This window comes from Aquarana catesbeiana, linkage group LG05, assembly GCF_042186555.1.
Source record: "Aquarana catesbeiana isolate 2022-GZ linkage group LG05, ASM4218655v1, whole genome shotgun sequence".
NCBI classification, from domain to species: Eukaryota; Metazoa; Chordata; class Amphibia; order Anura; family Ranidae; genus Aquarana; species Aquarana catesbeiana.
This window is the reverse complement of record NC_133328.1, coordinates 400,790,075-400,862,163: the sequence shown is the minus strand read 5'-3', so window position 1 is coordinate 400,862,163 and position 72,089 is coordinate 400,790,075.

The following is a 72,089-nucleotide window of genomic DNA, read 5'->3' as shown; positions in this document are numbered from 1 at the left end:
GAGCCGCAGAGGAACCCCTAAAGATGAGGATCGGGGGCACTCTGTGCAAAAGAAGCTTCACGGTGGAGCATGTCTGTTATTTTTGATAAAATATTTTAACTGTCACTTTAAACACCATGTGGTTATTTGCACATACCTCTGGAACACTGCAGTGATTGCTCTTTCTCATTTCTTGAGGTGCTTGCAATATCCTTTTTGGACTTCTGATTTGGTGTCTTTGCAATTTTTTGTTTAGTTTTTCCTGAAATTAAACAAAATAAATGCATTGTAAAATACATCGAAATGTGACAATATGAATTTTTGGAAAAGGATTACAATAAAATCTTACTTTTATTAATGATCTGATGAATTTTTTGGAGTTGCGCATGTTCTCTATGTTTAAGATCAGACCATCTTTTGCGTAGTTGATCTTTGGACCGCAGGATTCCATGCTTCTTATTTATATCCTCAATTACTTTATCCAGTATGCGATCCTTACGTGCATTCGGTTTGTTGTAGTTCTTTAGCTTCCCATCGTAATCATAGGTTTTAAACGACCTCGCGAGCTCCACCATTTCTGCTCTACTCATGGCTGTTGCCTTTGTTTTGCCTGCGTGCTTTTTCTTATGCCCAGGCGTGCTCTCCTGTGCTTTCTCCATGCTGTAATAGCGCTAGTGTAGGCCCTATGTCGCAGACTGCGTTGCGTGATCACGGGGCACAGAGGGGCGGAGCTTACGACACATGCGCCGAGACTCGAAACCATGCAGGATCGTTCACATGGCGTTCTTTCGGTGCTTTCACTCCAAGCATGGTGATTCTTCCGTATTGTTTATTTGATATTACTTCCGGGGTCATTAGCAGCTTCCGATTATGCGCAATAGTTCGCTTACGAGTTTTAATGGACGATTGCTGTACACATTACACGATTATCGTTCGTGACGTACGAGAAAAATTATGGGGCTTGCTCCGTCGATATTTTTTGTTTGCACAGTCGGAATCGGGTGTCAAAAGTAGTGTACACACAATACAAAAATCGTACGATCCTTCCTCGGACGACCGTTTTCGTACGATAATCGGATCGTGTGTACGGGCCATTACTGACTATAAGAATAACACATTCTTGTCTAAGGCTAAACGCCTCTCTCCCAGAAGGGAGCGATGGGCCCTTTTCTTGTCAAGTTTCAATTACATTGTCTCATTCTTACCCGGTACTAAGAATGTAAGGGCTGAAGCCTTGTCACGACAATTTTCCTCCACTTCCAAGTTGGAGTCGGTTCTGGTTCCTGTGATTTCTCCTGATCATATTCTGGCTATGGTTCGCACCAGTCTCACTTCTCCTTTGGGTGACAAAATTCTTGCTGCTCAGGTCCATGCTCCTCCTTAGAAACCTTGTGACCGCTGCTTTGTCCCAGAGAGTTTCAGTACGGCCGTGCTCCAGACTTACCATTCTCCCAAGGCAGCTGGCAACTCTGGGAAGAATCAACTCTTTGGGGCCATTTCCCAACAATTCTGGTGGCCTAGTCTACCGGCTGATGTAACTGCCTTCGTAGCTGCCTGTTCCGTGTGTGCTCAGAGTAAGACTCCACGACACCTTCCTGTGGGCCTCCTACAACCCATACCCAATGGAGAGAGGCCCTGGATCCACCTGTCTATGGATTTCATTGTAGAGTTACCCAACTCCCAAGGCAACACTGTTATCCTTATAGTGGTTGACCAGTTCTCAAAGATGTGTCATTGTATTCCACTTAAGAAGTTGCCCACTTCTAAGGAACTGGCTTCCATTTTTGCTCTGGAGATCTTTCGCTTACATGAACTACCCAAGGTGATTGTCTCGGACAGGGGTAGTCAGTTTGTGTCCCGCTTCTGGCGAGCCTTTTGTGCACAGTTGGTAATTCAGCTTGCTTTCTCCTCTGCGTATCACCCGCAGTCTAATGGGGCTGCAGAATGAGCCAATCCGTCCTTAGAGCAATTCCTACGTTGCTATATTTTTGACCATCATAACAAATGGTAAGACCTATTACCATGGGCAGAGCTTGCTCACAACAGTGCCTTGAATTCTGCTTCCCAATTGTCCCTGTTTATGGCGAATTATGGTTTCCAACCTTCCATGTTGCCTGACTCGTTTGTTCTGCAGAGTATTCCTGCGTTAGAGGAGCATCTCCGTGGTCTTCGTTCTACTTGGGCATGAGTTCAGAAGGCTTTGCGTCATGCTAATGATAGGTACAGACTCCATGCTGACCACAGACACCTGCCTGCGCCTTCCTACCAGGTTGGGGACAGGGTCTGGCTGTCATCTCGCAACCTCCGACTTCGTGTTCCCTCTCTGAAGTTCGCACCTCAGTTTATCGGGCCTTTCCGTATTCTTCGCAGGATTAACCCAGTGGCTTACACGTTAGATCTTCCTTCTAATATGCAGATTTCAAATGTATTTCATGTCTCCTTATTAAAACCTTTGGTCCGCAACCTATTTACCACCCAGTGCCATGTCCTCACCCTGTACAAGTTGAGAACCATGAGGAGTATGAGGTACAGTCTATTGTTGACTCCCGTAGGTACCTACAGTACCTGGTGCATTGGAAAGGGTACAGTCCGGAGGAACGTTCTTGGGTCTCATCCTCAGACTTACATGCCCCTGTCCTCCTCCGTGATTTCCATAGACATTTTCCCCTCAAGCCTGGTGGTCCTCTGAGGGGGAGGGGTCGTTGAGGAAGGGGTACTGTTGGGACTGGGCTCAGCCCTTCCTTCTCTGAGCTGGCCGCTCAGCTGTCGGCGAATTGCCAGCTCCCATCTCTCTCCACAGTTACCCAGTTGTTGATGATCCTGCTCATCAGTCCTACCTACTTAAGCCGACCAGTCCAGAGGAGCTCTGCCTTCGCCTTGGTCACATCACAAGAAACTATCTCCTGCGTTCCTGTTTAAAGACTTCTGCTTGGCTGACTATCCGTTCCGGTTAATGAACTTTGGCTATGTTTTGACTACGTTTGTTCTTTTTTACTTTTATTATTAAACAAGTGTGAACTGTACTTCTGTCTCTATCTGATTTCATGGTTTCTGACATTTTGATTAACACTATTAAAGACCACAGTTTGCCATTTTTGACTATTGAGTTACCAGATCACTGTTTGTTTGATTGCGGAAAGTCTCCCAGTAAACAAACTTCATATTCACTACATTTGTGTCCGTTTTACTGTGTTTTCAAGTACACTGTTTGCTAGGTGTGCCAGAAAGGCATTGCTGAGGATGTCTATGACGAAAAGCGTACGACGGCGCCACGCACGCCAGGTCACTTCCGGGTACCCGAGTTGGTGGAATGCAGCTGGAGACCAGTGGACCGCTGCTGTCCCCACCTCAGGTCTACTTTTTAGAGTGTGTTCGTGGCCTGACCATCGCTGTCTAGGAGTCTGCCATATACATATATATATAATATATATGTTATGTGGAACGTTTACTGAATGTTTTTTTACTGTTTTTTACTGATTTTTAATAAATGAATGGACTTTTACTACACTATGGGAGCCTATATTTTTTTCTCCCATGATGGATTTATTAAGGATTATGCCCTACCTTTCTGATGTCAGAGGTGTGCTGGAACAACCATAACAGATATTGTGGCGAATTGGTCGCAGTGACTATATCCATATGCGCATTGCCCCGTTGGGGTGATTGTATCCGGTGAGTGGGGACCCTTGAGGGGGAGCACAAAAGTCACCTAAGGATACTGCGAGCACTCAAGTCACCATTAGATTTTTTGCCATATATCTGAGCATTGCCGGAATTACACCTTATAAGAACTGTCATTTATTCACCTATATGTGAACTCAATTTCCAATACTTTACTCATACATGCCTTTGAAGTGTGACCTCACTTTGGTACTTTGGCATATTTCATGCAACAGGGCATTATGCTTGGAATTTCTGACATGATATTCTTGGTTGTGGTTTATTTTATTTTCACTGTGTTATAGGTATTTTCAATGTGTTACTTTGTTAGCTGGTTGCAATACTACCAGGCACTCATTATTTGTTGCATTATATAATTATGCTTCATTTTTTTGGCTATGTAGTTGCCGGGACCTACATGCCACTTATTCACTTTGTTTGCGCATGCACATATATCACATACCCATAGGTCGTGCTCTGTGGCTACCCTATAGGTGCTATCCTGCACGGCAGTTTATTCACACTTTTCATAGGGTGTATTTGGTTCCTGTTGTCATATATACTTCATAGACACTTCAATACATGAGATATTGATACCCTATCCCAGGTTGGGTTGTTTATGTATTGTGCATTGTTGGGGCTCACAAGCCCTCTCAACCTTTCCCTTACATTTGTCTATTTGTTCTCAGGTATTAGGTAGCGCCACGCACCCCATTTCTTTTTTAGGCTTTTTTATTACTAAGAGTTCCCTTAGGGGAGCCCTATTAGGGGAGGCAGCAAACCTATCTTTCTACCCCTATCCTAAGCGCGGTTTTCTTATCCATAAACGTGTACACTTCCTATAATACAGACCAATCACTGCCATGCTCTCTTCTTCTGTAGGGTGACCAGTCTTATATCCACCTTCCTGCAGTTTTCTGCAGGAAGGCTGTAGTGAGTGTGTCTGCTAGGCCCCTGTTATGCTCCGTACACACGGTCGGACATTGATCGGACATTCCGACAACAAAATCCTAGGATTTTTTCAGACGGATGTTGGCTCAAACTTGTTTTGCGTACACACGGTCGCACAAAGTTGTCGGAATTTCCGATCACCAACAACGCGGTGACATCAACCACGTATGACGAGACTAGAAAAGGCCAGTTCAGAACCAAGCGTGGCACCCTTTGGGCTCCTTTTGCTAATCTCGTGTTAGTAAAAGTTTGGTGAGAGAGACGATTCACGCTTTTTCAGACTCGTGGCTTTCAGATCGTTTTCTGCGGTTCAGTTTGTGCTTGTGGGTTTGTATCTGCTCTTCAGTGCGTGCAGTCAGTTCGTATCGGAGTTTTCTGTGCGATCTTGTCCGCTCGTTGCTGTTTTTCAGGTCGCTCTTCACAGGCCTTGCTGTTCTTCAGTGCGTTCTGTTACTTCATTCTGAGCAGCTGACCGTTTTCTAGCCATGTTGCGTATACGTACTCCTCGTAGAGTTCGTGCTGTGCGGGGGCTTGGTGTTGGGGTCCTGACCTTGACACAAGTCCAGTCCATGAACAGGGTGGGGAGGAGTTCATGGAAAAAGAATTGGTTGCTTCAGCGTGACCAGTTCTCTCATATGCTTTTGCTCCGTGAGATCGTGAGAATAATCCTGATGATTTCAGGAACTTTCTCAGGATGACGGACCCCGTATTTCACCGTTTGTTGGCTTCGCTGACCCCCTATATCAGCAGGCAGGATACCTGCATGAGGCAAGCCATCACTCCGGAGCATAGGCTAGTCGCTACCCTGGGGTACTTGGCGATGGGGAGAAGCCTGCAGGACTTGAAGTTCTCGACAGTCATCTCCCCCCAGGCTCTGGGGATCATTATCCCAGAGACCTGTTCTGCCATCATCCAGGTCCTGCAGAAGGAGTATATGAAGGTAAGATTTCTATCCTTTTATATCACATTTTATTGTATTGAATGTTTGCTAATATATTGTATTGTAATTGTAATATATTGTATATTGTATTGTAATATACTGTATTTCTTTCCTCATTCCCTAATTACCATGATTGTAATATGCTGTGAATGTCCCCTTTCTCCTCATGCATGCTTTTATGGGGTTTTTTTTGTCCTTCTTACATATTTGCCTTAACTTACCTCCCCAGCATGCTCTCCTGATTCCTTTGGAATCATGGCCAGCCGGTTCCACCTATTTCTTACACCCATCCATATGGCGGAGTATAAACGTAATCATATAATCCTGGCGTGCTGTGTTCTACATAACTTTTTACGGCAACATTCGGCCAACTATGATGGCTCAGTTGGGCCTGAGGCCGGAATTATAAATGAAACAAACCTGATGGCGCTTGAAAGTGGCCGTTCTGGCTTGCCCTCCCTGAGTGCCCGTGATGTCCGGTTAAGATACCTTGAGTTCTTTGCGGGTAGGGGGGCCATCAATATGCCAGACAATTTGTGAAGCCTTTATCAAATGAAAAAAAAATCTTTGGTGACATTTACTGCTTGTGTTTGTTTTAGCTGACCCTGACAGAAATGTGGGGAGTCCTGAAAATGGCGTGATTGTGTAACCTTATACAAAGCACTGTTGGGTGTTATTTACTAAAGGCAAAGACACTTTGCACTACAAGTGCACTTGAAACTGCACTGAAACTGCACTTGTAGTGCAAAGAGGATTTGCCCTTAGGAAATAACCCCATTTTCACAGAAAGCAGCAATTACATCACCACAAAAGTGTTGTAGCGTTGAGACAATAATCCACACATTCTTGATTAACAATCTTTTTAATACCTGCACAATCACATGTGCATTTAGAAAAGGTTTTTAAAACAAACCAACATGTTTGTTGTATAACAATTTTTGGGGTGGCATTATCAAAAATAGAAATGTCCATTTAAGATAAAACAGGCATGTGTAAAACCAACAAGGAAGACACAAATCTTGAACTTACAAAGTTCACATTAGGTAGAACTTGAAGGCAATATCAGACATGATTATTTAGGAACTGTGTTTGATATTGCATTCAGATGGGGTGAAGTCACCCCAAGAAAAGCCAAATTTGGAAGATGCACACAAATTTCCCAATGTCAACATGTGCTAGCTGCCATCACGGGGGATCAAGGGACGTGTTTTGAGGGAGAAACCCCTTCCTCTCAGCTACTTTATTATTGAGGAAGGGGTTGCACCCCCAAAACGCCTACATTGATCTCCCGTGATGGCAGATAGCACATGTTGGCACACTGTGTGCATCCTCCAAATTTTGCTTTTCTAAAAATCGCTAAAACATTTTGAACTTTGTAGCACACAAAAGAAGAAAGTGATTTGGAGGGGTTTTAAACTCGCCCCAAAACATCAATGATGTTCTTATTTTTTTGAATAACATCATTGATGTTTTTCTGGAGGTTTTCCAAAGCTAAATTACACCCCATGATCTCCCCCATCAGGATCTGTGCACTTTCTGATGTGAAAGGATCTGGATTCACAACATCACGATCACCTAAAAAGAGAAAAACCAAACAAATACAGGTATCAAAAATATGCCGGCATCCATCTCTTACCTGAGCCTGTGGTCGCAGACACTCACCTGTTGTGGTGACTAGTTCCACCACATCTTCTTCCTCCTGCTCTTCTTGTGTTGGGGGGATTTCCCCTTCTTCCAGAGGTGGGGGGTCTGTGGTCTCCTCGGATGAGGGGTGTCCTCTGAGTCTTTTCTCCCCTATGTAAAACAAAAATGCTATACTTAGCACACAGATATTTGATGGCAGAACTATAAATAGGAAACATTGCTTGGAAGTGGGGTACAATTGTCAATTTTGGCAGAGTTCCAAAATGTAGCATTTTCAGTGTCCTTTGTCAAGCTGCAATACTTTACCTGTTTAGTACAAGCTTCACAGATGGAGACCCCCCTATAGTATACACTGGAGCACCTGTGTGCCCCCCCTAATAAAAATTTTGTTCTGGTGTCCCACACTAGTGCTCCAGTGTCCAGATGTGAAAACAGCTGCTCAGTGTCCTCTCCTTACACAGAATCTAGTTTGCATTTCATTCTAGTAACAAAGCCATCTGCACAACCAAATTCGTTTCATACAAGTAGGGTGTAAAAAATGTGACCAAATGTATATGGCCAAAACAATGGTGTTTTATAGGCCGAAAGAAAAATGTTTGATACGAACGAATAATGTGCCCATGAACATGAAAGTTGCCATTTTAAAATGTACACTTTTAAGAAAAGCCCATGAAGCAGCACGAACGTAATAAACATAAAGAATAGGAACACAGCACAACTACTTACTTTTTTGCAGCACTCTCCGGATCTTTCTGTACTGCTCATGTTCTCGTAATTTGAGGTTCAACCACCGTTTCCTGAGCTGATCTTTCGATCGTCGTACCCCGAAATTCCGGTGCAGACTCTTGACCACTTTCGCCATGATCTTGGCCTTTCTGACATTGGGGTTGGGGTAAGGTCCATACTTTCCATCATAGTCGGCCCTCTTCAGGATGTTAACCATCTCCAACATCTCCCCAAAGGACATATTTGAGGCCTTAAATCTCCTTCTGGATCAGGACGTGTCCGGATCTGGGCTTTCCTCCTCCTCCTCCTCGTTCCTGTAATTAGCACGCACCTGGTGTGTCTCCACCATGTGCTCTCCCCCCACTGCGCAGAACGAAAAGGGGCAGGGAATAGACTAGAAAGAATGTCTGCCCTGGGGGTCCAAGGCTTCGCTAATTTCTGCTGTTTATCCAGCGTTGCCTCCCTCTTTGTTTGGTTCTGAGCCCTTAATAAAGGATTTTTGGTTTCAATTATACTTGCCTATGTGTGTTTTCCTTCAAAAAGGACAGTTTGTTGGTGAGGATTCAGGTACATTTCAAATATACAATGTGAAATTAACAAAGGACACCAACACCAAACAATCTCCTTGAGATTAAATAATACAAGATAATAATGGTGTTGTGATAACTTGACACACAAAACACACACAAAAATATTCTGGAGTAAAACTAAAAATAAAACAAAGATCAGCCTTGGAAAAAATACAAACCTAAAATAAACAAAAAATCTGCCTTTAAAAAAAAAAAAAATATATATATATATATATATATATATATATATATATATATATATATATATATATATATATATATATATATATATATATATATATATATATATATATATATATATATATATATATATATATATATATATATATATATATATATTTTTTTTTTTTGTCAGATGTGACAAATCAAAATATATTAAGGGAATCCCGATAAATAATAAAGAAATACGTTTGTGAGAAGTCTGTGTGAATGTGAGCAGCAAAACTACTTCATTCTTCTCACATTATAAAGAAGAAGAGAGTGCGCTGTATTAAACCATTTTTAACTTTGCACCGTGACAAAAGTGTTGTATCCATTGCGAACGCTAAGTTTACCAGACCGAGCTGTTCCGTCTCGGAATTTCTTCTGAGCATGCGTGGCACTTTGTGCGTCGGAACAGGCCACACACGGTCGGAATTGACGCGATCGGATTTTGTTGTTGGAAAATTTTATAGCCTGCTCTCAAACTTTGTGTGTCGGAAAATCCGATGGAAAATGTCCGATGGAGCACACACACGGTCGAAATGTCCGACAACACGCTCCGATCGAACATTTTCCATCGGAAAATCCGACCGTGTGTACGGGGCATTACACTTCGCCTCTCTGAGTAGGCTATGTGCAGCAAAGTGTTAATATCACTGCTACTTTAAGAAGGCAATATCTGGGTTTGCAAACATTTGGTGCATACAAATTGGATTTAAATCCTTGTTGTCTATTTATAGAATTAGAATTTAAATTAGAGTTTTTGTGAGTTCAGCTATGACATTAAAAACAAAAAGGTGAAAATAGTTTACAAAATGTTATCATTGATCTTGTTTGTACAAATGAGGTTGGAACGAAAAGGCAATCAATGTTGCATTCATATCTGGTTCATTGTACAAAGTCATAATTTCTGTGGTGTTAACTGTATAAAGTCACAAGCCTGCTTAGGAACAATATTTGTAGTCTGAAATATTGGTTTTACCTTTCAAAGCTATTATTCCCCCTATCATTCATGTAGCAGAGTTAAGGAATTCTGAAGAAAAAGTGACTAAAGCTGCCCATAGATGGATTGAAACTCAGCCAATTTAGCAGGGATAAGATGAATTTTGATCCATATGTGGCCATTCCTGCGCAGCAGAAGTCACTTTAAGGATTGACTTCTGTCAAACCAGAAGGTTGAAAAAAAAATTTTTGATCACCAGCTGCAGCCAATTTGCTGCAGCAGCTAATCAGTGTGTTCTGATAGTGGAGAGTCCTGTTGAGAGTCAGGCTGGATTCACATTTGCTGCGGCTGCAGGTCACAACAGGGGGCACGGTGCGTCCCTACTTTCCGTTTCAGGTGTGAATCAGGTCCGAATTTTTGCCTGAATTCAGACCTGAAACAGAGTCAAAGATGCACAGGACCCTTTTCCACTGCGCTCTGTGGCCGCCCCGGAGCTGTGTGAACTGGCTCCATTGAGAGACGATCACAGCCTTCCATTATGCGAATTGGGTGCGGGGAAACTCCACATGCTGTAAGAGGATGAGCAGTAAATAATGAGCTTTGAGGTTTGGGGGGAGAGTGATGGGAACATAAAAGCAGTGGACACCAGGCAGGAAAAATCAATTGGCAGTGATGTTCCTGCAGCCACAGCATAGTTCCAAGTTGACTTCAGAGATGAGGAGGGAGGGGATGCTAACGAGGTCTTAGACTGAACCTGAGTGTCCAGTAGAGCAGTGGAGGAAAGTAAGGGAGAACCATAACCCCAGCGATGCAGAATGGCAGCCAGGGGCCACTCACAGAAAAGTGGAGGGAGAAGCCACCCTTTTCCACTGAATGGCAAAGTTCCACAGGTGAAGGACACTGATGTACCCTGATCTGCTAATCAAATTTTATTTGCATGGACATTTTTCAGCAAATGTGCAACAGATGGCACTTATGTTATTGGCGGTCTTTGGCTCCAGTGTTTCAAACTAGGCAATACCATTGTCCACTTGGGTACCGCATGTATGAAGAGATATATGACCTCTCTCCACTCAGCTTGTTTGGAACAGCACCAGAATGGTAGTCATCAGTAAAGGATCCACTATCCTGCTATTTCCATCTCCTCCCTTTCCACCTCTATTCTTGCTATACATGATTTCCTCTCAGCAGCCTCCAGCAGTAGGGATGATGGTATATCAAAGGGTTTCAGAGGTCTACCCTATGACTCCTCCAGTGGGGAAGAGGGTCTGCATAGGGCCATGTTGAGTGGGAGCAAGCATATCCATCAACCTTGCTCTGATTCTGCCAACCCCATCCCAGCAGTCACATTTTTCTTCCCCAACTACTAGAATGAAAAAAAATTGAATACTGGCCACACAGCCATCAGCTTGGCCAAATTTTTGGCTTTACAATTCCTGCTTTTCCAGCTGATGGATTATGTCCCCCTTTCAGGAATTTGCAACATGTGCTGTACTGCAGTGGCAGGTTCCCTTCCATCATTTATTCAAATAAAGCCATCCCCATCCCTGGCCTTCACCTTTACAAGGAAAGCAATGTTTCCCTGGTACTGGACGACACAGTTAGCTTCAAAGTTTACATGACCACAGACACATGGTCGAACAGCATTGGGTAGGGATGCTAATATCATTCACAGACTCTGCTGGCAGTTGGAAAGGATTCAGGATAGGGCAGACTGCTGGATCTCATTCAGCTACCCCATGTTGTCACAGCTGTTGGTGACAGAGATGTCCTCTCTACTTCCTCCTACTCCTCCTCCTCCTGAATCTCCCCTTCCACTGAGTTGCCCTCTAATCCTTCAGTCCCCCTTAATTATTCAATAGACTGTTCAAAGGCTCAGGCAAAAAATATGGATCCTAAGGAGGTAATCTCTGGGTGTTCAGTCATGCGTGCCCCAGATACACGTGTTCTCCCTGGGTGCGGAGATCCTAAGACCCTGCCACAGCTGTCCAAAATACAGCGCATCATAATAAAGAAGATAGCGTCTGATTATGGATACTTGTACCCATACATACCAGCTCATCCGGAAGAGGAGATATTCGAAAAAGAGGCTCAATGGGTGGATGAGGCTGTCAGCAGTTTCCTACACATTTCTCTCCACTTAGACTTTTCTAAACTGTCCCCTAAGATGGCTGCAAAGTACCACTCTGTAGTGAACACCTGGGCTACGGTCGGAAGATTAACTTGGACAGTGGTCATTCGCAGACCGGACAAAAGAGACCTCAAAAGAATTGTCAGTACGGTGAATGCCAAGCGAGAAACCTTGATCCTACCTGATCCTCAGTACTACTGGAAGCGGTAGCAGGAAAATATCGATGTCTTCTTTGTGGATTACAAATATGGGTTGTGTGATGTCAGGGATTCTTTGCTGATAGTTACCTTGCACACCCATTCGGAATGTTCCTACTGGGAAAAATCTCAGAAAGCTGCGACTCCAGGACTGTGCTGGACTGAACGCTACTGGCAGTTACAGAAAGCGATCACTTGAGCCCGTTGGCCAAAAGTTGAAAAGTTGTTGGGGTGTTTCACCCTGAAGAGCTATCACTGGACTTCAGCAGGTTGTTGGTTGAAAAAAAAATGAAGAAAGTTGTGTTTGGCTGCCAGGTAGGCAGACTGAAGATGTCTTTGCAAAGGGACCTGTGTCTTGAAATGTGGTCCCTTGCAATCTGGCCTGACTGCTGGTTGCTTGAAATGCAGTCATGCCTTCTGCCCAGAGTTTCCTTTTAAAGAAGAAATGGAATTGCTGGGAAATGTAGTCCATTTGAAACAAAAGTTAATGGACGGTAACTGGTCATAGACACTGAGCATGTAGTTAGTTAGAATAGGCTGTGATAAAGAAATGCTTGCCTACTGTATTTATTCAAATAATGGACTCATGCATATATATCAGGACTGTTACTGATTGAAGTATTGCTGAAGGTTTTATAGTTCTATACTGATGATGAAAGGGGTGGCATTCTTACAGAGAATGGGGCCCACTTTCCAAAAATACAAATAATGTAGACATATATAGGATGTTCTTACGTTTCATGCTGCTCTCGCCTGAGGACCAGTTTAAATCACTGTGTACATATCGCACAATGCTCTTATAGGATAGCATGCTTTTGTATTGTTTGCTTCTCTCTTTCAGGTGTTGCTGAGTCGGTGCGTCTTCCTTGGCTAAGGAGAGATAGGGATCTAGCCAGATAACAACACTAACCATTTGTACATTGTTACTGTATATATTAGATAGATAATCAGAGAGCAATGCTATTGCCTTACTGCCTTAAAGTGTAAATAACTATTTTTGATATCTAAATGTCATATGTGACTAACTATTTTATGTTTGATGATAATGTTATTCATGTGGTATGCCACTTACACTTGTTATCTTGTTATACTTTTAACCCTTTCCTGCTTTCCCTACCCATCCCAGTTTTTGCCAGGACATCCGCTCTCAGGCTTGGGAGCTTAAATTATTTTTTTAAACTCAGAGACATAGTTTCTTGGGCAGGGGCAGGATGTAGCACCCTGAGATTTAGTCAGTGAGCTCTTCACCAAATTCCTTGTCCGGAGTAGCTACTGTATTAATTGATAGGGATCCATTTATTTCTCCCTAAGTTTGGCCTGGTTGTACTTTCCTCTTCTACCACCAGGTGGCTGGGCACTTAGAGGTATTAGATTTAGAAGGACAACTAAAGGTCAGGTTATGGGTATATGGGGTGTCTCAGCCAATGGGCAGGGATTTTGTTGAATCCCTTGGCCGGCTGGGAGAGCCTATATATTCAGGTGAGGTCAGGTGATCCAGGCTCTTTTGTGCCACCCAACCACCATCTGGGTGGATGCGTGTCTCCTGCCCTAGGCTGCTAGGCAGTGCAGGGTTGGTACTGCATCTTGCAGTTCAACCAAAAGTGATGGTCGGAGAACCTGTCATGGTCAGAGGTAGAAGGGAAGCTGTCGCCACAAAGGGATCAACCGCTTTTACCAGGGACCACAGTGAGTAACTGAAGCAAGTACCGAAGCAGTATTCTCACTGAATGGGCACGGTGGAGAATCAGGAAACTTCAGGCAGTGATCAAGTCAGGGACACAACCAGCGGAGGTGACACTTGCAGAGTAGCCTTGTGTGTCAAGCTAGGGACCGAGCCGCTCAGTAGGGGTGAAGCTTGAAGGTATCCGAAGTGCCAGGATAGGGACCCAGCAGAGAAGCGTGGGTGACGCTTGAGGGAGATATCACCGCAAAAGCCTTGGGGAGTTCACGGGATTCAGTTAGTGAATCAGAGGGTCTAGAGAGAGAAGAGGAGATAAAGGGGCTGAAGAACTACAAGTTGTAGTAAAAGTGAAAGAACTGTTACTTTGAGTTAGGAACTGTTTAAGTACTGTTGCCATAGGAGACAGCAATCCTGCACATGCAGAAGTGGCACCTTGCTGGGGGCCTCTCCCTGTACGATTTTCCTCCTATTGAAGTCTCGGAGTCTCCCATTTGAAATTGCAACTACTTAAGGGTGTCCTGGCCCTAACCCTCTTTCCCTTGCAATTTTATTTGACATTTAAACACTTAAGGACCATCCCACGTACATATACCCGTACTTGATTTCTCTTCTCGGCTCTGGGGGGCGTGCGTGCGCCGCCGTAACTACGCCAATCAGTGGATCCAGCAGCTGCGATGGCCGCCAGCAACCTCTGATCATTCACTGGAGAGGCAGAATGGCAATCTGCCTATGTAAACAAGGCAGACTGTCATTCTGTCAGATAGGAAGAGAGAGATCTTGTGTTCCTGCTAATCAGGAACACAGATCTCTCTCTTCCCCCAGTCAGTCCATCCCCCACACAGTTAGAAAGCACTCCCTAGGAGCACACTTAACCCTTTGATCACCCCTGATGTTAACCCCTTCCCTGCCAGTGTCATTAGTACAGTAACATGCATTTTATTTAGCACTGATCACTGTATTGGTGTCACTGGTCCCCAAAAAGTGTCACTTAGTGTCAGATTTGTCCGCAGTCCCGCTAAAAATCACCATTACTAGTAAAAACAATAAAGAAAATTAAAAGACCATAAATCTATCCCATAGTTTGTAGACTATTTTTTTTTTTACTGAAAATATGTAGCAGAATACAAATTGGCCTAAACTGATAAAGAAATGAGATTTTTTTACATTTTTTAATTGGATGTGTTTTATAGCAGAAAGTAAAATATATTGTTCTTTTTTCAAAATTGTCAGCAAAAGAAAGCTCTATTTGTGGGAACAAAAGGACATCAATTTGATTTGGGTACAGCATTGCACGACCGTGCAAATACTTTCCAATGCTGATTACCTTTACTTAGTTTTGTTATTTGGGTTGGAGCTCCGCATAGTTCAAGATTACCAGATCTAGTAGGTCATCATTTCTAGTTGGGGCTTCTATAACTGTACCATAAAATTACCTTGTAATAGATTTGTTTTCTATATGTGTTAGCAGTCTACATTCTAGGGGTGTAAGGATAGATGCTAAACTTCTTTAGTTTGGATTGAGTAATATTGGGTTAATACGGCTGTATTTTATTTATTTTTTTGCCATCTTTGTCATTGGGGAGATTTCTTTTCCTGCTCTTTGGACTAAACAAGAAGTGGAAGAATAAGGGAAATCCCTCTAACAGAGTTATTATGGGAACAATTGTCCTCCAAGATTTGCCCTTTAGTTATACCTTAAGCCATCAATAAGTGAACCCAAGAAGGCTTACTCTGCACTCTCCTTAACCACACTAAATTCACTGAAAATTATCAGTAGCAAATATACAGCACCAATTACACTACTATATATAGCACTGAGTACTATGTAAAGCACAAAGCAGTAGCAGCACACTACAGTACTCTAATCAACTCTTTCACTCTAAAAAGCAGTGTCAGCTGTCCCTCACTAACTTCCCACACACGGACAAATGGCTGCTGCTAAAGTGTGTGGCTGCAACTTAGCAGAAGTAAGATACAAGATTTTAGCCAATGATTTCTTTGACAATGCATTATGAGGACTTCAGTGGAGTAATTCCCACCGAACATCCCAGAAGTTTCACATTCGGGAAACTACCTCCCATGGATGCTGTCCTTGCCAGGCTTTGGGCCACTCCACGCCACCTCAGCTCCCAGTGGCGATGCCCCTAGGGAGTCTCCAATCTGCAGTGTCACACTCTCATCATATAGCTATGTCCGTAAGTACTTTAGACTGTGGGGGCTTTTATGGGTTTAATCTTTATTCTTACTTCTCATTACCAACCCTCTTTCCTTGACAGGGTCAGACCATTACATGTAAACTTGTGTATATATATTAACTGTATTGATTCCAATATGCATCATGATTACTATTATATACCAGATTATTGTTATTAAGTGTTCTTGCATAGCAAGACCACTTACTGTTATCTCACATATATATTATTCTTATTATTATAGCCAAATTTACCACCCTAACTCCTCCCACAGTTTTTACACTACATAGACAAGTAATATACCGAAACGTGCGGATTGTTCCCGAATGGTGTGCTATTACTTTGTGGAACGTTTCGCCAAATGGTTCACGAAATATCGTCGTTTTTGCGGCGAAATTGGTCCCATAGGAATGAATGGGGAAACTAGAGTGGGAGATGACAAAAGCTGGAAAATCAGAACATGATTTCTAAACTGCCGCCACTCCCTCATTTTCAAGCCCACCTACACAAATCTTATATCAAAACGTTCAGCTATCCCTGCTGCCACTAAACATGTCCTATGCAATAGTCCTGATAGTTTTCACAATATGACCATTTGTTTGCAACTCACGCCGTCCATTGACATTCATTGAAACTACACTCTAGCCCCCTCCAAATTTGAAGGGCAATTTCTAAACTGCGACTGTGCCTTCATTTTTAATATTTCAGAGACATACTATACATCAAAATCTAGGTCTGGGTCTTGTGATTCTCACAATATAAAGATCTTCGCTGTAGGATGTATAGTTTTTAAAATACGGCCATTTGTTTAGAGGTCATTTCAGGAAATTTTAGCCATTAATCAGAGTGTACTGTTAGTGTTTGTTTTGTTGCCATGGTTACCAAAGCTTCTGTTATACACAGGGGGGAAGGTGGCTGGAGCATCTCAGCTGATTACAGAGCCCAGGGGAGGGGACAGACACACCATGTACTGATTTATAATAGAGGAATATGATGGGGCAGTTTTGATGGGGTAATTCTGATGGGGCAGTTTTGATGAAGCAGTATTTGGGAAGCATAAACAGGGCATGAGCGTTGCTAGGAAACAGTGGTTGTAAACACAAGATGCTGAGACACTCCAAATGCACGTGACTTCATCTGCTAGACTTGATAATGCTTGTAGACTCCTCCCACAGTTTTCACACTACAGAGACAAATAATATACCGAAACGAGCGGATTGTTCCCGATTGGTGTGTTATTACTTTGTGGAATGTTTTGCCGAATGGTCCACGAAATGACGTTTTTGCGGCGAAATTGGTCCCATAGGAATGAATGGCGAAATGTTCAAAACTAGAGTGGGAAGTGACAAAAGCTGACAACCCCATGATCAGCCAAAACATTATGACCACCCCATGATCAGCCAAAACATTATGACCGCCCCATGTAAAAAAAAAATATTTTTGAAAAAAAAAATTATTTTTGAAAAAAGTAAAAAAATAATTTTTGAAAAAAAAAATCATTTTTGAAAAAAAAAAAATATTTTTGAAAAAAAAAATATTTTTGAAAAAAAAAATATTTTTGAAAAAAAAAAAATTATTTTTGAAAAAAAAAATATTTTTGAAAAAAAAATTACTTTTAAAAAAAAAATTATTTTTGAAAAAAAAATATATTTGAAAAAAAAAAATATTTTTGAAAAAAAAAATTATTTTTGAAAAAAAAATTACTTTAAAAAAAATAATAATTTCGAAAAAAAAAATATTTTTGAAATAAAAAAATTCATTTTTGAAAAAAAAAATTACCTTTGAAAAAAAAAATTACCTTTGAAAAAAAAAATTACTTTTGAAAAAAAAAATCATTTTTGAAGAAAAAAAAATCATTTTTGATTAAAAAAAATTCATTTTTGAAAAAAAAAATTACTTTTGAAAAAAATGTTCAGCTCTTTCAGCGAATGATGGAACTTTTTTACTACTATTTATACTTTTTACAATATTAAGCTTTTTAACACTTTTCACAGTTACTCAAGCCACTCCACCCCACCCAGTTACTCCACCCACTCCAGTTGTAGAGGCAAGAACACTTTCACAATTTCCCCAGAAATTGTACCTTTTCTAGTTAGTATTATTATCACAAATAAATCATTTTAGTATACCTATGTGCTTCATTTAAAGTCCCACTGCCCCTTTCCCCATTCTCATTTAGACAGGGATGGAGGCACTGGGCCTTACCAGGTCACTGCCTCATATAAAGTCTCAAATTGTTCTTTTTCTTTATATTCCAGAAGTTCAGTATTTGGCTGAACATCTGACCAGCAAATGTTCATCTGGACTGACCACTAAGCTCATCCCTACTAATGACAAAAATATCAACTACCAACCAGTGCAGTGACTATGTAGTGCGATTTTGACATGTGTTCTCAATACATACTCAGTTTAAAGCCTAGACGCAGCCAAATAAAAAATGAGAAAAATCAGCACAAAGGACAAAACTTACAATCGGTAAGACATGTCCCTTGTGCTGATGCCTCTTCTTTTGGGTAAAATCTTCTTCTGTCTATGACCTCCCTACCCGCACCACCGTAGGGGGTAATAGAACTAAGGAGCTGTCACAGGTTCTAATTCAAAAGATTCCAACTATGTCTGCCCTTTCTGCCCATAGAAGCTATACTACAGCTTCTATAAATGAAACAGGATCTATGAATGGAAGGCAGGCGGGTGATTGAAAGGTCCACCCCCTCCGATCATAGAAATAGAAATTCCTGACCACTGAATTGGGAGTAAGTGTCCCCATAGGAAACATTTTCCTACTGTATATTTATGTTTTGATGGCAACTCAAGTTTTGGATTTACCCTTACTTTGATTTCCAGTGACATTGGTGATTCGGAGAATTAAAGGCTAATTTCACCTTTCAGGAAATGATAATAAATGTAAGTGTTATAAATGTGCATTTATTGTTTTTTTCCCCAGGAGCCCGCAAAGCATTGCACCCATGATCAGTGGATAATGGGTCCAATTTCAGCCTCCTGTAGACATGTCCTCCAGCTTTCTGTCTGTACCTCTGTATGAGTCTTCTGTTAGAAACCTGTAGTTACATTGAGAACCACAAGTTCATCTGCTGCAGTGGCAGACAGGACTTCTTTATTCATCCACAGATCTCTGTGAATGAATAAAGTGCAGGTGCAGGGACACAGAGAACAACAAAAATGTTACAGTGGTTCTAACACCTTTACACTCTATCCAGATCTAAGGAAAACAAGTTTTTCCTTATTTAAACTTTAATTTTGGCCATACACACTGCTTTTTAGTGAATAGTAAAACTAAACAATGATTTACCCTGCTTTATACATTTCTGTGAACACAAGTCAGCCTTGTTATACTAAAGATATTCAATTTACATATAAGCCCTTGAAAATGGTTGGATTGGGAGAGAATAGTAACTCTCATTGAATAAGCATAGTCTTGGAAGTCGGGATAACAGAGAGAATTTTTATTGGCTTTTATTTATATAACCTTAGTTGCTAAGCAATTTATTTTTTTCAAATGAAAAAATAGCAGAGGACTGAAATTAAATGTACACAAAGAAAAGGGGAGACAATAGACATTTCTACTTAGCATAAACTGATTCTGTCTATGATTAACATTCCTGCAAATTAACACCATGCACATGCAGACTGGAGTGACTTCATATTGAAGGATGATGAAGAAAAGGTCAGCACTAGACCCAGAGTTTGTGAAATTGGCTATGTATGGTTGAATAAACAAAGTCTCTATTTGGCTGCTCTCGACTGACTGAGCCTCTAGAAGTAATTCAAAATGAAACTTTAAGCTGAAAACACATTTCAATTTGATAAAACATTTTTGGGGTAATTTTGTCGATATTTTATAGTAATATGTTTTATCTTTTCTGCAAGACTAATAAAAAGGATACTATATCTTTGAAATGCTTTGACTTTTTGATTTGATGTGTATTTACCCATAGAAGTTGTTTTTTATCCCTCTTCTCACAGGTGCCCTTAAGGCAGACCATACGTGATTAATTTTCTTTTATTCAACCAATGGGATGAATGAAAGAAAATTAATTGATTCCCCCATCCACACTTTCGATATGGATGGGGGAATCCCTCTCACTAATTGTATTCAGCTATAGCTGTCGGCACTGACTGAATGAACATTTTCCAAGAGACTGGTTGTACAGAAGTCAATCGGGAGATTGACTTTGGTACAACCAGCCTGTTTATAGAGGGACCAAAATTTGGTCAGTCCTTGCTGAACCAGTAGAATTTCGATCCATCTATGTCCGGCATAAGTCTACATATGGATCCAAAATTGAAGATGTCTCAGCTTTTTGACTCTTGCTGTAGCTGGATCATTCCTCATCAGTAATTTGAAATTTAATTTAATATTAGGCATTAAAGAAGCTAAATAAGACATTTAATTTCCTACAGAGCATGAAAATGCAAAACATTACGAACGTGGTTTCTAAATACTTTGATCAATTAAGGCAAAGGGGTATTTTATAATTAGAGTAGCCTTGCAACAGAGAACAAAAAGGAAAGCAAGTCACCATCAAAACAATATGCCCATTAACTCTAGATAACATATTTATTAGAACAGCCAATTTTATTGTGATAGAAACTGTAGCTTCTCAAAGAAAGCAGGAGGAATACAAAAAAGCTAATTAAATTTCAGTTGTCTGTATTCGGTTTCATAGAAATTAAAATGATACGCTGCTGGGTATAGTACCCTTTAAAACACAGAAAAAAATAAAATCAATCAAGTAAATTAAGTTCTTAGAAATCTTACAGCTGATGCCAAGGACACTCCGCGGGAAATGATTATGTAATCACTTCTTTTCTGTTTAATATATATATATATATATATATATATATATATATATATATATATATATATATATTTTACAAAAAACACAATTTCAAATAATTAAGACTGCAACAATGCTGTCAAAAACTCTTCACATACAAATAACAAGATGTAAAGACCATTTTAATACAAATAGATATGCTGCATCTCGTGTAAACAAATCAAGGAAATGTTTGCTGATAGATACCAAATGAAGGTATTTGAAATTAGCAAAATGTACTATTTCTTTAAATTGTTTCTGTTGAACTGATATCATTAGCTATGAACAGCAGAGTGATGTATGAACATTAAGTATTATGTAGCAGTAGTGTAAGAAATGATTACTGATCATAGGCATAAACAAATTAATTCAAATATGGTAGTAGTCAAAAATAATGTTCTTATATAGGGTTTTAATACACTGGACCATTTTGGGTCCTATTCCCACATTTTCTATTGTGTCCATCATACATTCCCCAATCTACTCTATCAAAGGCCTTTTAGGCATCTTTTGACAGGAATAGATCTAGGGGCCTTCCACCTTTTGATTTATGCAAGAGTAATAGCGTTCTTATCCCATTGTCTTTTCCTTCCCTACCTGGGATAAACCCCGTCTGGTCTACATGTATTAGGCTGGGCATCAACTCTTTTAATCTTGTAGCTATGAACTTTCAAAAATAGTTTTGTGTCAGCATTTAACAACGCTATTGGTCTATAGCTAGAACACAGAGTTACGTCTTTTTCCTCTTTTGGTATCACTGTGAGATGTGCAAATAAAGACTCCTTCGTCATCTCCTCTCCTTCTCCAAATCTGTTTATATATGTACATATTTTTGGCACTAGTCGTTCGCTGCTCTTATCTCATCTTGTGTTATTGGATCTTCCAGGGCTTGCAATTCTTCTGATATTTTAGGTAAATTTGCTTCCTTTAAATATTCTTGTATTTTTTGTTTTCTCTTTAATTCTACCTCTTGTGTATCTTTTTGCCTCAGTGAGTATAATGTACTATAGTAGCTTTGGAATACCCTAGCTACTTCTATTTTTGTGTGAACCATTTCCCCTTGTTGTTCTTCATTTTTTCATTATAATTTTTTTCTTTTTTTATATTTTTGCTAGGTATTTCCCTGGTTTATTTCCCCTTTGATATCTGTCTCTGGCCACTTTATTAAAAGCCTGTCTTGTCTTTTTCCATTATGTCTTTCAGTTCATCTCTTTTTATAACCAGCGCTTGTTGTGTCTCTATATCTACCTCCTTTTTATGTATCTGTTCCTAACTCGTAGATTTCTTTTATAAGCCTTTCCATATTACTCTTCCTTTCTTTCTTTTTCCTGGCTCCTATAGACATCAAAACACCTCCGATATAAGCCTTTTTTCTAACTAATTTTTTTTTCTTCTCCTACTTCTTTATCCTGTATCAATTCCTCATTTAACCTCCAAGTACTCATCGTGTTCTGGGCATTTATACACTTCAGCTTAACCATTGCAGGTACATGGTCCGATACTGACATTATTTCTATAGATGACTTGACAACTAGTTACAATAATGTGTGCTCAACCATAATGTAATCCAACCTAGAATACATCTTGTGCACTGGGGAGTGGAACAAATAATCTCTTTCCCTCCATACATCTATCAATTGGCATTGGCGTATTTTCCTCTTTACTTTCCTTAATTGGTAGTCTCCTGTCCCCAGTGCACGCGACATACTGTCCATCTTTGGATCCATACAAAAGTTTAAATCTCCTGCCAGGATCAGATGGCCCTTTTTAAATTCCATTAACTTTCCCAGAATTGCTTTTAAATATTGTTTTGGATTTCTATTAGGGCAGTATATGTTCGCCAATGTACACTCCATATCCTGTAACTTTCCTTTCAAGAATATATACCGTCCCTCTGGGTCCACCTTCCTCTCTTCCTCTATGAACCTTACTTCCCTTACTAGTGCTACTGCCCCACCCTTCTGCTTGGATAATCTCCATAATACCACGTTGGATAAAACCTGGAATATAACTTTACATTTAAGTCTAAAGCTAGATTTGTGTCCTGTAAAAATATTACACCCGCTGAATACTGTTTCATTTCTTTTAAAACCTTATGTCTTTTTTTCCAAGGTGTTTAACCCTCTTTCATTATATGTTAAAAAATGTAATGTTGTCATTTTTTCTCTTCTCTTTCTCTTCCCTCCAACTCTTTGTTCCGCCTTCTTTCCACTGTTGTCCAAGAGCGAGGGGGAGACCCTTAATGCCGATATATGGGACCCTAAATATAGGGCCAGAGAGAGAGAGACAAGAAAAAAGGGGCATTCCATACCTTTGGCACAATATATTCTTCTCCCCTATCAATCCTCCCCCCATCCCCCCTCCAACCTCACGTCCCCCCTCTTCCTCTACCCATACCAATGGTTGTTTTGTATTTTAGACCCTTTCCTGGTCATAGAGCAGGTTTCTGCTCCCTCTATTCTAGGGTGGAACTCTATCTGACCCTTATATAAGGCCCGCTCCTCCTAACATTAGTGGTGCAGGCCTGAGCCCTGCCAGATTTCCGGGTTCTCCCTTATATCTTATTTCCTCTTTTTTCCCTCTGCTTCACCACTCCCCCTCTCTCCCCCTCCCCCAGCTCCCCTCCCCTCCATTCAATGTCAGCCATTTTATTTTTTCTTGTAGATAAGTTGCCATTGGTCTTTTTCCTGTTGGTTATTTCTCTACTACTAGTTGTCCATCCAGGTATATCGGGTGTAGGAATTTCCAATCTGTCACAAAAGTCATGTAATTCTTCTGGGGATCTCAATTTTACAGTATGCCCATCTTTCCAGCCCACCAAACAGGCTGGGAACTCCCAATTATAACTTACATAATGGTTCTGCATCAACATCAAGAGAGGTTTTAGCAGCCTCCTTCTCCCTGATGTCTCATATGATAGATCATGGGAAATCTGAAGATAAACCCCTTCATGTTTTATTGGTTTCTTACTCCTCATCTTGCCCCATATTTGGGCATTTTCTTCTAATTCTGAAATCTTATAATAATATCCCTTGGAGATTCCAGTGATATTCCATTTGGTTTTCTGATCCTATGGACCCTTTCTATCCTAATTGGTTGTACTTCTTCTCTACCCAATATTGAGTTAAATATTTCCTTTTGACATATTTCCATTTTTTCTGCCAAATCCTCTCCACTTGCTGATTCTGGTAAACCATGTATTCTCAAATTTTTCCTTTTATTTTGATTTTCTTACATAGTTACATAGTTACATAGTAGGTGAGGTTGAAAAAAGACACAAGTCCATCAAGTCCAACCTATGTGTGATTATGTGTCAGTATTACATTGTATATCCCTGTATGTTGTGGTTATTCAAGTGCTTATCTAATAGTTTCTTGAAGCTATCGATGCTCCCCGCTGAGACCACCGCCTGTGGAAGGGAATTCCACATCCTTGCCGCTCTTACAGTAAAGAACCCTCTACGTAGTTTAAGGTTAAACCTCCTTTCTTCTAATTTTAATGAGTGGCCACAAGTCTTGTTAAACTCTCTTCTGCAAAAAAGTTTTATTTCTATTGTAGGGTCACCAGTATTTGTATATTGAAATCATATCCCCTCTCAAGCGTCTCTTCTCCAGAGAGAATAAGTTCAGTGCTCGCAACCTTTCCTCATAACTAAGATCCTCCAGACCCTTTATTAGCTTTGTTGCCCTTCTTTGTACTCGCTCCATTTCCAGTACATCCTTCCTGAGGACTGGTGCCCAGAACTGGACAGCTTACTCTAGGTGCGGCCGGACCAGAGTCTTGTAGAGTGGGAGAATTATCGTTTTATCTCTGGAGTTGATCCCCTTTTTAATGCATGCCAATATTCTGTTTGCTTTGTTAGCTGCAGCTTGGCATTGCATGTCATTGCTGAGCCTATCATCTACTAGGACCCCCAGGTCCTTTTCCATCCTAGATTCCCCCAGAGGTTCTCCCCCCAGTGTATAGATTGCATTCATATTTTTGCCACCCAAATGCATTATTTTACATTTTTCTACATTGAACCTCATTTGCCATGTAGTTGTGTTCTTGATCTTCCTTTTTAAATGCCAATTCCCTTTGTTCCATTTTTAGAGTCTTTACCTCTCCTTTTAATTCTTTTATTGCTTGTGTATGCTCCACTCTTCTTTCTACATCCTCCACCCTTGTGGCCCAGATCATTATGTATTGTTGCCATCTCAGTTTCTAAAGAATTTTCTGGTGCTGCAAACATGGCTACCATTTCTGCCTTTGTAGGCAATTGAACTTTCAGGTGCTGATCTTCCCCATGTCCCTTTTCTGAATTACTTTCTAGGTCGATTGTTGACCGACCCAGCATACTTGTATCTGGTGAAAGCCTATTTTGTTCTTTTTTATCTTTTACCTTTGTCTGTTGAAGTTGCCTGCGGTTTATCCCTTGTTTGTTTCTTGGCTCCTCCTACTTGGGTCATATACTTTCTTATTGTTCCTGGGCTTGTGCTTATCTTTGGTGATTTTGCTGTTGCCCCTCCTTTCGCTGTTCCCCCCCCTCATTTTATATCTCTATTTGTTTATTGCCTTTTATTTCATTTTTTATTATCCACTGGGAGATAGTAAGATTGATAGTTCTCAGTATATTTATACATCTCCCAATTTAGTTAGAAAAAAAAAGAGGAGCCGACAGATACAATGGAACAAATTGAAATATGCAGTCCTTAATATTTGTATATCTCTTCCCTTAACTCTATAATTAAAAGAGGAAGGGAAAGACCTAAGAGAGGGTGCCTGGGGGATGGCAGTATACCAGACCTTACTGCTTCACCTTTGTATACTACTCAAATACAAAAGGAAGCAGACATCAAGGGACAAAGGAATGAAAGCACCCCCAACGGATATTAATATAGGCAGTCCTTGACACTTTACACTTTACTCTTTACTCAATAGGGATGAGTATGTACAAAAGAAAAGAGAAATGTACACTGAGAGATAATAAAATCTGCAATCCTTGATAGTCATGTATATTTCAATCGTATATCTTTCGATTTTAATCATTTTTAATGATTTTTACTCAGATACGGAAGAGGCAATATCATCTGTAGGTAATGGGGTAGGTAATAAGGGTTATGACTCACCCCTCCTGTTGTTCAAATCATCTGCAATTCTTGTTGGTCTATTGAGATCTATTTGATATCCAGAGGTGGCAGAAAAGGCAAATAGATGTCATCCAGATTCCCAGTTTTACAATATAAAATTTCAGATGGATTTTAACTGGCTTCAGCCGGCCGTCTGTACTCTAGGGCTCTAGTGCACTAGGGCTACTCGGTTATGTCTCTGCTCTCTGCTCTGCTCTGCCTGATGTTCTGATCAGCTCCACAGCAGGAACCTCCTCCGCACTCAACCGAGTCCCGAGCCCTGCCTGAGTACCTCCGAGTTCGCCACCGGAACAGCTGACTCCACCGAACAGCTGAGAACCACTGAGCTCTACTGAGGACCTCCGGTCACCTCTGAGTCTCCATCGTCTCTCATCTGTATCTCCGCTGGAGTTTAATAGCCACCAAGCCTCTCTCACACCAGCAGCAGCCCCATGCCTAGATCGAAAGAGAGACACACTAAAACTCTGGTCTCAGGTCCTCTTCCTCCTGTCCCAATCACCACACCAGGCCACATTGGACACCGGACGAGGGGTTTGAAATGTAAGTGTCAGGATCACTTTTGTGCTACTGCTCCTCATTCCAGCATCCGGGTGTTGGCTGTTGCATTCTGCCTGTCAATGTTCACCTGCAAGGTGATTGATATGGTCAGTCACCTGTTATAGGCAAACCAAACACTCTATCCCTTGCTTGTGATAGAGACAGTATACCTGCATTGTTCCTGTTCAAGCCTCCCTTTTGTCTGCCCTGTTTTGCTAGTCTGGATTTCCCTGTGTATGACCTGGATTGGATATTGGACTATTCCCAGAACTCTGCCTGTCTTTTATCTGGACTGTTATTGGATAGGATAATGGACTATTCCCTGAACTCAGCCTGCCTTTTACCTAGACTTTCATAGAGCCACATTACCTGTCTGCTAACTGCAATTAGCCTGTTTGTTTGCTCTGTTTGCATCTGACCTGGTGTGGTGGCCAGGCACTATAGCATTGTGTATAAGTCCTGGGGGAAACTGAGGATCAGTATGCCACCTTGCTTTAAGGGAAAGGGGGCTGCTATAGGTGAATCACACAGTAGCTAGCTATAGTGTCTGACCACCTGCGTTGGGGTAGACATGACAGTATGGTGGGGTAGGCAGGGGGGTACTATTGAAGGGTGTTCACCCGGAGCTTCCTAGCATGAAATCTCCAGGAGCGCTATTCCTAGGCTCCTCCCCCCTCAGCCGAGGCCGTGGTTTCTGATCCTACTGCAACCGGGAGCCAAGTCTTTTTATCCAACATTAATACCTAACTTCACAGATATTCTTTTGGCTATATTGGCACAAATTCCCAAAGACACACTCCAAATTTTGGAGAAATTTTGTAGAAAACCTTCTAACAACAGCGAAGACTGTCAAATCCATGCCTTCAGATGAGTCTGTAATCAGTTATCTAAAACGAGCCTAGGAAATGCTTGCCTGCTCATATCTCAACAATAGAGAAGCAAAGGAAGCTTTCCCTTCCCAAGACCACTCAAATGAGCTAAGAGACTTAGCTGGACATATATGGATCGAATTTAGCAGGGACAAGCTTAATTTCAATCCATGTATGGGCTAGCTGGTTGTATGTACAACCAGCCTGTCAAGTTCCCAAATAATCAGTGCTGCCATTGTTGTTGTCCACCTCAAATTGTGGGGCTGGGGGAATTGGCTCATTTTTTTCTTTTTTTGTTCGACCCGCTGGTTGAATAACAATGTAAATTAATTATGTATGGCCAGCCTTAGAAATCAAGACAGACACATTACCTGTGTAGCACTACCTTGGTCTTCAATGAGACTGGAAAACTGATTCCTTTACCTTCCAAATAACAAAAAGGAAATTCATTTCACTCGCAAAGGTGTAATTTCAAATAATTTCAATATCCTATGTGATCCATTAGGATTTGCAGCCACTGTCACAATCCAAAGTAAAACTACTACTTATGTAAAAAGTACTACTTATGAACTTATGGTAACCCATGAAACATTTAACTGGGATACTCCAGTACCCTTTGAAAAAAAGGGACTTCGCTGTAGAGTGGTGAAATTCCATAACAGCTCTATCTGATATTAATGCTGTACACCCATATATTCCTGAACATTCTAATGAAGTACATTAGTGGAATGACCATTTACTCAGTATGCTCACATAAAGGTGCAGGTTCCTTTAACTCCATTTTCCACAAATCCTTGGGTTTCTGGACATGCCCTGGTAAGATACATCCCCCAGCTTTCAACCTTCAGCAACCCAGAGAGGCCACATCTAGTGAGCAGAGGTAGCTGGGCAAGTGATCTGTAGCCAGGCGTGCAGTCCTCTACTGTCATAATCGGTGTGCAGCCAGACAGGTTCCTAATAGCATGCAGCTTCTCCGGAAGACCCAGTTATTATAGAGATTTTGCTATTCAGCCATGTTACCGTGATTGAGCCACAAGAGGCATTGTTGTAAATAGTCCACATTTCTGCAGCATTCTGTTTTGTATTATTATGCAGTGTATGCATGCTTTTAGCCATCCTGAACCTTTTTTTGCATTATTGCTTTAACTTGGCAACTGTTTAGTAAACTTCAGTTTACAGTAACTCCCCTTCTGACCATTTGGTCAGTTACATTTTCTGTTAAAGTATAAAGCCACAAACTCTGTATATTTTCTAATGCTTCTGTTAAAACAATTTGACAGTTTCCTCGTGGCATATAATAGTGTATTTTTTCTCTTCTACTTTGAGGTCTTGAGGACACATCTTATCTTAGTTTTTTTGATTAAAACAATAGCTGATGTTGCCTTCTTAAAACTGTGGATATTGAAGCACAGTGTCATATTAGATTTGTTATGGACAAAGCAAAACTGGATCCACACCCTGAGCACACTATACTCAGACTGGAACTCTGTTGTGCAGTATTAAGCCTGGTACACACTATCAGTTTTTTTTTGTTCAACCCAGAGGCCTGAATAAAAAGAAATGAGGAGCTCACTGTACTAACTATCCAATGTTAGTTCAACAAGCTTCCTGCTGAGCTACTGTTGTCTGAAAGGGGGACCCCATCAGAACACCGGTCAGCTCTCACAGCCATTAGCTGCCAGTGCTGATTGGATGCTGATCGGATGCTGGTTTTTCAGCATGCCCATTCATTAAAAGCCTTTTGTTCATCCGGCTTCTGTTGAACCTGATAATAATGGCCATTATTCGGCCCGTGTGTACCAAGCTTTGGCTATTAAGCTAGCTGAACTTGTCACATCAGAAATTGATTTTGAGCTAAAAAAAATACGGAATTCTACACTAACAGCAAATTTGTAATCATAAAAGTCCATAAGACCAGGCTATGCTATGTTTATGTTACCAACAGAGTTCCAAGAATTAAGGGAGCTGGATGTCTAACACAGTGGCACTTTGTGACTACTTATTACTAGGGATGAGGTTTGGATGAACTAAATAGACTGTTTACCCACCCACTGAAATGATACATTGGTTGCTGCAGAAAATCTACATTTTTTGGGGGTGTTACTACCACTAAATATGATAGCTTTCCACTCGGAAATGTGCATCTGGACCCACTCAATGTTTGTTATATTGCTGGTGTCCATTGTCTGCATTATGATGTCATTGGTTGGGCTTGCTGTCTGCATCACACAATCAGTTGTTATGGTGCAAACAAAAATGGGTCCTCCCAAAATCCATACCAGACTCTTAACCCAGATAGGGATTTAAATGATTTTATATTGCAGTGCACACCTCTGAGAGCAAGAATTTTAGGGCTATTATTCAAGGTTAACTCTAAACTGATGGCCTGTAAGGGCTTTTAAATTGTTACTTAACCTAAGACCCAGCATTCGCTATATCAGGTCTACCATAGAACATGGAAATGCAATCGTTTTAGTAAATATAAACGGCTAAATACGTTTTCCCGTATATAGCAGTATATAGCAGTCTTGTGACTTCTATCAGTGTCTGGATAAAGCTTGTAGAGGAGTTTTCTTCTCCCCTGATTGTCCTATGAGGATGCATGACCCCTGACCCTTTGTCTGGACAGTGCTGACTGGCCCTGTGCTGATCACACGCACTCTCCCAAGAAAAAGAAGCTCTCTAGCAATTCACACCAAACTGAGCATGTGCAGCTTGTCCCCTAATGCTCTGTTTTATCAGGTGATATATTGGGGACTCCGGAAGGAGAGGACCAGAAGAGACAGGATCAAACAGTCTTTTTACACAATGCAAAGGATTAACCCCTTAGGTTCCACAGTGAGTATAACAAACATGCATTACTGCATATACAGATTGATTTTACTGTTGTGGGTTTAGTAACACTTTAAAGTGATTGTAAACTCTCCCCCACAACTTTATTCAATATAAATTAGCATACAAAACCCTAATGAACACTGCTTGTAGATATCTCCTTACTTGCTTAGTATAGTTGTAATCATTTTTGTTCTTTAGAATGATGTCACTGGAGCATGCCCATATGTCCCCTGATTTACGGCACATTCTGTGTGCTTGTCTGTCTATTATCAGGACTTCCTACGGCACAACACTGAAATCCCATGAGACTGTATAATCACTCAGAGCTTCCTACTACACCCCATGTGACCATGTGCCATCACATGGAGTGTAAACCTGGGCATCGGACAGCATTACAGCATTACTGCAGTCTTATCAGCTGAAGCTGATAAGACTGACAAACAGATAATCAGCACAAGTAAATACTATGAAATAAAACAAGTCAGCTATGAGCAGGTAAGCAGGGTTGCCATAGAAATGTTGGATTGAGAAGGAGGCCTAGTTAACAGTACAGGAAGTGCTTAATGTAAGGGTGGAAATACACTCTACTGTGGACTCAGAAAACAATACTTAAGATGGCGCTGCCTTACCACTGGAGACAAGTTTTTTAAAGTTTCTTTAAACAGTAAGTAATATGCGATTTTGGGCTGGATTACAGTGGCTATAGTTTGATAATTACTTATTATAATGGACTAAATGAAAAGAAGCATCAGAGTGGGAGAGTTTACTTCCTCTAACTAGTCTAGGCCTTTTCTGGATATATAGTATATTTTGCTGGAAAATTACTTAGAACCCCCAAAGATTATATATATTTTTTTTAAGGCAGAGGCCCTAAAGAATAAATTGGTTGGTTTTGCATTTTTTTATGTCCTATGGTATTTGTGCAGCGTTTTCTTAAACACAATTTTTTGGGAAAAAAATACACTTTTTTGAATTTTAATGCAAAAAACACAATACATAACCCAATTTTTTTGTAAAATATAAAAGACAAAGTTATGCCAAGAAAATAGATACCAAACATGTCTTGCTTTAAAATTGCGCACGCCCGTGCAACCGTGACAAACAACGGAAAGTTTACTATCCATAGGCAACATTTTTAAAGCCTTTACAGGTTACCACTTTAGATTTACAGAGAAGATATGGAGCTAGAATTACTGCCCATGATCTGACGTTCACGGTTATAGCTCACATGTGTGGGACGATCGATGTTTGCCTGCTTGCGGGAACAAAGCGCGTGTTCGCCTTTGCGCGCAAGCACGGAAGAACAGGGGCATCCTTGTGACAGCAATAGGCATGTGACAGGTCCTCTTTCTGGAAAGTTATGGGGTCTGTAAGACCCCAAATCCCTCCTTTACACTTAAAAGCATGCAAAACACCAAGATGCTAGCGCCAATAGTTTTCGAGTAAACCGGTAATGATGTCATGTCATTGCTTCCGGTTTACTATAATGAACAGCCGATCAAAGCTGATCCCGGCTTTGTTCAGCTGCATTGGTTGGTCGCTCAGGTCTCCCAGTGGGACCGGAGAGCCACGAGAGAGCCATGGAAGGTCATTTATTTTTCTTTAGAAATGTCAGTTTTGCTGCAGCAGGTTCTATACATAGTATAGATGTGGCACTTTACAGGCAGACTAAAGGGACCCCATAGGCACTATATTTAAAGGAATTTTTAATTTTAATTGTTTTACTTTAAGCATTATTAAAATTACTGCTCCAAACGATATAAAAAAAATGTTGCATTGATAGTATCAAAAATGAAAAAATAGTTAAAAAAATGAAAAAAACGCCAAGATTTAAAAAAAAGGCAGGTCTGGTTTGGATTTTGAGGGGGTTCCCCCAAAATCCATACCAGACCCTTTTCTGAGCATGCAGCCCAGCAGGCCAGGAAGCACCCCCCCTCCTGAACCATACCAGGCCATATGCCCTCAACATAGGTTGGTGCTTTGCGGCAGGGGGGCTCTGCCCCCACATCCCAAAGCACCTTGTCCCCATGTTGATGGAGACAAGGGAATCTTCCCAACAACCCTGGACGGTGGTAGTGGGGGTCTGCGGGCAGGGGGATTATCAGAATCTGGAAGCCCTCCCTTATGTGAATGTGTGTGGGGTACATTGTACCCCTACTCATTCACCAAAAAAAGTGTCAAAATAATTAAAGACATGAGCCAGTTTTTGACAATTCCTTTATTAAAAAAAATTAAAATAATGTCCTCAGATGTAGATCCATCGTCAATCATGACCCCCGCCGCATAGCTGGACCCAAAAAAAAACACTCTGCCCACAAGGAAGACTGATCGTCAAATGCCTGCTCTGCCGAGTGACAGTTCTTAAATAGGTAAGGGGCAGGGCCACCTGGTGACATCACCTGGTTGTTCCGTCCCCTTGTAACATCACCGACCCAGCATGCACCGCTGTTTTTTCCCTGATTTTTTCTTTGCCAACATTTTTTTTTCATTCAGCTGTCAGCGGGGAAGCCTGCTGACAGCTGATGACTCATTCATTGTTAAGGACGTGATTCCCTGCCCCGCTTCTAAACAACCTATTAACTGTGCGCTCGGCGGGCGAACATCCCCCTTCTCCTCCCCCCACCCCCTCTCCCAGATTCCTCTCTCTCCCTCTCCCCCTTCTTCTCCCTCCCTCCCTCCCTCCTCCCCCTCTTGTCCTTATGTCTTACCTCCATTCCCCCTGCCCCCCTTTCCTCTCCTCCCTCCCTCTCTTCCCCCTTTGTTTTTCCACATTCCTCCTCCCCTCTTTCCTCATGTGCAATCTATTTTAGTCTTCCTCTTATTTATTATCATTTTCCATGAGTGCTAGTCCATGGTATTAATTATCTTATAGGAGTTGGTCATGGTCTCCTCCCCTTATGTACAGACTCCTGGTACTCAGGGTTGGAGGTGCAGGCACTGGGCACATTCCTCTCAAGCAACATCACCTGTCACATCACTGCAGATCGGGTCTGCAGAGTTTACTCTAGATCAGATGATCTATTTTTCTGTCAAAGTATTTGTAAGTGATATAGTTTTGTAAACATAGTTGTGAACAATGCATTTGTATCTCTATGTATATCTATACTGTGTTTTCCTTTCTTTCTTAGTAACTACGCTCAATGACATCTCCTGAACCCCTGTAGAAGCTACAACTGTGAAACAGGTTGGGTTAACTATCACCCTCCCTCTTTATCCCTATATTGTTGATTTTTACTCTTTTTATGCTGCCATATGTGTATAAAAGGGAGGATGATATTTCAGGAAGGCTGAGCTGTTCCTTACTTACTTCTGTGGGGGGGGGGGGGGGGCGGCTCGGCACTATAAAAATCTCACTTACTCTCCATTTTGTTGTTCTCTACCTTATCAGGTTGAGGTGCTGATAAGATCAGTTTGACCAAATATTGTTGATTGGTTAATCTGTTTGAATTTATCCCATTTGGATTGTCCTGCAGTGTATGCTGCAATTTCTTTGTTGTTCTACATCTAATCTGTTTGTTCTTGTATAGATGGTAAACCCCGTGGCACTAGTAGTGATTTTTTGTAAAAGAAATGTGAATAAAAATATGTTGCTGCTTCCCTCAAAAGAGTGATGTGCTCCTGTTGGTAAATAGAATATTAGATTCAGGGGGTGCTATTGTGAAATAATGCGTGCCAGCTGATCAATCTAGATGTACCAGCCCGCTATAATACATGTGTCTACACTGTATATAATTAGTCCCAAAAAAAAAATAAATTGAAAAACACTTAAATTGAGTGAAAATTACAAAGAGAAGTCCACAGCAAAACATACATGTAGAATAGCTATAGTCTTATGATTGAAATAATGTGTTAAACCAATTGTGAAGCAGATATCTATGCATCAGATATAATAAATGTGAATATTAATTTCCAAATTGTGTGAACACATTAGTAGTGTAAATTGAGAACACAAAACAGTCCACAACACCATATAGATGTGAAAACAAATTCAGTCCTCCGATTAGACCAATGTCATCTAATAAAGATATTGAATCCTCCACCAAGCTACATTCACCGGGAGTGGAATAGATAAATGATCTGCTTACCAGATCAGTTTGACCTCTTTCCTAGGAAAGATAGTCAAATTGCGCTTGTGCAGTGTAGTGCCTGCTCACATAGATGGAAGGATGTAATAGGGAGCCTCTTCCTCAATGGCACAGGCAGGATATGCAATGAAAACAAGGGCACATCCATAGCATAATACTGTCTTGTTTATTGATAAAATCCAAATTTAAAAAAGGTGGCCAAATGGCCTCTTACATTTAAAAGTGCCTACCCGGCACTGGGGCTGCTGGCTTGTCAAAAATGTGCTGTGTGTAGTAGCCTTTGTTCCACCTCTGTGGATGCCGTGCGTTCCATCGGCTTAGATCAACAACTATGGACTGTTTTGTGTTCTCAATTTACACTACTAATGTGGTCACACAATTTGGAAATTTATATTCACATTTATTATATCTGATGCATAGATATCTGCTTCACAATTGGTTTAACACATTGTTTCAATCATAAGACTATAGCTATTCTACACGTATGTTTTGCTGTGGATTTCTCTTTGTAATTTTCACTCAATTTAAGTGTTTTTCAATTTTTTGGGGACTAATTATATAGACACATGTATTATAGCGGGCTGGTACATCTAGATTAATCAGCTGGCACGCATTATTTCACAATAGTGCCCCCTGGATCTAATATTCAATCTGTTTGTTCTTGTCTTGTACAGAAAGTTTCAGGGCAGAAAGCTCACTATTGACTTGGCTCAACTGGACCTTGACTTCTTTAATAACAAGTAACATGTAATTCAGTGAAATTTGGGTGGATACCTCACACCATTTTTCACAGAATTCTCGTTTGTGCTGATCGATTGTAGGCTGATTTCTGATCCGGTAGCCCCTTGGGACCTCCCTTGTTCTGTAATATTCTGACAGGATCTGTTTGTGCAGTTCGATTTCCACTTGTCTTTTCCTTAAACTATTTATCTCTCTCATTGACGATTGGTGGCTGTGTCAGATCCAAATGCCTTGTCAGTATCCAGAGGTAAAAGGATTGCTTCAATCTCTCCCTGACTGTAAATACATCCAAAGTTTTCGTCTCTGTGTGATGATGGAATTTCGTCAGAGGCCATTTGGTTATGGGCGATGTTCATGAATGAAAAAAAAATTGTTGAATGTGATGCCCCGTTACCTTACAGGCTCATCCAAAGTACAATACCCTTGTAATGGGCAGCAATTCCCACATATAGACACTTGTCCTCTTCCTTCACCCTTGCAGGTGCTGTCTTAGTTTCTGGGAATGATTGGACGTCAATTGTGCAAGAGGCCACCTCATAGAGATAAGTGAAAGAATGTCAGTACTGTACAGCATGGAGCTTATGTCCGGAAGATTCACTGTATTGGTGTATTGGGAATCGAAAACCTATTCCAGGGGACAGTGCCAAGAGAATGTCTGACCCAATGTTTGATAAAGGTGGCCTACTGAAAGTAGGTGATCATGGTAGTAAAACCAAACTGTTCCACAGACCTGTTTCTCCTCTATGATGAGTGTCATGCCTCCAGCATAGTGTGCATACAAATAAGTGCATAAGCTTGTTTAGCAATGTTTTGACCCTTGCAAGGCTTCCATCTTCCCATTATTCCTCACTCCGGAACACAGACTCCATATTGATGCATGTGAAGTGAAGAAGCATCTGAGGGAGCCAGTAGTCATCTTGGACTCATGTTTGGTCAAGGAGATGCATAATAGGAAGGACTGAACTTACTTTATACCCAGCTCCTGATATGCCTTTAGCAGTATAAGATACTGTACATACTTATACATGTTGGACAGAACACGTGCAGCGGGAACAGAACCCATGTTATTGATATATGCAATAAAGGTTTTGCCATTTTTCACATGGGCTGCTGGTAAAAACAGGTGATTGAGCCATTGTGTGACCCCCCCCCCCCCCCCAACTGCCCATCTAAATCCAACCATACACCTGGAGAGGGCTGTACACAAGCCATGCTGTGATGCGCTGTGCCACGATCGCAGCAACTTTAACACGTCTCGTCAAGTTGTTTGGCAGCACCGCCTGTCATACTCACCCATTCAAGTCAATGGGGCCAAGTCACAATTATGAGCATTCAGCAAAAATAAATTCAAAGAACAAAAAAAGAGATCCATTCAAGAGGTGATAATATTGCATTTTGAATGCTTAATAGTAGCTGCTTAGGCACCCTCTGAAAAGCATTCCCCTGTAGATCTCTTTTCAGAGACTGACGAGAGGTAAAACTAAAAAAGCCACATATATAGCAGCAATTTAAAAGCTTAGAAACATAAAAAAAAATAATAAAATTGAACCAAACTATTATAGTTTTTTTTAAACCTAACAGATCAAATTAAGGCATGCTGGTACTAACGTAGACACAAATAAAACCTTGTGTCTACGTGAGACACAGTGCATTCATTTACTTGGGGACTATCCAAACCAATGTTTCCCAAATAAAACCCTATGAACACTCATAAATAATGCAATGAGAAGAGTGGAAAGCAAAGACGCCCAAGCAACCAGTCATAACTTACTGATACCAGGCCACTACAAGATGGATTGCAAATGGTCGCTTATCTTTGCAGTTTGACTTTACAATGTTTTAATAAATACAACCATGTTGTACCAAGTTAAAGTGTTACTAAACCCACAACAGCAAAAATCAATCTGTATATACAGTAAAGCCTGCTTGTTATACTCACTGTGGTACCTAAGGTGGTAATCCTCTGCATTGTGTAAAAAGGCTGTTTGATCCCATCTTCTCTGTCCCTCCCCTTCTTCCACTGTCCCCAAACCACCTCCTGATAGAACATAGACCAGGGGACAAGCTGCACATGCTCGGTTTGGTGTGTATCACTAGAGAGTTTTTTTTCTTGGGAAAGTGCATGTGATCAGCACAGCCAATCAGCACCCTCCAGACAGAGGGTCAGGGGCCCTGCAGTCTCATAGGACAATTAGAGCAGAATGAAAACTCCTCCTACAAATTTTATATTTACTAAAACTACTGTGTTGCATTTCCATGTACTGTGTAAGACCAGATATAGTGAATTCAGGGTCCTGGGCTTAGTAACACTTTAAGGTTTCCATTTTATTTTGAAAAAATTCTAGACAGGTTAATAGTTGTTCACCCTCCTAGCTTTATGAATCAGAAAAGCATTTTAAAACATTAGGTTCAAAAACATTTGAACAAGTTCTAATATATCCAATTTGTTTTTAAAATTGCTTGCACTTTTATCAAGGAAAAACGTTCACTGTACTCCACTAAAACATTGGTTTCAATAAAAATAGCGTTAATGTAAAGAAGACGTTTGCAAAAACCTGAAAGTGCATATTGGAAACTATCTCTATCTGTTCATGCTTTCCAGGATTGCATCAAAGTGTATCTTTAAGTAATGTGGCGTGCAAGTATTACCAACCGACTAACAGGGTCACTACAGGGCTCCTGTCCCCTGCAGGGGGAACATTAAGCTATTACCCTAGTAAAAACAAATTACAAAATAGCAGAGTAGCCTTTGCAATATTCAGAACTCTCTTCCAGGTTTTAATATGTAATTGAAGTTGGACAGTGAGAACAAACTTCAATTCCATGCCAGGTGGAGAAGTATTTTATAAGTCTCAATGCTGGTAAGGCAGGAAGTGAAGGTGGGGCTCAGCTCACTGACCGACACTATTCAGGCATTACAAAGAAGGAGTATGGTTAGGGTATTGTGTCTTCACATCTGCCCTAGAACTAAGCAATGAGGAAGTCACAGCAACCTTCAACCTCTGCATTGTAAAAATGAAGTCTCAGAACCTACACAAATGGTATGTTAGCTCTTGCTGCTCATGTCAGTCATGTTTACATGCTCAATGCTTAGTTAAAACGTTGTTGTAACATTAAAGAAGCACACTTGCTGTAATAATTAGTCATTGATTAAATGTAAGTTTATTTTTTCAAGCTAAACTCCTGGGAAATGTAAAAACTACCCTTGCTTTCTCTGCACTGCAAGGTATATTTGTCCTTTCTGTCTAGGGAAATATTAAAAAGGCAGTTTTTTCTTATCCCATCCCTCACTCCTCTGACAGACCGCGCTTTCCTCTTTCCTCCAACACTATGGGTTGTGGGTGGGTCCTCAGGGTCCTTAGAGAAGAAGAAGAGAGGAGGGGCCTGTGGGAACGAGGGATAGGGTAAGTTAAACCATTTTTACTGGTACCCTACACAAAAATTAGCACTTAACCCTTGTAGTGCAGGGGAGCCCCACCACAAGGGAAGTTTTCCATTTTCAAAGTTCAGCTTTAAGTATCATAGTTGTTTTTTTAATAAATCAATTCAGCCAACTATGTTGCCATATGTGTGGATTTATTTTGGGCCTTGTGACATCTGGCAGAGACGTGTATCAGGCCCAGTTTAGAACTTACTGGTGTTGTGTATTCACATCTGGAGTCTAGACTTCCTGACTCTAGCCAGGCCTCTAAACATCTCTCCCTCCTTCCCGTAACTCTTCCATATGCTCCCTTTAATTCTCATTGTTTACTTAGGTGGTTTTGGCTCATCAATACACTCCTTTAAAAGCACACTTATGCAGATCACTTGAGAAGAGTGGAAAGTACACTCGGATCAAAGCCAGCTGTGCTGCAAAATGAAAACAATTAAAATAACTGGATGACAAGTTCAGTGTTTTGTGATCCTCCGTCACAGTGACATAACTTAACCACTTGATATCATTTGCTAGCTTTCTGATTCTTAGTTAATAATGATATGTTTGCACAGCAGTCTCAATTATTTGTGGGAAGCTGAATGTTGTTTTAGATTTGTGTTTTCTTTTCTTCTCTTTAACTGTGCATGGTGTTTTGCTTAGTATTTTCAGATATCAGATAATAAGCAGTAGGAAACAATAAATTACATTTGTAAACCAATTCTATGCTTACACAGTTACATAGTCCATCGAGTTAAAAAAAAATGAATCCTCAGAACCCTGAGTTTCGAGTTGATCCAGAGGAAAGGAAATAACTTTTAATAATTGTTGTCCTATTTGTTCAATTTACTTTAACAAATAAAAAATAATCCTTTCTGAATCATTGAAGCAACCAGATAACTACATGAATCAACATTAGACTTTTACTTTGTTATAGATTTTAGTCACTTGTGTGCTTTTAGAAATGTATTTAATCTATTTTTAAAAAGTTTACTGAATCTATTCAGTTTCTAAGAGCGACTGTTGTGACAATTGTTACACTAAAGAACCCTTTGCATATACAGAGGTTGAATGCATTTTCCAGCTACTAGTAATGCCCTCATGGTTTTTGTGGGCCCCTTAAAATATTATTTTATAATTATACAGTATAGCCATAGAAGCTAATAAAACACTTCCTTTGTCATCTCATAAGGGGTAATGAATTTACCTATTTTTATTTCCAAGCTGTAGTATTCCATGCCTATAATTACTTAAAGTGATTGTAAAGTAAAAAAAAAAATCACTGCCAGCCCCTCCGTTATATGAAGCCATCCTACACTATGTAAGTGTTATGCCCTGTACACACGGTTGGATTTTCAGATGGAAAATGTGCGATCGGAGGTTGTTGTCAGAAATTCCGACCGTGTGTGGGCTCCATCGGACTTTTTCCATCGGATTTTCCAACACACAAAGTTTGAGCAGGCTATAAAATTTTACCGGCAACAGAATCCAATCGCGTCAATTCCGACCATGTGTGGACAATTCCGACGCACAAAGTGCCACGCATGCTCAGAATAGATTCCGAGACGGAACTGCTCGGTCTGGTAAAATTAGCATTCGGAATGGATATAGCACTTTCGTCAGGCTGCAATGTTTTAAATTGTTTAATGCAGCGCACTCTCTTCTTCTTTATAATGCTAGAAGAATGAAGTTGTTTTGCTGCTCATATTCACACAGACTTCTCACAAACTTATTTCTTTATTATTTATTTTATTTATTTATCATGATTTCGTCAATATATTTTGATTTGTCACATCTGACCCAAAAATTTTCATTATTTTTTTTGTTGTTTGTATTTTTTTCAAGGCTGAACTTTTTTTTTTTTTTTTGTTACTCCAGAATGTTTTTGGGTGTGTTTTGTGTGTCAAGTTACCACAACACCATTATTATCTTGTATTATTTATTCTCAAGGATATTGTTTGGTGTTGGTGTCCCTTGTTAATTTCACATTGTATTTTTGAAATGTACCTGCCTCCTCACAAACAAACTGTCCTTTTTGAAGGAAAACACACATAGGCGAGTATAATTGAAACAAAAATTCCTTTATTAAGGGCTCATAACCAAACAAACAGGGAGGCAACGCTGGATAAACATCAGAAATTGGCAAAGCCTTTGGCCCCCAGGGCACACATCAATTATTTTACTGCAAAATTGGTGGTCCGAGGAGTCCATATATAAGGGAGTACAATCTGGTCCAGAAGTCCAAGATATCATGAACAGCAGCAGACATGTATGTCCCCAAGCTGTGGTCATACAAGAGCCTGCATCTTTTGCCAGACCAGACTGAACCCAGGCCATCACTCTCTGGTCTTCCTTACACGCTTCCTTCCCGACTGTGGCTCTGGTGTTGGAGGTGTGGCAGGAGGAGGAGTAGGACCTGAAGGAGGAGGAGGAGGAGGAGGATCTGGAGGAGGAGGAGGAGGACCATGGGTGAGCTCACAAATGTGGCTTTCGCATGTGAGTTGGCCCCTCAACCCCTTATGTAGAGCTTCTAAAATGACAAACTCACATAAGAGGCATTGGCCCTCCTCCATTTGCTGCATTTTTCATGCTGTTAGGTCAGCAAAATCCTCTTCCACACCATGGGGTGTTCTGAGGGCCTCAGTAGCCTTCCAAAATAGGCCAATTGCAGCCTCCTCCAGGTTACCCCACTTCCTGCCACTTTTTCTTTGAAGGCGGAGGGGAGGGACCTGGGTATTGGGCAGCCTACTTGGCCCAGTCACCTCCTGGCTGAGACTTTCCTATGTATGAAAAAGGGACATGGTTTTAGTTTGTGGTTCATCAATCACAATCAGAAATTAATACTCCAAACTAACATCTATTTAACATAATTAATTTGACAACCAGAAATATTTAGAAGAATGCTATACCTGGCTCAAGCTGGGCTCCTCCACATTTTGCTGCCTAGAAGGCCCAGGTTGGGCGTCAGAAGCCTCAGCTGAGGGGGAAGGAAGCGTGGAAGGAAGAGTGGAGAGTGCTGGCCTGGGTTCAGTCTGACCTGCCAGAAAATGCAGCCTGTCATAGTACCACAATCTGGGGACATAAATGTCATCTGCTGCTCCTGATCTCTGGGAATCCTGGACCTTCTTGTGCTCCCTAAGATAAGTGCTCCTCATACCACCAATTAGGATCTTCAAATAGGTGATGTCTGCCGTGGGGATCACCGGCTTCACAAATTGCAGCAAATTATCCAGCGCTGCCTTCCTCTTTGTTTGGTTCTTATAATCAGGGTGGTTTACCTGCCACAGACAGGGCAGCTCCCTGAACATATCTATGAATATGCTGAGAAACTCCTGATCCTTCAAGATATCCATTTTCTCTGCAAGACACAACACAAGACAAACCCTAATGTCAGGCTAAAGTCTCCTAATCTTGTCCAAATAGAGGCCTCAGTCTAGAAGCAGTATAGGCCCAATTTTAAATCTTACCTTCGTTATCACGATCGGCGCCTCCGATACTCCTTCCCCTGCTCACAGATCGTATGTACTATGTACGCGTGTTACGCTTTATATACACTGCGCATGCGTGAAACTCCGCCGCCCCTGTCGTTCTTTCTAGTCTATTCCCCGGCGCAGTGGGGAAGAGCACATGGTGGAGACAGAGCAGGTGCGTGCTAATTACAGCAACGAGGAGGAGGAGGAAAGCCCGGAGCCAGAAACGTCCCGATCCTGGAGGAGACAATTAAAGGCATCAAATATGTCCTTTGGGGAGATGTTGGAGATGGTTGACATCCTGAAAAGGGACGACTATGATGGAAAGTATGGACCTTACCCCAACCCCAATGTCAGAAAGGCCAAGATAATGGCGAAAGTTGTGAAGAGTCTGCACCGTAATTTTGGGGTACGGCGATCCAAGGATCAACTCAGGAAGCGGTGGTCGGACCTCAAATTAAGGGAGCACGATCAGTATAGAAGGATCAGGAGAATGCTGCAAAAAAGTAAGTAGTTGTCCTGTATTCCTATTCTTTATTTTTATTACATTCGTGCTGCTCCGTGTGCTTTTCTTAACTGTTGTATAGTTTAAAATGGCAACTTTCATCTTCACGACACATTATTCGTTCGTTCGGCCTAGAAAACACCATGTTTTGTCCAGATGCAGTTCAAAACATTTTTTCAGGCATACTTCTGTAAAATAAATTTTGTTGTCTAGATGGGTTTGGAACTAGAATGAAATGCAAACTCGATTCTGTGTAAGGAGAGGACACTCAGCAGCTGTTTACATATCTGGACACAGGAGCACTAGTGTGGGACACCAGAACACCCTTTTTATTAGGGGGCCCACACAGGTGCTCCTGTGGATACTATAGAGGTGTCTGTGAAGCTTGTACAAAAAAGGTAAGTATTCAAGCTTGACAAAGTGTCAAAAATATTTCTTTATCTTGGAACTCTGCCAAAATAGACAATTGTACCCCACTTCCAAGCAATGTTTCATATTACTATTTCTGTCACCAAATACCTGTGTGCTAAGTATACCTATTTTTTTTAACATAGGGGAGAAAAGACTCGGAGGACACCACTCATCCGAGGAGACAACAGACCTCCCACCTCATGAAGAAGTGGAAATCCCCCAAAGCCAACAGGAGGAGGAGGATGAAGGAGACGTGGTGGAAATTGTCACCAAAACAGGTGAGTGTCTGCGACCACAGGCTCAGGTAAGAGATGGATGCCAGCATATTTATAATACATGGTGTGTTTTTGTTTCTATATTTTTATGTGATCGTGATGTTGTGGATCCAGGTCATTTCACCAGTGAAAGTGCCCAGATCATGATCAGAGAGATCATGGGGTGTAACAGGGACATGGAAAACATCAAGCAAAACATCAATGATGTTCAAAACAAAATGAAGAACATCATTGTTGTTTTAGGGAGAGTTTAAAACACCTCCAAATCCCTTTGTTGTGCTTTTTTTACCGAAAAAATGTTTCACATTTTTTGACATATTCCAAATTTTGAAGATTCATACAGTGTGTCAACATGTGCTATCTGCCATCACGGGAAATCAATGTATGGGTTTTGGGGGTGCAACCCCTTGCTCAAAAAATAAAGTAGCTTTGAGGAAGGGGTTGCACCCCCAAAACACATCCCTTGATCCCCCATGATGGCAGCTAGCACATGTTGATATTCGGCGATTTGTGAGCATCTTCAAAATTTGGCTTTTCCAGGGGTGTCTTCAACTCATCTTCTGAACGCAATATCAAACACAGTTTATAAATACTCATGTCTGATATTGCCTTCAATTTATAAAAAAAGTTGAACTTTGTAAGTTCCAGATTTGTGTATTTCTTGTTGGTTTTAAACATGCCTGTTTTACCTTAAATGGACATTTCTACTTTTATTAATGTGACCCAAAAATTGTTATACAACAAACATGTTGGTTTGTTTTAAAAACCTTTTATAAATGCAAATGTGATTGTGCTGGTATTAAAAAGACTGATAATCAAGAATGTGTGGATTCTTCTTTCAATGCTCGAAAACTTTGGGTGTGGTAAAATTGGTGTTTTCTTTGAAAATGGGTGTTATTTACTAAGGGGAAATCCACTTTGCACTACAAGTGCAGTTTCAGTGCAGTCTCAAGTGCACTTGTAGTGCAAAGTGTCTTTGCCTTTAGTAAATAACCCCCAACAGTGCTTTCTAATTTTACACAATCACGCCATTTTCAAGACTCCCCAAATTTATGTCAGGGTCAGCTAAAAGAAACACAAGTAGTAAATGTCAGCAAATATTTTAGTAGTTAAAATTTGTTTTTTATTTAAAAAATGTCTCAGACATTGTCTGGCAAATTGATGGCCCCCCTATCTGCAAAGTATTCCATGTATCTTAGACGGACCTTGCGGGCACTCGGGGGGGCAAGCCAGGACGGCCAGCTTCAAGCGCCGTCAGAGTTGGTTCATTTACATGAATTCCGGGTTCAGGCCCAACTGAGCCAGCATAGTTCACAGGATTTCTCCTTAAAAAGTTGTGGAGAACACAGCAAACCAGGATGATATGATTGAGTTTATACTCCGCCATGTGTATGGGTGTAAGAAATAGGCGGAACTGGCTGGCCATTATTCCAAAAGTTCCACCACTCTTCTGGCTCTGGCCAGCCGGTAATTAAAAACCCTCTGGTCCGGGGTGAGGGTCCTCATAGGGAATGGCCACATAAGATGGTCCCCCAGTGCAAATGCTTCATCTGCAACGAAGCCAAATGGGAGTCCTTCCACATTGTCTTCTGGAGGTGGCAAGTCCAAGCTGCCATTCTGGAGACGCCTGTAGAACTCCGTCTGGGCGATGACTCCACCATCTGCCATTCTTCCCCACGTCCACATACAGGAACTCGTAAGTAGCCGACACCACCGCCAACATCACAATACTATTGAACCCCTTGTAGTTGTAATAGTATGACCCTGAGTTGGGTGGTAGGACGATGTGGACGTGTTTCCCATCAATTGCCCCTCCGCAGTTAGGAAAGTCCCACCACTGGGCAAAGTGGGAGGCCACAGTCTGCCATTCCTATGGGTTGGAAGGAAACTGTGGAGTCAAACAAGAATAAAAAATTATTCATTTTGCACATAAACATGGAAAGCAGATTAGGCACAAACATTCTTGGCCAACATCAGTATAACATTTATTTTAGGGACTATTTAAAGACAAAGGTATAAGATCCACCTATCAGATTCCTCCCCCCCTCTCATGGGCCATTTGTAAAAATTTATGGTGGGGGAAATGTTTTGGACAGGTAACCCTCTCCACTTTAGTGAGAGATGAATGCCTAAATAATGTGTATTACTTTGGCCAGCCCCTCCTTACTTACACTATTGGCAGCCCACTGGACAGGTAAGAAGTGTCATAATACAAAGAGATAAATACACACTGTACACATTTTAGCACATTTTTACATTCTGCTATTACCTATCAAGATAATAATAGGATACAAAAACTTAAAACAGTACCATTTAAAAGTATTCAGGCAGGACCTTGCACTACATGCTTTGGGGAATTCATCCATAAATCTGACCACAAAAGAGGTAGGTATAGTGTGTATGGGTTTGGCAAAGTCAGCAGATAGAGGATTGTTATCAGCTGAGTTAGCAGTTGGGGGGAGGGAGGGTTCCAAATGATTTCGTGAACCCCCCCAAAAAAACCTCTGGCACTCTGCCTGAATTTAAAGCCCAAATCACAATTTTCAACATTTTAGGGGGTATTTAGGGTAAAGCACTACTATGGAGCTGATAAAATACATTGTTAAGTGACTACATGAGGTGAATATAGGGCCAGGAGACCATGCTGGGGAGGTAAGTGAAGGCAAATATGTATGAAGGAGAAAAAAAAAATTACATAAAAATCCAGCATGCATGAGAACAAAGGGGACATTCACAGCATATTACAATCATGGTAATTAGGGAATGAGGAAAGATATACAATATATTATTAAACATTAAATACAATACAATGTGATATTAAAGGATAAAAATCTTACCTTAATATACTCCTTCTGCAGGACCTGGATGATGGCAGAACAGGTCTCTGGGATAATGATCCCCAGAGCCTGGGGGGAGATGCCTGTCGAGAACTTAAGGTCCTGCAGGCTTCTCCCCGTTGCCAAGTACCGCAGGGTGGCGACAAGCCTCTGCTCCGGAGTGATGGCTTGCCTCAAGCAGGTATCCTGCCTGCTGATATAGGGGGTCAGCAAAGCCAACAAACGGTGAAATACTGGGTCCGTCATCCGGAGAAAGTTCCTGATTATTCTCACGGATCTCACGGAGCAAAGGCATGTGACAGAATTGGTCACGCTGGAGCAACCGATTCTTGGTCCATGAACTCCTCCCCAACCTGTTCATGGACTGGGCTTGTGTCAAGGTAAGGACCCCAACACCAAGCCCCCGCACAGCACGAACTCTACGAGGAGTACATATACGCAACATGGCTAGAAAACGGTCGGCTGATCAGAACGAAGTAACAGAACACACTGAAGAACAGGCCTGTGAAGAGTGACCTGAAAATCAGTAACGAACGAACAAGAATACAATGACAGCGTCAAGGGTAACTTGCTGCACGCACTGAAGACCAGATACAGACCCACAAGCACAAACTGAACAGCAACTTTGTGCGACCGTGTGTAGACAAAACAAGTTTGAGCCAACATCTGTCAGAAAAAATCCATGGATTTTGTTGTCGGAATGTCTGATCAATGTCCGATCGTGTGTATGGGGCATTAGTGTAAAACAATGCTTCTAAATACCTTATCTCTGATCTTTTCTGGACTGTTACATGACTTCCGGCCTCTCTCCTCCTCCGATCTAAGAGCTACAGTGGGAGGTGACAAAATCTCCTCTGACGTCAGCCAGGGAGGTCACGTGACCACTGTAGCCTTTAGATTGGAGGAGGAGAGCAGCTGGAGTTCACATGACTGGCCAGAACAGGTATTTAGAGGCATTGTTTTACATTAACAATTACACAGTGTAAGATGGCTTCATAAAAGAGAAGGGCTGCCAGTGATATTTGTTTAACTTTACCTAACTATTAATAGCAAAAGGAGAAGAGGGGAGGGGGGCTCACACACACACAGGAGCTGACAGGCTGGGAGGGAGGGGGAGAGAGGAGAGCAGCGGGATGACGGAGGCACGTAAACTGACCATGGTAATCAGGGATCAGCAGTCATAATTACCATGGTCAGTTTACACAGGAACAAGCAGGATCAACCAGGTTTTTTACCGCTTAGAGAGGAACAGGTTAGACAGCACAAGCACTGTGCTGTTTAACCTGCTATAAAGAACAGGATCTCTCTTTTTTTTAAGGGTTACAGCCACTTTAAGTTACCATCCTCTGCACCCTTTCCATTTCCAGAACATCCTTTTTGTAACTGAGCACAACTGGACTGCATTTATTTTAATGGGGGGGAATAAAACAGCTTCCTGCACCATCAAATGAATACAATGTAATAAAACACTTACATTGTCAACTAATAAGGGGTAAAGTAAGCCTCAATTCAGATTCAGAATACTTTATTAATCCCAAAGGGAAGTCATGAAATATGAACAAAGCATATCCTATGGTGTGTACTTGTCTCAATTAAGAGCACTAAGTGTCATTTCTGTCTGCTGCTTCGTTCCTCTGAATCAGCGTGAAACACATCTTAGAAGTTTTCCTGACACTTAGAGAAAAATGTGACGGGGAGGGAGCTCCAGCTGATTGATGGCCGCAGCACTGTTCCTGTGTACTGTGTGGAGGGGGTGTGTCCCTTCCTTCCAATCAGCTCTCAGAGTTCTCCTCACTGAGCTCTACAGAGTATAATTTCAGCTCTCCGCACCCTTTTTTCTAACAGCTCAGGCAAGCTTTATAAATTCTGGACTTTGACAAGATTTATAAGGAGAGGACCTCAGATAAACAGGTACAACTTATGTAGGAGGATTTTTTCATCTCTGTGTATCACCTGAGGCCAGTCACTTTACAGGGTATATGTAAGGGTTTCCAACCACTTGAATGCACTCTAATAATCATATTTCCAAGCTGAAGCCCTCCTTGCCCATAATTAATTAAGTTACCATCCTCTGCACCCTTTTTAATTGGATTTCATTTTTTTTATGAAGGAGTGGGGGGATTAATACAGCTTCCTGCACTGCGAGTTGTGGGCATCCAACAGACTAACATTATATGCCATCTTACATCACTACAAAAACTTATAACAGAAAAAAATAAAAAAATAAAAAATAAATAAATATATATATAAATATATATATATATATATATATATATATATATATATATATATATATATATATATATATATATATATACTGTATATACCATGAACTACAGTATGTTGGGTTAGACAGCCGAGTGGTGGGGATATTTATACAGTCCTTTCCAGGGAAGTGCAAAGTAACTGATATGTCTACTGTGGATGGGGCAAAATACATAAGTGGTTTTGTTCAGATTTGTGTTCATGGTGTGAATTTTTTTAATGATTTGTCCTGTGTATATTGTTGTTAAACATTATCAACCAGTTTTCTGCTGGTATGATTTGATATATGTAAATAAAATAGCGGATTTTAACTGACGCATGTGCGTACTTTTTTGAGGGGTAGTACACCATTAAAGTCCCTTTACCTTTTTGTTTTCTTTATAGACAGCCATTCTCTGTCTCCTAAACTCTATGCCATGTGTGGTGCAGACATGGCATAAACTATAGAGCAGAACATTCATAATTAAAAGAGGGGCTTGTGCTCCTTCTGTTAAACAGGATCAGTATCTGCTTGTTTTTTAATTTGTGCCTATGTCACTCTTTGTTAATTGCCCTTCATATCCCTTATTTTTTTTTATTAAAACAATATACAGTAAAACTTGGAAACTTGGATTGTGAGCATAATTTGTTCCAGAAACATGCTTGTAATCCAAAGCACTTGTATATCAAAGCGAATTTCTCCATAAGAAATAATGGAAACCAAATATTTTGTTCCACAACCATTTATTCATAATTCCTTCAGTTTAAAGTCCATATAAAAAGATTATAGCAATGTGACCAGGTTGTGTAACCATAAACTGTCCATCCACAAATGGCAACCTCCACAAGGGGATTAGAAGCAAACTCCAGCAGGAGCTACAGAGTATAAAAGAGAAGAGAGGCGCCTCTAATTGTAGCAATATGGTTACATTTAATGAAGGTACAACATTTAGCAAATCACATGGTTGATAATTAAAAGAGGCACATCTAAGTATGCAGGCATCTGGGGGTAAAGCTGTCCACATGGACCATACCCCACACCGCCGGCTCTTACCGCTGTTACTCTGCAATCGTGACCGGGAAGACTACCCTGCAGTAGCGTGATTGAACCGCTCGTGGTGCGCAGCGTGGAAGGGACGACGTCGATGGCAGTGCGGAAGATGCTCTATGTGGACAGCTTTACCCCGGATGGCTGCATACTTAGATGTGCCTGTTTTAATCATCAACCATATAAGTTGCTAAATGTTGTACCTTCCTTAACCTCCCTGGCGGTTTTCCCGAGTGTGGCTCGGGGTTAAAATTCAGTACCATTAGCGGTAACCCCGAGCCACACTCGGGATCGCATTGCAGGATCCTGGTGAGGCTTTACTTACCTTGTCCCCGGGATCCTGCGATGTCACCCGCAGTGTCTGAGGGCTCTGTCCTCCTCCGAAGCCTCTCCGTGCCAGGCTCCGTTCCCTGCGAGCGGCGCGACGCACGGGGGCGGAGCCTGGCGGCAAATTCAAAAAAATGTCAAAATCATAACACATACAGTACTGTAATCTTACAGATTACAGTACTGTATGAAATGATTTCACATCCCTTTTGTCCCCAGTGCTTTGTCCCATGCCCTGCATGCAATTTTACATGATGTACACTGTTCTTTCTGCCTGGAAACTGGAGATTGTCCATAGCAACCAAAAAGTGTCCCTTTACGTCAAAAGTGGCTTTAGACCAGCTAGAAAACAGCGATAGTAAATTAGAACACTTGCAGAATTGAGCGATAGTGAATTGTGGGGAAATTTATTTTATTACTATTTTTTTTTTTTTTAATTATTTATTTTTATTTATTATATTATAATTTATGTTTTTGTGTTTCAAACTTTATCATACCCGGGATATCTACTAGACTCTGGTTTGGACAGATTTAAGTGTGTTATTGTTAAGATTTACAGACCTACAATATAAAACGCCAAATTTCCATGCAAAATAATGGTACCGCTTTCAGCACCTAAAATCCGAAGTAATCATACCGCCAGGGAGGTTAAATGTAACCATATTGCTACACTTAGCGGCACCTCTCTTCTCTTTTATACTCACTTGTGAGGTGACGGTACTTGTATATCAAGACATCGCTTGTTTATCAAGTCAAATTTTATTAAAAAATGTTGCTTGTCTTGCAAAATGCTCTCAAACCAAGTTACTCTCAAATCAACATTTTACTGTATTAATGTTTAGCTAGCTTTAGAAGCTGCAGATTGGCATTGCATGCTGATATTATAGTATATCTAAGCCCAAGAACAAAAAAATTCATATATTCAGCTTAACTGTTCTTGAATGTGGTGGCTGCTATTAGTTTTCATTTTTTAGGTTAAGAATATTTTACACAAATACAAAAAATACCTGATGATCTTGTCACTTCCGATGAGATGAACAAAAAGCACAAACAATTGACAACAAATCAACAATCAACAAATAGTTGAAGACCTGTTTTCAACCCAAACAGCAGCCTGGATGAATGCCATGGCTCCCACCTTAATCTGGCCATAGATGGAGCGATTTTCTGGCAGGAAAGAAAATCGCTAGATTCCCCCATCAACACAGTTAGTGATGATGGGGGAATCACTCCCGTGGAGCCATTGTGTTCTCCCAGTGTTGGGGGGGGGGGGGCAGGGGAAGCTGCCCCTGCTGGGAGAACACAGAGATTGAGTAATATCCACTAGCAATAATTGCATTTAAAATCCAACAGGCTGATTGTACACAAGTTAATCGATCAATTAACTTGGGTACATTCAGCCTGCCCATACATGGTTTAAATCTTGGTCGGTCCCTGCTGAACTGGCTGAGATTCAAACCGTCTATGGCCGGCTTTAGATACCATGGAGTAAGTGAGCATAACCACCCAAAGATAGGTAGATTGTTTTTTGGAGGATTATCAGATGAAAATAAAGGGGAAAAAACTAAACAGAGAAAATAAATGCAGCCACTGCATCTAAGAATTGGTAAATTGCAAAATACCATATACTTTTAGTTTTGGATTTAGATAACTTTACATAAATGAACTAAAGACACTACCGCTCAATTATGGATCCATCTAATTTTACTCTTCTTTCCCATGTTGCATGTTTTAAGCTCTCAAGTAAAATTTTGCAATTATCTACAATTAATCTTATTTGCAATATATATATATATATATATATATATACATATATATATATATATATATATATATATATATATATGTATATATATATATATATATATATATATATATAAAAGCTTCCAGACTCTTATTTGCCCATATAGCTTTATATCATCTGCAAACACAGAAACAGTAATATTTACACATTAAAGAGTAAAGCTCACAAAGCTGAATCTTGGGGTACATCAGTTGCACGTTTTGGACAATTTAGAATATAAAATAATATTTATAACAGTATCAATAACATTCCTTAAAGTACATCTAAACTCATCATGAAAATCTCATGTAGGATTTAACATGTTATTATCATTTTAAATGTGGTTTTATTTTTTTTAAACCTACTGTTTTTTAACTAAAATAATATTTGATGATTCTGTCATGAAGATCCTGATTTAGGCACTTCCTGTTCTATTTTAGGGTGACAACAGCTTTCTAACCTTGTCTCACAAAATCGCTGTGTAGAAATTTTTCTGACCTAGTCAACATTAGGTCCAGAGTGATGACATGTAGCTGTCACTGGAACATACACAGGAAGTAGTTGAAAGAGGCTGAAAGAGAATCATAGCACTGCGATGCAGAAAAAAAAAGGAAAAAAGTAAAAGAAAAAATGTGAAAACAGTATTTTATTAAAAATAATTCTTTGTAATAGACAGTGTTATAAAAACTTTTTCCTGGGGTTGGACTTTAAGAAACGAAACTTCATGCAGTTAGGGTTTAGATCTGACTTAAGCTTGTTTTGTATCTGTTTACAAGCTAAGTTTCTTTTCCCAGCAGATTTTTTATTTACACACCCCCAGTCTGTAAGGAACCACATCAGATGTTTTAAGAAAGTTGAAACATACAACATCCCCAGCCAGCCTTCTATCCAAGTTCCTACTTACTTTCACATTACAAGACGTGCATCTGGCAACATCTGTCTTTAAAACATCTATGCTATCTATCACTGGTTCCTGTTTTTGTACAAGGTATCCCTTTATAAACAGTACGTATTTTATTAAAAGGGACGTTATATCAGATTAGAAACAATGGGGCTGATTTACGAAAGCCGCGCGCCATCAGTAGAGGCGCAACGCACATTTTCATATTAACAAAATGGTGCACTGAGAACAGAGCGCGAATCCCCCATTTACTATAGCAATCTTGGCTCACGAGAGAATGCAATCTGTGCACCAATATGGACATGGCGCACGGCATCTTCAAATCAATATTGACAGAAGATGGAGGTGCCAATATTATGGGGTGATGTGAGGAAGTTTAGTAACAACTGTCCAAGTAACAAATATGCCCAAAATAGAATGAGAAAGTAACTTTTTCAGAGAAAGCCTGCTGTGCCCGCAAGTACATTTAGAACTGCATGAGATCAATGTAAGCAGTGCGCATGAGCAAGTGGCTGTTGCGCTCGTTCACATGCATTTGTTCACTGCTCGGCTAAAATCTTAGTAAATGTTAAGCAACGTACAAGCAATTACACGGGTTGAACGGGCACACATCTAAACTTGAGACATATTTTTTTTTTTTTTTTTTACGCTGGTTCACCTCTATGTATTTTTTTAAGGAGATTTGCACACAACTCATGTTAGCATGTTACGTTGCTAACATGTGACATGCACCTTGTTAAAATTATGTAAAAAGACTCTCGCTCCTCTTGCTCCTCCTAAAAGGGCATTTAACCTTCTCCCTCTAATGCATATGATTTCCTTGGGCTAGCTTTTGCTTTTAAAGGGGAACTCCACACTCCTTTCTCCAATGCTCTTGTCTCCACCCTCTAACCCCTTGGATTTCCATGGGCTAACTTTTGCTTTTAAAGGGGAACTTCACACTCCAATCTACAATGCTCTTGTCTCCTCCCTCTAACCCCTTGGATTTCCATGGGCTTACTTTTGCTTTTAAAGGGAAACTCCACACTCCATTCTCCGATACTTGTCTAGCCCCTCTAACCCCCTTGGATTTCCATGGGCTAACGTTTGCTTTTAAAGGGGAACTCCACACTTCAATCTACAATGCTATTGTCTACCCCCTCGGATTTCAATGGGCTAACTTTTGCTTTTAAAGGAGAACTCCACACTTCATTCCCCAATGCTCTTGTCTACCCCTTCTAACCTCTTGGATTTCCATGGGCTAACTTTTTACTTTTAAAGGGGAACTCCCCACTCCATTCTCCAATGCTCTTGTTTCTCCCCTCTAACCCCTTGGATTTCTATGGACTAACTTTTGCTTTTAAAGGAGAACTTCACACTCCAATCTACAATGCTCTTGTCTACCCCCTCTAACCCCTTGGATTTCCATGGGCTTACTTTTGCTTTTAAAGGGGAACTCCACACTCCATTCTCCAATACTCGTCTAGCCCCTCTAACCCCCTTGGATTTCCATGGGCTAACTTTTGCTTTTAAAGGGGAACTCCACACTCCAATCTACAATGCTCTTGTCTACCCCTTCTAACCCCTTAGATTTCCATGGGCTAACTTTTTACTTTTAAAGGGGAACTCCCCACTCCATTCTCCAATGCTCTTGTCTCTCCCCTCTAACCCCTTGGATTTCCATGGGCTAACTTTTGCTTTTAAAGGGGAACTTCACACTCCAATCTACAATGCTCTTGTCTACCCCCTCTAACCCCCTTGGATTTCCATGGGCTAACTTTTGCTTTTAAAGGGGAACTCCACACTCCAATCTACAATGCTCTTGTCTCCCCCCTCTAACCCCTTGGATTTCCATGGGCTTACTTTTGCTTTTAAAGGGAAACTCCACACTCCATTCTCCGATACTTGTCTAGCCCCTCTAACCCCCTTGGATTTCCATGGGCTAACGTTTGCTTTTAAAGGGGAACTCCACACTTCAATCTACAATGCTCTTGTCTACCCCCTCTAACCCCTTGGATTTCCATGGGCTAACTTTTGCTTTTAAAGGGGAACTCCACACTCCATTCCCCAATGCTCTTGTCTACCCCTTCTAACCCCTTGGATTTCCATGGACTAACTTTTTACTTTTAAAGGGGAACTCCCCACTCCATTCTCCAATGCTCTTGTCTCTCCCCTCTAACCCCTTGGATTTCCATGGGCTAACTTTTGCTTTTAAAGGGGAACTTCACACTCCAATCTACAGTGCTCTTGTCTACCCGCTCTAACCCCCTTGGATTTCCATGGGCTAACTTTTGCTTTTAAAGGGGAACTCCACACTCCACTCTATTCTTCAAAGGCTGTGAGTTGCCTTCACCAATCCAAACTACACATATTTTTTTAGAGCATACAACAGGGCCAGCTAGGAAAGGGGTGAGAAGACCAATCGCCCAACCCCCTCCTGAACTATACAAGGCCACATGCACTCAAAATAGCTGGCTGCCTTTGGAGCATGTTGGGCTCAGCCCAATACCAACCACAAAGCACCTTGTACCCACTAGTTTAAAGGGGTTTTCCACTTTCCATAAAGCCCCCTGTCTGCAGCCCCCACAACCCCAGCCTAGGGTTATGTGGAAGAGGCCCTTGTCCCCCTGAATATGGGAACAAGGTGGTTGACTTTTGGGGTGCCAGAGCCCCTCCTGCCCCCAAGCATCCACCCCCTTTCATGGGCTGGCTTGCTGTGTGTTTGGCTAGGGGTTTGTTAGTGTGTGGGGGGGGCACAATATTTTTGGGGTGGTTTTTTCACATGGGGGTTCTCATTTTAAGCTTTAACAGACCCAAATAGCCTTGTATGAATTGGGTGGGCAGGCTATTTTTTGTTTTGGGTTAAAACCTTGCAGCTGCAATGTAGATTTGTAAGTTTTCTCTAAAGCCGTACATCTTTGAAGCAGCATTTTGGATACATGCTACAGATGCACCACTTTACAGGCAGAGTAAGCCCCCCAAGTTACTAGCTTTTAAGTAATTTTGCATTTTTAAAGGCACTTCTCCTTGTTTCGTTTTTGGGGTTGTCCAAATTGGTGACATCGATATATGTCCCCTCAGGGTTGGACCTGGGCCCCCATACCCATTTTAAGGCCAATAACTAGAATATAAGCCAGCCAAGTGGGGACTTGCAAAATTAGAAAGTCAGTTCCCATAGACTGCAATGGTATTTGTTGTATAACTTTTGCCCCAGGACCGGGGGTGTTTGTCACATCTGTAATTTTGTAGCATGCTGGATGATGTTCTTAATTTTGGACTGGGGGGTGGCTCACTTTGTGGGACTTAGTTTTTTTGCTGTCGATTTTGGTGTGTTAAATGCATTTGTGCTGGACTGGGCATGCTCAGTGACTTTTTTTTAGTTGTTTCATTTTGTGTGTAAATAGCACTTGGATTTTTCTGGGCATGCTCAGAGAGTGTGTTTTTTGGGTTAGTAATTTAAGGACATCCTTAACAGGTGTACCCACATTGAAGTTCTGTCTCTACACTGGGTGAACTTGCATTTTGTGTGTTTCGTGGACTGTGCATGTGTTTTCAATTGCCTCATTAGCACACAAACCTATGTTATATAAAGCTTGCAAATAGCATTCTTTACCTTGCCCTGAAAACAGGCAAGTGTGTGTGTGTGTGCATGCGCGTACATGTGTGTATGTGTGTGTGCGTGTCAAGAGAGTACATTTGGATGTCCTTAGACGTGTTTTAGAGCAAGTAGGTTTTTTTTTTTTTTTTTTTTTTTTTTAGTTCTTTTTGGGGGGGGATATTTTTGATGTTGTCAATCTGTGTTGTTTGTAGTTTGTTAGTTTCACTTTGATTTAATTGTCTGTGCTGCATTATTTTGCAAAATCTTCCTCAAGCTGTTGTGACTACTAAATGTTTAAATCCTTAAGAGACTGTTGGTTTGTGGGCGCTGTCCTTTTAACTCCTGTTAATTTCCTCTCCAAAACGGTCAGACCTTAAAACCATATTCTGTGTCTCAAATTAACATACATGTGTTTTTGGCTTTCCTTGCTCTTTTCCAAGTTCTGTTTTGTTGACCAATAAGATTTGTAGCAAATTTTTATGAGCCAGCAGGTGTTCCAAAAAGTGTAGTTGAGGTGTCTGTCGTGTGCTTCAGAAATTAAGAGAGAACAATCTCTATTGTAAACTGGAGAAGTGTGAGTTCCATCGGGAACAGGTTAAATTCCTGGGCTATGTCATTTCCACTGCTGTTTTTTTGATGGACCCAGTGAAACTTTCGGCAGTCCTACAGTGGCCTCGACCCGTGGGGTTACGTCCTCTGCAGCGTTTCCTGGGTTTTGCCAACTATTATCGGAAGTTTATTCAACGCCTTGTCACGACAATTTTCCTCCATTTCCAAGTTGGAGTTGGTTTTGGTTCCTATGATTCCTCCTGATCGTATTCTGGCTATGGTTCGCACCAGTCTTACTTCTCCTTTGGGTGACAAAATTCTTGCTGCTCGGGTCGATGCTTCTCCTGAGAAACCTTGTGACCGCTGCTTTGTCCCAGAGTGTCTATGTACTGCCGTGCTCCAGACTTACCATTCTCCCAAGGCAGCTGGCCACCCTGGTAAGAATCAACTCGTTTGGGCCATTTCCCAACAATTCTGGTGGCCTAGTCTACGTGCTGATGTAACTGCCTTCGTAACTGCCTGTTTCGTGTGTGCTCAGAGTAAGACTCCACGACAACTTCCAGGTGGGCCCTGGACCCACCTGTCTATGGATTTCATTGTGGAGTTGCCCAACTCTCAAGCCAACGCAATTATCCTTATGGTGGATGACCGGTTCTCAAAGATGTGTCATTGTATTCCACTTAAGAAGTTGCCCACTTCTAAGGAACTGGCTTCCATTTTTGCTCGTGGGATCTTTTGCTTACATGGGCTACCCAAGGTGATTGTCTCGGACAGGGGTAGTCAGTTTGTGCCCCGGTTCTGGCGAGCCTTTTGTGCACAGCTGGGAATTCAGCTTGCTTTCTCCTTTGCGTATCACCTGTAGTCTAATGGGGCCGCAGAATGAGCCAATCAGTCCTTTGAGCAATTCCTACGTTGCTATATTTCTGACCATCACAACAACTGGTCAGACCTATTACCATTGGAAGAGTTTGCTCACGACAGTGCCTTGAATTCTGCTTCCCGATTGTCTCCGTTTATGGCGAATTATGGTTTCCAACGCTCCATGTTGTCTGACTCGTTTGTTCCTCAGAGTATTCCTGCACTAGAGGAGCATCTCTGTGGTCTTCGTTCCACTTGGGCACAAGTCCAGGAGACTTTGCGTCATGCTAATGATAGGTACAGACTCCATGCTGACCGCAGACGCCTGCACCTTCCTACCAAGTTGGGGACAGGGTCTGGCTATCATCTCGCAACCTCTGACTTCGTGTTCCCTCACTGAAGTTCGCACCTTGGTTCATTGGGCCTTTCCGTATCTTTCGCAGGATTAACCCAGTGGCCTACGCGTTGGACCTTCCTCCTAGCATGTGCATCCCAAATGTGTTTCATGTCTCCTTATTGAAACCGTTGGTCTGCAACCGCTTTACCACCTCGGTGCCACGTCCTCACCCTATACAGGTTGAGAACCATGAGGAGTATGAGGTACAATCCATTGTTGACTCCGTGGGCGCATACAGTACCTGGTGCATTGGAAGGGTTGCGGTCCGGAGGAGCGCTCCTGGGTCTCATCCTCGGACATACATGCTCCTGCCCACCTCCGTGATTTCCATGGATGTTTTCCTCCGAGGGGGGGGTCGTTGAGGAGGGGAGTACTGTCAGGGCTGGCTCAGCCCTTCCTTCTCTGAGCTGTCCGCTCAGCTGTCGGCTAATTGACAGCTCTCATCTCTCTCCACAATTAACCAGCTGTTGTGGATCTGCTCGTCCATCCCGCCTACTTAAAGATCTCCAGCTCACTTCATTCCTGCCCTCGCCTTGGTCACATCACAAGAAATCATCTCCTGCATTCATGTTTAAAGACCGACTTTGCTGACATCCCTTCTGGCTCCTTATCCTGCTTGCTGTTCCTCTACTTGGATCCCTGACTTTTGGCCTGGCTGATTACCCGATCTGGCTACTGAACTCTGGCTTGGCTGATTACCCGATCTGGTTACTAAACTCCTGTTTGGCTGACTACCCGATCTGGTTACTGGACTCTGGCTATGCTTTGACTACGCTTACTATATTTACCTTTTTATTTTTATTAATAAACAAGTGTGATTTTACTGTACTTCTGTCTTGGTCTGTTCATAGTTTCTGACAGCAGCACAACCCCAAGATAAATGGCAAGCATTGTTTCTTTTCTGACATGGACTGGAGAGGGAATAGAACAGCTGTCAGGTATTTGTGTGTGTTCCCCTTTTAGAGAGAGCTAACCTGTATATTATGAAATTACTTCTGCTATGTTTTTGTGGTTTGTAATGTTTTTTTTGTTCTTTAGCGGAATAAGCACATGAGCTTTTTGCTTAAAAGTTGGACCCTGGAAAACCTGTTCAGAAGGACTGTCTGGAGTCACAGGTGTGTGCCCCAGTACCCATGTGATACCTGCAGCCCAATCACAGCTTCCTGTCAAAGAAAGCAAAGCTGTTTGTAATTCCATAAATGAGGAACATCTTTTTTAACTTTGTAATTGTCTGCTAACATCAACAAAAAACAAATATGCACAGCAGTTTTGGATGTAGCACACTACACAAACCAGCATGCACACACATATGGCTCTCCTGAGTCTATAGGTTCCCAATGACAGACATGGACCTAAATTGTCCTGTATGCCCCACATGAAGTAAAGATATTGTGGTAATTATTATTATACAGGATTTATATAGCGCCAACAGTTTGCGCAGCACTTTATAACATGGGGTAATCAGCATGTGTTGCAACAAATATGTTTGTTTCACTCCTGGACTATGAAAAAGTGATTTCCAAAACTCTAACTAGCCTGCACTAAGTTGAAGCCTATTCAGAAATGTGACTCATATCTCAATGTCATTGTACAGGAGTGGTACTGCTTACGGATCCTGTTGGAAGGAAGCCATATTCACATCCTCCACTAACCTTCATTTGTGAAAAGTGGATCTGTTGTGGCACAAGGCAAGAACTGGCATCTTGGACCTGCATAAACACCCTGGCATGTCAGAGGTGGTTTGCAAGCAGCACAGCTATTTCCCCATCCCTCTTCTCTATGTTCTGTAATTGCTTCTGTGTTTAAAAGAATAAAATAACCTGGAATGGACATCAGAGACCTTTTTCTTTCCAAAGGTGGAGGTGCCGTGTGTTGGCAAACAGCTGGGCATTTGGGGGAGCACTGTCCATCATAAATAGACACATATCCAAATAGATACAAGAGAAATACATTAAATACAATAACTGATTTCTCAAAATGTAGGCCAGTGTGGGCTCTAGCAATGAGAAGATCCTAAAGCTGACCTCTGTTGTGAGGAAAAGACAATCCTTAAATATGCTTTTTTGAAAACTAGTTCAGATGAGCATAGTCAACTAGGTTCAATAAAGACGTGTAAAAATTAAAAGCCAGAATTATTAGATTGAATCTAGCCATGCATGTATTATGTCATAAAGAAGGCGAAAGGGGGTGCCTGGTAGTTGGACCCTAACATCAACAATTTCTAGTAGGGATTATTCCAGCTAGTGACAGGCCAGGAAACCAAGGTGGTATGCACTACTGGACTAGTGTCTGGGTTGGCCGTACATTATCCAAGGTGGCAATTTAATTTCTTAGACATTTATCTTTTAACACATAGCACAAGGGTCTGCCTGATTGCAGACAATTTAAAAGTGTTTCATGAAATTCATATGCTTTTCAAAATGCCTGGAAATTGCCTTCAACAACAAAAATATGTAGGCCAAGCTTAACTGCCCAGGTCCCTTTCAGAGACCTGAGCTAAGGCAGACACTTCTCCAGAGCAGGAGGGGTGAGCCTATAGCAACTCCCCATATAGTGTGACTTCTGGGTTCCTCAGTGACACTTCACATGTGGGACTCTTTTCTACGAGATCAAAATCACTACAGCAGCCATGCCCTAAAGGGTGTGGCAATACTACATGTGAGCCCCTATTTAGAATAAATTTGACTATTTGGCATATTCTGCTGCAGCCATCTGGCGTGTCTATTGAAGCAGCTATCTTATTTAATAGCTAGTGACAGGACACAATTGTCCCAGATACTTAACATTAAAAATGCTAATTGGTGATGTGATTTCTTCTATTTATGCTCCATTGTATGTTTGTATATGTAGCTGCTTGTGTCCACCAGCAGAGGAAAGTTGGGTAGATGCCACATTTACAAATTCTGGAGGCATAAAAATGGTTTCAGCACTGTCCCTAATCTGTGATGTATGAAAAAAAGCAAAGGTTTGAAAAATGATGGTCTAGCATGTCTTGAAGGCTATCCATGTATCTGGAAAAAGGTGTGTTCTCATGTGCCTTGCATGATGGACCAAAAATATTGTTTGGAACATACAAGTGGGTCATGGCACATCTACATTCCAAATTTTGCAATTAAGATGGTCATACACTACACAATCTGATTGTGCCATCTCTGTACAACTTGACATTTAGGCTAAATAGGTAATACAAAGACGCACTTGAAGAATTACTTCTAATTGTAGTAAATCAAACAGGCTCTGGCACTAAATTGAATTTAGGTAAGATCTAACTGATTGCACAGTGTATTGTCACCTTTAACTGGGTGCCGCCCACCCACCGTCAAATGACAGCAGGGCGGGTCTCGTTCTGGGTTCCACATTTCAGTGTTACCTATCAGTGCCCATAAGTGCGGCATATTAGTGCCTCCTCATCAGTGCCACCTCATCAGTGCCCATAAGTGCCACCTCATCAATGCCCACCAGGTCAGCCTATCAGTGCCCATCAGTGCTGCCTCATCAGCGCACATCAGTGAAGGTGAAAAATTACTTAGTTACAAAATTTACTGACAGAAAAAAGTAAAAAATATTTTTTTTTCAAAATTTTTTTTCTTTTTTTTGTGTAAAAATAAAAACCCAGCAGTGATTAAATACCATCAAAGGAAAGCTCTATTTGCGTGAAAGAAAATAAATAAAAAATGTGTTTGGGGACAGTGTAGCACGACCACGCAATTGTCATTCAAAGAGCGACAGCGCTGAAAGCTGAAAAATAGCAGGAAGGGGGTGTAAGTTCCTGGTAGGCAAGTGGTTAAAGATATGAAAACATGAATTTATTGTGTTTATAAACACTTCTCTGTTCTTTGTAATGTATTGAAAGATTTGGGTAAAAATAGAATAAAAACAAAATTGAAAAGGGGTTCATTAACTGAGAACAGCTATTAATTGACTAGCAAGACACACCCAATTAGATGAAATTAACAAATTTCATTGGGCGTGCGCTGTTATCAACGAGAAAATTGTATTTACCATAGCACCAGTTGGATTTTATATTTATTATCGTGTTGCGCGTCCGCGCGCGCCAGTTCGCATGATCAATTAATGATTTTTCTGGTGCACCAATTAATGTATGAACCGGCACAGCACATTCGTCTTAGTAAATCACCCCCAAAATGCCTTAAATAGGTGCTGGGTATTTAGAAAAGCACGGGGGTTCTATTTCCCCCACCTACCCATGAAGGGTCTTATGAAACTTTGTTGGATCAAAACAAAATGATGATCTACTCTGTTAAAGAAACATAAAGATACGCTCTTTCAGAACAGTGGAACAAAGACAGTACGCAACTTTTTAAGTCACTGCCCCTAACCTAACATAGGTTTCAACATACTGTTAATAAATGTAATGATTTTTAATGGACTAAAAAAATCCCATTCTTACACATTCCCTATAAAGTAATAAAACACAAAGCATATAGGAATTGTAAGTTCCATATTTAACAGTCCATGACAATGTTCCTCTTGCTCTAGTAATGAACTTTCATGGGAATGGTCCTTTAAATCTTACTAACAGTATTTGAATAAACCATTAAAACTTTGTATCAGAAATGTATATTTAGTCGCCCTGTTGCTCATATATTTTATATTTTATGATTCTCTAACATTCTGGTGTGATAGATTGTTAGCCAGTGGCAGGACAGGAACCCTGTGACAAAATGCTAAAATATGCTTTTTCCCTACATAAGCTAAATCCATTGGTGGTTGTAATGTACCTCCTGTGCCTCTCTTCATATCCCTAAACATGAATAGCTGCCTAGGGTGAAAATTTTTCTTTAGGTAAGTGACAAACAGCGAAGATGCCAGAGGGTGGTAGGATCAGGCTTGCACATTTTAATGAACAGTGCAGGACCAGTGCAGGGTACAGACATTCTAAAATCAAACCCCACTCTGCGCTAAACCAGTGCCCTCTATCACAAATCTAAATGATCTACTAAATAAAAAATATAAATATATATAAAATAATCCCAAATATATATCACACTGCTGCAGTAAATCCCACACACAAATTATAACAATCAATGGATGACAATAACACTTAGTGAAGTGTAAAAACATAGATAGTGAGCTGCAACTAAAAATGGGAGTGTGGCTTATCTAAAGTGGGCATGGTTTAAATAAGTGTGAGTAAACCTATGTAATTTTTGTCATTTGAGTATGGTTAAACAGAACCAGGTCTTTACTAACATTACGATGGTCATGGTTTTTCTTCTGTCTAGAAAGGCTTTTTACAACTCCTCAGTCTCATTTTACAGTTTAAAAGTATGTTTCTGGTGCATAAAATGGTGAAGTATTAATATTTGAAATTAGGGGTTTTTATTAATGCTGTATATTGTTTAAAGTATTGCTAAAAAGTCAACATACAAAATGATTAAGGCCCCTTGTACACCGCTGCCTGAAAACGCTCTGTTTTCAGGTATACAAGCAATTTTTTTACTGATTTAAATGCAACCAATTGTTTTCAATGTGCCTGTATACACAGGCCCATGAACATGCTCTCCATGATCAGTAAAAAAAAAGACAGAAATCTGAGTTGCTGGTCAGTATTTTTGCATGTATACTCACAAATGCACACAAATACTCGCAAATACGCTCAAATACTCCCAAGTGACATACAGCCCATCCTCATGTTTTTTTCTGCCAGGAATGTCTGATGCTCATACATCAGTACAATGTGCAAGAGGCCTTAAAATGAAAAAAGAAAAATTTACATATAAAGGATAAAAACACAAAAAATACAGCTAAACAAAATGTAGCACTCCAAAAGAAACAGAAAAAGCTTTTACTGCCAATCTAACAATGCAGATTTCAGATTTTCAATGTTGATGTTGATATTGGCTTAGAAAAGTATCATTAAAAAAAAGTCTACATTGCTTACCATTGCTTACTTGTTTTTATTGGTGTGAATTCTGGGGCTGCTATGTTTATATTTGTTTCACCATTTAGTTGGCCATGTGCATTCTAGGTGTCAGGATACATACTCTAAGCATGTGTGTCTGCATGTATATACTGTATAGTTTTAAAGAACTGTGGGGCTGTGCCCGCACTGCATGGGTTAACTGCTTGTTTTGATCCTCCAGAAAACAGCACTCCCCCATGTCCAGCGGTGGACTGTTCCTGCCGTTCTCACGTCCAGAGCAGGTCTATGGATGTGATGGCGTCAGAAACAGTCCATGCACAAGACCGTTAGCTTGAGCGGGGGGGGGCAGAAACAACAGGGACCGGTTTTGCACTCAGAGGATCGGCAGATTAGGTAAGTATATCTCCACTCTCTTCACCCCTAGGCAAGAACGAGTTGTTAACCCATGTAGTGTGAGCACAGCCCCATGGCATGGGAAATACTAATTCCTGGAGTTCTTTTTTCAGATGATGATGATTCTGATTGATGTTGATCGTAATAAGTCATATGTGTCAGTATAGCTTAATCATTATTTATTACTGTTATAGGTGAGACGTAGTAGCATTAACACTTGTTAATATTTTAGGACATATCAGGATCTTAGATTTGACATTATGGCTATAAGGCTCCCCAACACATAACTCCGGTTTCTGCTTACACTGGATCTTCATTTTGTTTGTGTTTGTGACTTTTGACAGCTTGAGGTCCTCTTGTGTTATTAATGAGCTTGGCTCTGATCTTAGTCGCTGTTCATAGAATCTGGCTGTCTTCTGTTTGATAGCTGTTGCCTCAACATTGGTATCCAATCTGCCAAACCTATAATTTTTCTGTATAAACTGAGTAGATATACTATTAATATACAACATAGTTTAATTAGATGCAGCATATCTTTATGTTCACTCATATAATATGATATTCTTACATTTAAAAGAGCAAATCAAAATTTATTTATCAGCATTTTATGCTCTTGCCAAGCTTATATTTTTAAACATTTCCCATCAAATATTATTTTTTGCTCTTGATTCCTTCATTTTATCAACCCTTTTTTTTTAAACTAACTTCCTCTATTATATAAATAACATGTAATTAATAATTGAGAAATAATATTATCATCATGTAGGCCATTATAAAAAGAGATATCTATCAAGTGTAATGCCCAGTAGGCACAATAGAAATACAAAATATCTATAAAATGAAGAAGTTAAATAGCAATACTGAATAATATGCTAGTAACAGTAATGACCCATATTGAGACAATAGCAGATATAATGATCAATAGAATGCATTTTCTATGTAGTACTGTGAATATTCCTGTACCAGAAATATCAGCCTTTAATATAGTATCACCTAACAGTAATGCCTAATAATATAACAACAGTAGTGGTTAGGCCCAGCAAGCAATCCATAGTAATACGCCACTGGCTACAATAAATTTGAACTCCAGTCAAATATAAAAGACACAAATGAAAATTCATGCAACTCTATATACATTAATAAATTATTAAATATCGTTTTTAATGCAACTAGTGTAATTATCTGAATTTGACTCAGCATCTGCCTCTTACAATCTTTTGTACAGCAGCACTCAAGAAGAGACAGACACAGACCTGGGAGCTAATCAAATGAGTTGCATCCAATTAGTTGACAACTTGACAAAGTATAAGCTTATTGGAGGAGAGAGAAGAGAGGTAACCTCATCAGTGTGTTGCTGCCTCTTGACTGTCAAATACAGGCCTGAAGCTAGGAACTCAAGCCATTGCAATCTTTAACTGTAACAGAGCATGTAGAATCTTCCTACTGCCAGTGCTGTCTGGTATGGTTGTGTAAATCTCAGGGCTAATGTTATAAACAGTTCATATAATTTTCATGTGAAAAATTATCTACAACCCATGGATATTATTGACCTGTTCAACATATTTTGAACAGGCAAACATTAGATCTTTATTCAGACGATGCCTAAAGGTAAAGGTGAGATATTTGAATAAAAACACAAGTAAGGCTTGCCTTTTTAACCATTTATTTACCAAAAATATTAATAGATGTAACAGTGTATTATAGAAAAAGTAAGTACCCCCTTGGCATAAGACGCTTGTATTGCCCTTTTTAGCAGAAATTACTTCATGTAGGCCTCACATTCTCATCGAGGACACTGTTATATTATGCAGAACATATAGTTGACTAGATGACTGTAAGCTACCCAGGCCTTGATGCAGCAAAGCAACATCAAATCATAACATTTACCCTACCATGCTTCACAATTGTTATGAAGTTCTTCTCTTGAAATGCTGCCTTTGGTTTGGGACAAACATGTCCACTGTTATTGTGACCAAACAAATCTTTTTATTTATTTTTTTCAAATTATTTTTATTGAACTTACAATAACACAGACATCACCCACGCAAGGGGCAACCAACGCTGACCACCGGAGCCCAGTGCAGACGTCAAAAACAACACAAAAAACAACTCACAAGGTGCGTGTGTGAGGCCCACCCAGGACTTAAAATGTAAACAGAGACAAGCTGCTAAATCTATCCCAACAGGTCACCCCCACCCACCTCCTACCCTGGTGAAATGGCAGAACATAAAATATATATATATATATATATATATATATATATATATATATATATATATATATATATATACACAAAAGACATCAACCCTTATTGAGGGGCACCAGACATATTTGCTGTAGAGTCATCTTTTAGGCTCGGGTCACACCTAAACCGGCCGCAGATCGCACAGCAACGCTGTCTGTCCCTGTTCTCTGTTTCAGGGATGAATCAGGGCAGAATTTTTGCCTCAATTCGGCCCTGAAATGAAGCCAAAGACGCACAGTGCAGTGCACTCCGCAGCCACAACGGACATATGTGAACCGGCTCCATAGGGAGCCAGTTACATTATCCTGCTATGCGAATTAGATGCGGGTTTCCCCGCATCTAATTCACATAGGTGTGAACCTTGCCTAAGCCATTCGTTCCAGACTCAAACTTACTAGGGCAGCCTCTGTTAGTATCTGTCCTTATAGAGAGGTAGGATGGTAGAATTGACTAAGTTCATCCAACCCGGAACTGTAGGAGCACAAGGTTTTCTCCATGCCAGAGTCAACCTCTTCCTTGCATAAAAAAACAGAAGTCCCACCAATGTCCACTCCACCACCGTGGGGGCGAGCTCCTAAACCAAACCCAATAGACATACTTGTACAGAGAGGGGGAGGTCCCTCTCGTATACTTTTTTCGTAAAACCTGATCTACAGGTGGCCGGGCATGACCAAAAAATGTGGATAAAATCACCTTTAAAGTGAGAACATCTCCAGCAATCCGGTGGTGTATTTGGGGCCATTTTGTGCATTCTGTATGGTGTGTAGTATGCACAGTGTACAATTTTTAATTGGATAAGGCGATTTCTAAGGGAGACCAATTGTCTAAATAGGAAATCCCAAATATCCGACCAGTCATACCCGTCGAAATGTGGCATGTCTACCAACCATTTATTCCATAGGATCGATAATTCCCTGAGTGTGATTGAGCAAATGTGATTATATAAAACCGACATTTGGTTTAGTCGAGCAATCAGATCACACTGTCTCCTCTAGAACAGACATGGAAAGGCACACTGATGTGGCAGAAAATTGGCTGCCAAAGGCATGATATAAGGTCCAATATCTGAAGTAATAGGAAGGAGGGACATTAAACCTTGAATAAATGGGAGAGAATGGAAGCAATTTACCCTGGTCCACAATATTGGACAGAGCTTTTTTTTTAACTTGGTCCAGGCATATGGGTCTGGGAGAGAATATAAATGTGGTAAGGTAGGATTAACCCATAAGGGGTGTACAGGGAGTAGTATGAGGCATTGCCCCATTCAATACTCAAGCCCACTTTCCAGGCACTAAGGGTGGTAAGCATAAGAGCATTAACGAGTAAGGGGCTTTGTTACCGTGATACAGCAACAATTGTAGGGCTTCCATGGATGAAAGCACCACCGCCTCCAACACTGTCGCAGAATTAGACGTGTCAGGGCACAACCACCATTAGGTGGTAACTACTTATGAAGCTAGGAAATATTAAAACAGTCTGGCATGGCGAGGTATCCCTGTGAGGATGGTCTCATTAATGTAGAATGTTTTGTACCTGGCTGGACATGGGCCCCACAGAAATGAGGCCAACAATTGATTAAGAATGGAAAATATTTTTTTTTGTTATCCATTGGGGGGAGTTACGAAATAAGTAGGTGAATTTAGGTAGTATTTTCATCTTTACATGTTTATACGACCTATTAATGACAGTGGCAAGGTCTTCCATGCCTTAAGCCGTGCCTTTACAATAGCAAGTGTTGGCAACAGGTTCAATCCTTAACAGACCTAGAGATCACAATACCTAAATATTTAAATGTGTCCACCCACTGCAGAGGGATATCTGGCGGGGCATTCAACCTTGCCTCGGGGTCAACAGGAAGGAGCTGAGATTTTGTCCAATTCACCCAGAGGCCCATGACCTCTGAGAAGATATTGAGAATGTGAAGAGCTCCTTGTAAGGAGGGGCCAGGGTCATTAAGAAAAAGAGCAGATCGTCTGTGTACAGGACCACCCTTACCTCCAGCCACCCAATGTGAAGGCCTTTAACATCACTGGAACTGCAGAGGGCCTCTGCAATTGGTTCCATAGCATGGACGAAGAGTGCCGGGGAGAGAGGACAGCCCTGTCATGTGCCCCTACGTAGTGAAAAAGAGCCTGAGAGACAACCACCCAATTTAATAGCTCTTATATATGGTGCGCCACCATTGAATGAATATTAATGAGCAGTAGTGGAAATCCCATACTCCTCAGGATTTCAATAGTGAGGCCATCTGGGCCAGGGGCTTTCCCGCTTGTGAAGGAATTATTAATTAATTGGACCTCCTCTGGAGTAATGGGACTCACTAAGAATTCTCTCTCTGAATCAGAGAGAAAGTCCAGTGCTATCGTATCCAAGAGAGGGTACATACTAAAAGTATTGACATTTGGTGCCAAAGAAGATGTGTAGAGACTATTATAAAAGGACCAAAACTTCTGAAGTAAATCATTTAAGGACTTCACTGTGGCACCCCATTGTTTTTTATTTCCAGGACGATCATGAGTGGTTTGTTGTTCTGTTCTAATAATGCCAGGAATCTCTCAATTCTTATCACCTTGCAAAAAATGTTTGTCTATCCTGTTTCAAATCCAATCTTTTGATTTCTAACATATGTAAATGGAGATCCCTCTCAGTGACCATAAGGGCATCAAAATGAGTAGGGGTAGGATCTGTAGTGTAATCCTGGACATGGACATCCATTCTGTCCCAAAGAGAATTCACCTCAGATGACTGTTCCTTCCAGGAACTTGTAAAGGCTTTGAATGCATCCCACGTGATGGTGGGCGAAGCAGAACCTTCGTTTTGCTGCCAATAGTCCTCCAATTAAGGAGGGATTGTTTCAGATATGTCCGGGCGGGTGGGAGAGCCACTGGGTACCTAATCGCCATGAGGACGAATTGTGTGTCTGACTCACCTACAAGGTAAGCTCCAGCAGAGCATGGTACAATAGGCCGCTGGGAAGATACTTGACCTCCTTGGCATCCACCAGCAGAGCTGAGCTAGCAAACGCCAAATCAATATGAGAAGCTGTCCAGTGGGGCTTTTTTTTTAAAGTAATAGGAAACCCTTCATGCCTCAAATTACCAAACTGCCATATAGTATAATATTTATCCTTGTTGCTATTGCTCAAATACCAAAAATTGCTGTGTTTGTACCTTTTTTAAAGAATTTTCAATACAGTCACGTGACTACAATTCTCTTGTTCTCGCGAACATTAGGTAGATGGTGGGTGTATACCTTCTCTGCTACTGCACATCTTCCTGGAGTGACGTACTGACACTTGTATGTGTGGTCTCTATGGCAGCAGAATGTGAAATGTGTAAAAAAGGGAAGGCACACACTTACAGCTCTCTGTCTCTCCGGCTTGTCAAAGTGAGGCTGGGAGGATAAGAGTAGCTGTTTTGGGGATATGTACAGGAAGTCCCTGAGTTACGAACACAATAGGGACTGTAGGTTTGTTCGTAAGTCTAAGTTGTTCGTAAGTCGCAAGACTGCATTTGCAAGTGTAACTTACGGTCGGAACACTGCATTTGTAAGTGAAACGTCTGCCTGTGCATGGATGTGGGATGTTCCGGGCGCTTGTTATGTTATCTGGGGCTCTTCTGGCCATGCAGTACATGTAGTACTGCAGTATGGGATGTATCCGGAGGTATCCAGGACCAGCGTGGTGCACAAGTGGCCGGCTTTTGAGGCCGTTCGTAAGTAGGAGTCGTTCGTAACTCGAGTGTTCGTAACTCGGGGACTGCCTGTATACTGGTGAAGCTCTCTGATGAGTGAGTACCCAAATATTTCACCAGGACAGAAAAGAAGATTTGGGTCCCACAATGCTATAAGGAAGTAGGATTCAGCAAAGGTATTCCACAGTGATGTTATAGTTGTCAGGCAGAGAGAGAAAAAGGACTGGGCAAAATGAAAGGAAAAAAGGCCAGTAAGGATTAAAAATATGAAAAATGTTTCATACTATGAAAAATAAATAGCGATCCCTGCCTATGGGACCAAGGAACAAAGCAAAGAGGCAATTAAGGAGGCAGTTGAAATTTTTAATAAAAAAAAAAATTAAAAAATTGGTGATTGGTTACTTTCCTGTTAACTTTATTCAAATATCCTGGAAAATTCAGCGGTGGTCATGTGACTTGAAGAACCTATGAAAAACAAGAAGAAAGTTCCAACGGTCGCAGAACAACGACAGCAACCGAAGAACAAGTATCCCTCCTTTTATATAATACAATGATATTCCGCACTACCAAATGTGTGCGTTTTTTAACAATATGCTGCAACACTGAAGGAAATATCAGAACCCAGAAAATATAAAAAGGTGAAGGTAGTTCTGAGCTATGAACCTAAATACTGTGCGTAATAAAGTGCAAAGGTGCTCAAGGTGCTCAATAAAAGATATAGTCGAAAGAGGCAATGTTCAAAGGTCAAAATACAACCAATCCTAGGCAGTATTAAAAACATATCGCATGCCCTGCGATTTCTTCGGATAAAACAATAAAAGTGTATCAATAAGACAATAAAAGTATATCAAACACTCAAATGATTCTTCATAGAGCAGTGATAGAAAGTATATCCATATGGTGTCCAAATGAAGTGAAAAAATAGTGCTCAAAAGAAGGTGCACTAAAATTGCAATAAATCTTGAAGGAATAGGTAAAATCCTAAACGGCAGATAAAAGAATACAAATAACTTTCCTTCATTCTTATAGGTGAAAACAAAAAAGATAAGTAGTGTCCATATAAGGTGCAAAGTAGGTAAGTGGCTGTATATTTAGCAGTGTCAGCATAAAATGACAAAGTGCTGGTGCTGGTGACAATCCTCTGGCATAAAGTGCTGATGATAGGTGACTTCCTGGTTCCTGTGCAGAGTAATGTATAGATGTACCCTTACCTTACCGCTGTAAGGTAACAGCATGTGGGTATATAGTGGCGACGGAAAGTATTCAGACCCCCTTAAATTTTTCACTCTTTGTTATATTGCAGCCATTTGCTAAAATCATTTAAGTTCATTTGTTTTCCTCATTAATGTACACACAGCACCCCATATTGACAGAAAAACACAGAATTGTTGATATTTTTGCAGATTTATTAACCACTTGACAATTGGGCACTTAAACCCCCCTCCTGCCCAGACCAATTTTCAGCTTTCAGCGTTGTCACATTTTGAATGAAAATTACTCAGTCATGTAATACTGTACCCAAATGAATTTGTCCTTTTTTTCATACAAATAGAGCTTTCTTTTGGTGGTATTTGATCACCTCTGGGTTTTTTATTTTTTGCGCTATAAATGAAAAAAGACCGAAAATTTAGAAAAAAAACGCATTTTTCTTAGTTTATATGATAAATTTTGCAAATTATTCATTTTTCTTCAGAAATTTTGGCCACAATTTATACTGCTACATATCTTTGGTAAAAATAACCCAAATTAGTGGATATTATTTGGTCTGTGTGAAAGTTAGAGAGTCTACAAGCTGTGGTGCAAATCATAAAAAATTAATCACACCTGATGTACTGGTGGCCTATCTCATTTCTTGCGACCCGAACAAGCAGAAAAGTACAAATACCCCCAAAATACCCCTTTTTTTGAAAGTAGACATTCCAAGGTATTTAGTAAGATGCATTGTGAGGTTTTTGATGTTGTCATTTTTTTCCCACAATTCTTTGCAAAATGAAGATTTTTTTTTTCCACAAAATTGTCATCGTAATAGGTTATTTCTCTCACAAGGCATGTGTATACCACAAATGATGCCCCAAAATACATTCTGCTACTCCTCCTGAGTATAGCGATACCACATGTGTGAGACTTTTACACAGCCTGGCCACATACAGAGGCCCAACATTGAAATAGCACCATCAGGCGTTTTAGGAGCATAAATTACACATCTCATTTCTCAACCACCTATTACACTTTTGAAGGCCCTGGAGCACCAGGACAATGGAAACGCCCACAAAGTGACCCCATTTTGGAAAGCTAACACCCCAACATATAATCTATGAGGCATAATGAGTCTTTTGAATGGTTCATTTTTTTCCAAAAGTTTTTGGAAAATGTGGAAAAAAAATGAAAACGCATTTTTTTAACGCAAA